Below are 72,089 nucleotides of genomic sequence, written 5' to 3'. Positions count from 1 at the left end.
AACTGCTTCATTGATATATTGCAAATAAAATTAATTAAGTAGTGCAAAAAGAAAACAAAATAGTGAGGTCATATTCATAGGTTGGTTCATTTTTGGCTCAGAAATTTGATGACAAATGGGAAGAAACTGTTCCTAAAATGATGAGTGTACGTGTTCATGTTCCTATACCCCATCTCTGATGGTAGCAATGAGAAAAGAGCATGTCTTGGGTACTGAAGGTTCTTATTGATGGATGCTGCTTTTTTGAGGCATCAACTTTTGAAGATAACCTCAATGCTGGGAAGCCCAGTGCCCATGATGGAGCTGGCTGAGATAGCAACCCTTTTCATCTTTATCATAATGGAAGAGGCTACCGAGAGTGCTTTCAGTTTAGGCAGGTATTGGTCAAAGAAGTTTGCATGTAGTTCCCTAAGAGTTATGGACCTACTTCACTTTTGTGCAAATATTGTACTGGAAATATTTTCTTTTTCTTTCGGTGGTGGTGGATCTTGTAAAATACAAAGTTTGTAAGGTCTTTTAGCATTGCTTCATTTATGTCCGGGATCTGTAATAAATTTCCCTCTTTCGTACACATTTTAAGAGAGATGCAGATGTGTGCACTTACTGTTGAAGTAATGTAACCTTCAGAAGTATAGGCTTAAACTGTAGACTGTTTATAACCTGACTCTATCAATCTTTAAGTGTTTCCCATTGACATCGATGAGTTCCTGACTTAGTCTACAAGCCTTGGCATTGAAGCAATTTGAAGCATATCAGTCAGATCTAAACTGCTGAAGTTTTGTTATTAACATAACACAAATGATAGAAATGTTTCAATTTTTATAGTACTTTTTGCCAAAAAGCATAAATGGATTGTATCATCCTGACAGAGTGACAGACACATAAAGCATTGTAGTGATTTGTACTGAATAAGTTGCAATCTCTTGTTTATCACTTTTCAGAAGAATATTATTTATTTTTCTTCAATGAATGCTTGTATTTACTAGAGTGAAGCAAAATCTATCTATAATCTGTCAATCTTATATAAGGTAGCTTTCAATGAAATGAAATAATAGAAGGCTAATCCATTCTATTGTTACTAATAATACTATTAAACTGATAATATATTAGAATATAATTATAATATATATAAATAATATTATTAAATACATTGTTATTTATAATAATAACTATTATTATAACATATAATGCACTAATAGTATAATATTATTATACTAATACTGGCAAACACAAAGAGAATATTCTCCTGACATGTGAAACACCCTGGTTTCCTTGGCTGCATAAGTTGAGGGAAGACACTCTCAAGTCCCGCTAAGCTCAGGAGATTGAGACGGTTCGTCCCACCCCAAACCCCGGTTTGCTTGGATGCTGTGTAATTTGTTGCCCTGCTATAAATTTGTGCCACAAAATAACAGACAGTACACTCCATACAATTAAGGGAATTATACTTATGAGTCTTAACTCTACTAAAGGGTTAGTAAAGAATAACAAAGAGAAAAGGTCCCATTCTAATTAAACAGTCAAATGTGCACAAGTTGGAGCTCACCTTGAACTTCTCTGTCACTTATGTGCTGGGCCCTCAATCAGCCTGAACGCCCACATCACTTTCTGAATGTTCCTCGCAATCCATCTCGAACAGACAGGTCTCCCACCGGATCATATGCTACGACCGTTTCTCCCCAGTGTATTCTCTCTTCACCTCCCAATGAACAAAAGCCCAAGACCAAACTTATTGTCCCTCACCAAGAAAATCTCCCGCTAATTGGATGGCACCCATTCCACATCATCCCTTATCTTCGGCAATAACCCAAACAGGCTGAAAGCAGAGCAGACTGCTCTTACAGACCATAAGATATAGGAGCAGAAGTAGGCCATTCAGCCCTCAAGTCTGCTCCGCCATTCAATCATGGGCTGATCCAATTCTTCCAATCAACCCCACTCCTCTGCTGTCACCCCATACCCTTAAATGCCCTTCAGCAATCTTCAGCAATAACCAAACAGGCTGAAAGTAGAACAGATTGCTCTTACAAAGCTGCTGAATGAAATACCTATAGCATAACAGTAAAAATGTGACCCAGGGCATTACACATACAGCCTCTCCGCTCCCCACACATGTAGGTTGTAAGCACAAATTGGTACCCAGCTAGCATTTACTTAATGCATTGTTGGAACAATAAAGGGTTTTATTTAACATCATTCAACAAAGGTTTCATTTTTTTACCTCAAAAGGTAGAGACTGTAGTTTGAGATTGTCTTTCAGACACATCTGCAAAATTTAATAAGAGCTTATCATTTCCATTGACAGGATCAATGGGAAAAAAATTGCTGTTGAATAAACAGGCCATTCAAAATAGAGTAAAATAAGTCTTTGGAGGACCTATGTTCTTCCATTTGAAAATAGACACTATTCAATGAATAAGTTGTATGTTTTACCTCATCAAAACAAAAGCTGTTTTTGATTTACTGCATCTTTATATGAATTATGACATTAGCTAGCGGAGACACAAGAGACTGCATCAAATGCGTAAAATGTGCTGCTAGGAGGAATTTGGAGGATCAAGCAAAATCTGTGAAGCAAAGAGATAGTCAGCAATTTGTGTTGAGACCCCATGTCAGGACTGAGTAGTAATGACTTCATTTTCTCAGCCAGCTGCTATCCGCCACAAAAGTTAATGGTTCAGTGTAGGTCCAGGTATGCAAATTTTCACACAGCAAACAATTCTTTGAGAACCTAAAGTCTTTGGTCATCTGGGAAAGAGCTGCTTACAGTTCTCCACATGCTTGAGACTTCCCAATGTCCACAATGTATTGATGACATTTGAGACTAACTTTTCTCCCAGAAGCACAACGGTGAATTAAGGGAGACTTTCATGAAATGTATCAGGATTCTAGGAATATCTAATAGAAGTGGTGAGGGTTCAATGACATTTATGAAATGTCACACAGTGGTGTTTAATTGCATTTGGAAGTTATAAATGAAAGGTGATCAATCTGCAATGGTAATTATATTTTCCCAATAAATGCAGATGAAATAATTTCAGGTTTTTACTTTTTTTCAGTTTTTGAACATCAATGTGCTAGGGAAATTCTAGGGAGTCTCTAGAGTAGGTTACATGGTCAGCACAACATTATGGGCTGAAGTGCCTGTAATCTGCTATAAATTTCTATATTCTATGTTCATGATATCTTGCTTTAGTGTTTACTATATTTTTATTTTCAAGCATTTTATTGGGACTAAATTGAGATTTGTTCATCAACAATTTGGTTGAGGGTATCAAGTTTCGTATTACTAAGTTTAGTGACGGTACAATACTGGGGTGTGGGAAAGAAAATATAAAGAGGCTTCCAGAGCATGTAATCAAGCTGAGTGAATGAGCGTCAACATGGCGAATGGACTCCAAAGTGAAGCACTGTGACATGTTCCACTTTGGTGAACAATAGATTTTAGTTCAAATTGTGACAGATCAGGAAATATTGATGTTGAAAGAGGCCTGGTATCCTTGCCAAAAGTCTTGCAAAGCATATTTGAAGGATCATTTGCAATTAACAAGGTATTTAAAAAAAATATTTCAAGAGAACTTGAGTATAGATGTCATGTTACAATCTCAGTGGATTGGACCAAGAGTAAGCTGTTCACTTTTAGTCTATTTATATAAAGAAGATATTACATAAAGCACGCAGACTCCAAACTGAACAGAACTAGATGGATTCCTGGGATGATCTGTGCCATATGGAGAAGAGATTGAATAGACTATCCTTGCGCTCTGTCAAGTTTAGAAGAATAAGAGTTAATAGTTCCTTATTACAACAATCTTGACTCGTAACTTTCAAATCTATCTCATTTTAATCTTGCACCTTATTGTTTTCCTGCACTACACTTTCTCTGCAGCTGTTGAGCTTTATTCTGCATTGTTATTGTTTTACCGTGTATTTCCTCAATACACTGTGTAATGAACTGTTCCATATGAATGGAATACAAACCAAGATTTTTGTTCTACATTGGTAAATGAGACAATAATAAACTATTTCCAATTCCAATTCCATCTCTTCAAATCTTACAAATTTCCTGCAGGGTGGATGCAGGGAAGATGATTCCCCACACTGAGGTAGCAGTCCTAGGATAATGTTAGAGAGGCAGGACTGACAAGAGGAAAATGCCTTCACTTACAGTGTGGTGAACATTTGAATTCTTTATCTCAGAGAACCATGGCACTTCAGGTATTGTAATCAATACAAAGTTAATAGACTTCCAGGTATCAAAGGAATCAGGGGCTTTGTGGATAGAGCAGAAAAAAAGTACTAAGATAGAAGATCAGTCATTCTCCTGACAAATGGAGAAGCAAGTTGCTATAGTTGCTCCTAATTCTTATGTTCATAGTTGTGGATGTTTCAGAACAAACGTGTACTTTGTGGTTATTAAATGGGCAAGTAGACATTGTGAGTTAAGGAAAGCTTTATTAATTCATCAAGGTTGCCGCCTTGAGGGATGTAGAGGGATGCAAACCCCAACCCAAATGAGAAAGCAGCATGCTAATATTTCTCCTGATTTTAGACTGGAAGAACGAAAATCCTTATTGTCTAATAAAGTGTAAGCGCTACAAAGAAAATGGAGTGTAGGCAAACAATAAAGTGCAAGATTATAACAAAATACTGAAAATTAGGAAGGCAAGAGTCCATCATAGACTACAAACGGTTCATTCAGGAGTCTGATAGCAGTGGGATTGAAGCTGTTCTTAAGCCTAGTACAATGTATTTTCAGACTTTTGTATCTTCTGCACAATGGGAGGGGGAGAGGAGAGAATGAACATGTTGGCTGGGATCTTTCATTATGCTGGCTGCTTTCCTATTGAGGCAGTGAGAAGTAGAAAACAGGAAAAGTTTTGTGAAGCCTTTTACTGATACTAGTACAGTACTATAGTCTCAAGATTCGGGGGAGTAGATTAAGGATGGAAATGAGGAGGAACTGCTTTTTCCAGAGAGTGGTGAATCTGTGGAATTCTCTGTCCAATGAAGCAGTGGAGGCTACCTAGTAAATATACTTAAGACAAGGTTGGATAGATTTTTGCATGATAGGGGAATTAAGGGTTATGGGGAAAAGGCAGGTAGATGGAGTGAGCCCATGGCTGGATCAGCCATGATCTTATTGAATGGCAGACAGACCAGATGGCCGACTCCTGCTCCCATTTCTTATGTTCCTATGTACAGGATCTATTACAAGCGATAGACAACGGAAAATTGGTTCAAATTGAGATACTGTATGTAAGGACCAAATAACATTGCGAAGTTCACTCTGCATTGATCACTAGGATAAAAAAAAGACCATACAACAATAAACATAGGAGTAGAATTAGGCCACTTGTTCGTCAAGTCTGCACCCCCATTCCATCAAGACTGAGGTATTATCCCTCTCAATCCATTCTCACTGTTACCTTCGACATCCTTACTAATTAAGAACATATCAACCTCCACTTCAAATATAACCAATCAGTTGGGCTCCGCAGCTGCCTGAGGCAATGAATTCCACAGATTCACAACACACTGTCTAAAGAAATTGCTCCTCATTTCTGTTCTGAAGGGATATCTTTCTACTCTGAGGCTCAACTATAGGAAAAATCTATCTTCCTGTCCACTCTTTCAAGACCTTTCAATATTTGAAAGATTTCAGTGAGATCCCCCTCATTCTTTTACACTCCAGTGATTTTAGGCCCTGAGCCAACATACAATCCTCATGTAGCTGTCTTTCCCAGGATTATTCTTGTGAACCTCCTCTAGACCCTCTTTAATGGTAGCACATCTTTTCTTAGATAAGTGCCCAAAAACTGCATACAATACACCAAGTACAATCTGACTAATGCCATATGAAGCCTCAGCATTATATCCTTGCTTTTATTTAGTGACAACAGCACTGAATAAGCCTTTCCAGTCCTTTGAGCCACACTTCTGCAGCAACCCTGCTGAACCCTCGCCTAATCATGGGACAATTTACAGGGACAAATTAACCTACACATTGAAATGTGGGAGGAAGTGGGAGCACCCGAAGGATAACTATGCTTTCCATGGGGAGGATGTACAGAGACTCCTTACAGAACGGTGCTGGAATTGAACTCTGAACTCGCAACTGCCCAGAGCTGTATTAGTGTTGCTCCAGCTTCTATGTTACTGTGGCACCCTTTCTATCGTGATCTAGTTGAAATGGATACTAACATTGTTTTTGCCTTTCTTTCCACAGACTCAACCTACAAGTTAATTTTTGGGAAACCTGCACAAGGACTCCCAAGTCCTTTTGCACCTCTGACTTCTGAATTTTCTTCCTTTTTAGAAAATATTTGATGCCTTTAATCCCTCTACCAAACTGCATGACCCTACACATCCCTACACAAGATTCCACCTGCCACTTCTTTGTTCATTTCCCTAAACTCCATTGATCCTTCTACAGACTCACACCATCCTCAGAACTACTTGCCCCCCACCTATCTTCACATTGTCTGCAAAATTAGCCACAGAACAATCAACTCCTTCATCCAAATCATTGACATACAATGTGAAATGAAGTGGTCCCAACACCAACCCCTGCAGAGCATCACTAATCAGCTGCAGGCAACCAGAATAGGACCCCTTTATTTCAACTCTTTGCCTCCTGCCACTCAGCCAATCTTCTATCCATGCTGGTACATTTCTCATAATACCATGGGCCCTAATTTGATTAAGTAGCCTCATGTATGGCACTTTGGCATAGACCTTCTGAAAGTCCAAGTAAATAACATCCACTGGCTATCCTGTTCTGTTAATTCCTCAAAGGATTCTAACAGCTTTGTTGGACAAGATCTCCCCTTAAGGATGCCACACGGATTTTGGCCTATATTATCACGTCCCTCCAGGTAATCCGAAACCTCACCCTACATAAAGGAATCCAACCACTGAAGTCGGGCTGAAACCAGAGAAAATCTGCAGATGTTGGAAAATTGTTCCAGGGAAGGTGGGATCTGTTCCGACGGGATGGTTTACACCTGAACTGGAGTGGTACTAACTTTCTTGCAGGAAAGTTTGCTAGTGCTTCTCGGGGGGGGGGGGGGGGGGTTTAGACTAAATTTGCAGAGGGCGGGGATCCAGAATGCGAGAGAGGATAGCGAGATGAAGAATAAAGGACAGGTGGGGACTACACGGTTCCGGAATATTATAAGTGTAGTAGAGAAAGGTGAGGTGGAACAAGGCAGACACATGTACAGAGGGATAGTCTGACGGGACATGGAGTTAAATGTGCAGAAAGAATAAGTAAATTTAGGAAGGACAACAAAATTCAAGGGGCATATAGCTCAATGGGAGTTTGGGGAGCTGGGTTAAGCACAATAGGCAGCGATTTAAACAGAGAGAGGAGAAATGGGCTAAAAATTGTATATCTGAATGCACGAAGTGTCAGAAATAGGGCGGATGAGCTTGAAGCTCAGGTACGAATGGGTTACTATGATGTTGTTAAGATAACAGAGACATGGCTGCAGGGAGATCAGACCTGGGAAATTAATGTACAAGGGTATACGTGCTATCGTAGGGACAGAAATGTGGGCAGAGGGGGTGGGGTGGCCCTGTTGGTGAGGAATGAGATTCAGTCCTTTGCAAAGGGGGACAAAGGATCAGGAGAAGTAGAGTCTGTGTGGATAGAACTGAGGAACAGTAAGGGCAAAAAGACCCTAATGGGTGTTGTCTACAGGCCACAAAACAGTAGCATGGATATTGGGTGCAAGTTGAATAGGGAGTTAACATTGGCATGTGGCAAAGGTAATGTCGCAGTAGTTATGGGGGATTTCAACATGCAGGTTAACTGGGAGAATCAGGTTGGTGCTGGACCCCAGGATAGGGAGTTTGTAGAGTGCCTACGGGATGCATTCTTGGAACAGCTTGTACGTGAGCCAACCAGGGACAAGGCTATTCTGGATTTAGTGTTGTGTAATGAACAGGATTTGATAAGCGATCTTGAAGTAAAGGAGCCATTAGGAGGTAGTGACCATAATATGATAAGTTTTTATCTGCAATTTGAGAAGGATAAGGGCAGCTCGGAGGTGTCAGTGTTGCAGTTGAACAAGGGAAACTATGGAGCCATGAGGGAGGAGCTTGCCAAAGTTAACTGGATGGATAGCCTAGCAGAAAAGACAGTGGAACAGCAAAGGCAGGTATTCTTGTGAATAATGCACAAGGTGCAAAATCAGTTCATTCCCCGGAGAAGGAAGGATTCAAAGGGGGGAAAGGGGCCACAGTGGTTGACAAAGGAAGTCAGAGATTGCATAGCATTAAAAAAAGGAAGTATAACAGAACTAAGGTGAATGGCAGGACAGATGATTGGGAAATTCTTAAGGAACCACAGAACTTAACTAAAAAGGCAATACGGGGAGAAAAAATGAGGTACGAGCGCAAGCTAGCCAGGAATATAAAGGAGGATAGCAAAAGCTTTTTTAGGTTTGTGAAGAGAAAGAAGATAGTGAAGAACAACGTTGGGCCCTTGAAGAATGAATTGGGTGAAATTGTTATGGGAAACAGAGAAATGGCAGAAGAATTTAATAAGTACTTTAGATCTGTCTTCACTAGGGAAGACGCAAGCAATCTCCCAGATGTATGGATGGGCCAAGGACATAGGGTAACAGAGGAAATGAAACAGATTGACATTAGGAAGGAAACGGTGATGAGTAGACTGATGGGACTGAAGGCTGACAAATCCCCAGGTCCAGATGGTCTGCATCCTAGGGTACTAAAGGAGGTGGCCCTGGACATTGCGGATGCATTGGTAATCATTTTCCAATGTTCCTTAGATTCAGGATCAGTTCCTGAGGATTGGAGAATGGCTAATGTTATCGCACTTTTTAAGAAAGGAGGGAGGGAGAAAACAGAGAACTATCATCCTGTCAGCCTAACATCAGTAGTGGGGAAGATGCTCGAGTCCATTATTAAAGATGAAATAGTGGCATATCTAGATAGCAGTGATAGGATTGGGCCGAGCCAGCATGGATTTACCAAGGGCAAATCATGCTTGACTAATCTATTGGAGTTTTTCGAGGATGTAACCAGGAAGTTAGACCAGGGAGATCCAGTGAATGTAGTGTACCTCGATTTTCAGAAGGCATTTGATAAGGTCCCACATAGGAGATTGGTGGGTAAAATCAGAGCTCATGGCATTGGGGGGAAGATATTGACATGGATAGAAAACTGGTTGGCAGATAGAAAGCAAAGGGTAACGGTGAATGGGTGTTTCTCAGAATGGCAGGTGGTGACTAGTGGGGTGCCATAGGGCTCCGTATTGGGACCACAGCTGTTTATGATTTACATCAATGATTTAGATGAAGGCATTGAGAATAACATCAGCAAGTTTGCCGATGATACTAAGCTGGGTGGCAGTGTGACATGTGATGAGGATGTTAGGAGAATTCAGAATGACTTGGATAGGCTGAGTGAGTGGGCAGATAATTGGCAGATGATGTTTAATGTGAATAAGTGTGAGGTTATCCACTTTGGGAGTAAGAACAGGAAGGCAGATTATTATCTGAATGGTGTAGAGTTAGGTAAGGGAGAAATACAAAGAGATCTAGGAGTCCTTGTTCATCAGTCACTGAAGGTGAATGAGCAAGTGCAGCAGGCAGTGAAGAAGGCTAATGGAATATTGGCCTTTATTACAAAGGAAATTGAGTACAAGAGCAAGAAAATGCTTTTTCATTTGTACAGGGCCCTGGTGAAACCACACCTGGAGTATTGTGTACAGTTTTAGTTTCCAGGGTTAAAGAAGGACATCCTGGCTGTAGAGGAAGTGCAGCATAGATTCACAAGGTTAATTCCTGGGATGTCCAGACTGTCTTACGCAGAGAGGTTAGAGAGACTGGGCTTGTACACATTGGAATTAAGGAGACTGAGAGGGGATCTGATTGCAACATATAAGTTTATTAAGGGATTGGACAAGATAGAGGCAGGAAATATGTTCCAGATGCTGGGAGAGTCCAGTACCAGAGGGCATGGTTTGAGAATAAGGGGTAGGTCATTTAGGACAGAGTTAAGGAAAAACTTCTTCTCCCAGAGAGTTGTGGGGGTTTGGAATGCACTGCATCGGAAGGCAGTGGAGGCCAATTCTCTGGATGCTTTCAGGAAGGAGCTAGATAGGTATCTTATGGATAGGGGAATCAAGGGATATGGGGACAAGGCAGGAACTGGGTATTGATAGTAAATGATCAGCCATGATCTCAGAATGGCGGTGCAGGCTCAAAGGGCTGAATGGTCTACTTCTGCACCTATTGTCTATTGTCTCTTTGTCTATTGTTATACTTAATGAACAGCATCCTGGCATTGGAGTTTGGATTGTATTGTATTGTCCTGGTCATTTGAGGCCGTGTGAAGAACCATTGAGATAGTGCCTGCCATAGACCTATTGCAGCGATAGGCAAATTGCAGTGGGTATTACTGAGGCAGGAGTTGATTCTGGCCATGACTAACCTTTTACAGCATTTCATCACTGTAGATGCTACTGGACAATGGTCATTAAGGCAGCTCACATTACTCTTCTTGGGCACTGGTATAATTGTTGCCCTTTTGATGCAGATGTGAGTGAGAGATTTAAAATCTCTTTGAATACACCCACTATTTGTTTGGCACAAGTTTTCCGAGCCTTACCAGTAGGGCCTACTGCCTTGAAAGGTTTCATGCTCCTGAAAGACAACCTGATGACTAGGACAGGGAATATAGTCACCTGGTGCAGCACAGATTCTCATAGTTGTAGTTACATCCGCCCTTTCAAAGTGATCTGACACGTCTGTATTGATGTTTAAAGTAGTCCCTCTCAATGAACCTCTTGAATTCAACTCTTGAATCTATCACAAACAAGAGAAAATCTGCAGATGCTGGAAATCCTGTTTCTTGGATCTATGCTTATTTCAAAGCCCTGATGCAGCTTGGAGCCCATGTTCCTGGTACAATGAATTTCTTTGCACCAGTTAGCAGGTTGTTGATGAGTATGTGCTAACTGATAGCTTTGTCAATGGAAACTTCCACCACTTCACTTTTGATTACTGGTCTATTTAGTTGGTAATTAGTTGGATCTGTCTTGCTTTTGGTGAAATAGACATTTTTACATATTGTTGGGTAGTCGTTTATGTAGTTACTATCGTGAAAGACTTTGGTTTGAGGTTCAGCACACTGTGGAGTGGAGTTGTTCAATACAACTGGGATGTTGTTTTCTTCCAAAGCTTTCCCTGAATCCACTGCTCTTAGGCATTCCTTTGTGTAAGTGAACTAAATAAAATTGCACAGTGACTGACTTCAGAGGAATCAGTGTTATCTTGAACAGGACTAGCATGTTGAAGCTAAGAGTTTTGAGAGTTTCAAGTTTGTAGGTGTGAACATCACCTATCCCTGTCCAAGCATGTTGGTGAAACAGCCAAGAAAACTCACTGGGAGGCTAAAGTAATTTAGTAAGTTCCTGTAGAACCTTATCAATTTTTATCAATACAGGATAGAAAACATTCTGTCTTGATACATAAAGCCTAGGTATGGCAACAGCTCTGTATATGACTGCAAGAAACTGCAGAAGGTTATGGACAGAGCTCAGCACTGGTGCCTGTAAGGAGTTTGTATGCGTTTTCAATGACTGCATGAGTGTACTCTGAGTGCTCCAATTTCCTCCCACAGTCCTAAAATGTACCAAGTTGGTAGGCGAATCGGTCATTGTAAATTGTCCTGTGATTACGCTGGGGTTAAACCTGGGGATTGTTGGCTGGCCCAGCTCACAAGGCTGAAAAGGAATATTCCACACTGTCTCTCAATAAATAAAATCACAGGAACCAGCTTCACTTCTATGGACTCTCTCTATCCTTCTCACTGCCTCAGTAAGTCAGCCAGCATAAGCAAAGACCCTATCCACCCCAGATATTCTCTCTTCTTCCTTCCCTCATCAGGCAGAAGGTACAAATTAAAGTTTAAGTTCAAGTTTAATTATCATTCAACCATACACAAATACCCATGAATAAGCCAAATGAACCAGCATTCCTCCAGAGTCAAGGTGTAAAACACAGTACCAAAAGTCATACGCAGCACAAGGCATATAGAGCACATATAAGATAGCAGTAATATATATATATATATATATATATATATATATATATATATTTGGATATATTATGTGTGTGTGTGTGTGTGTGTGTGTGTATGTGTATATATATATATCCAAAGTCCTTGAGTGACATGTCTTCTAAGTAGTTTGTACATCTGTATTAGTGGCAAGAAAAAATAGATCTCAGCAGTCCTCAGACAAATGTGTGCATGCACACATGCAATCCAGCTTGTCTTGCACTGAGCAAACAATGGGGAACAGCACTGATCGAGGGGCCAGCCCCCAAGCTATCATGGATGCAGCACCACACCATCCGCTCTCCTGGACTGCTGCAACAGGCAAGCCCATGGCATGAGGCCTAGTACTTGCTACATCTGAGGCCGCGCAAATTCCCCTTCCGTCGGTCTCACCAATAAACCAATGAATCCAACTTCCAGTCTTGTACGTTACCAATCTTCAACAGGATCTTGTGATCACAAAAGAAAATGTGCAAGGCAATCACTCACTTCTAGACTGCACCACACCTTCATGCACCGACTCCAAAGCCTTTCTGTAGCAGGCAGCAACACATTCTACACAATTCCAGCTTCTCTGCCAACGTGCAGCTCGCTGATGGTGTAGACCTGAAGTACTTGAAGTTCCTAGTGTCCAGCATTGTCCTGAAGTCATAGAACCGTAGAACGTTACAGCACAGAAACAGGCCTTTTGGCCCTTCTTGGCTGTGCCGAACCATTTTTCTGCCTAGTCCCACTGACCTGCACCTGGCCCATATCCCTTCTTACACCTCATCCATGTACCTGTCCAAGTTTTTCTTAAATATTAAAAGTGAGCCTGCATTTACAACTTCATCTGGCAGCTCATCTCCACACTCCCACCACTCTGTGTGAAGAAGCTCCCCACCCCATGTTCCCTTTAAACTTTTCCCCCTTCACACTTAACCCATGTCCTCTGGTTTTTTTCTCCCCTAGCCTCAGTGGAAAAAGCCTGTTTGCATTCACTCTATCTATACCCATCATAATTTTATATACCTCTATCAAATCTCCCCTCATTCTTCTACGCTCCTGGAAATAAATTTCTAACCTATTCAACCTTTCTCGGTAACTCAGTTTCTCAAGTCCTGGCAACATCCTTGTAAACCTTCTATACACTCTTTCAACCTTATTAATATCCTTCCTGTAATTCGGTGACCAAAACTGCACACAGTACTCCAAATTTGGCCTCACCAATGCCTTATGCAACCTCACCATAACATTCCAACTCTTATACTCAATACTTTGATTTATAAAGGCCAATGTACCAAAAGCTCTCGTTACTACCTTATCTACCCAAAGTCATAAAAGAAAGATGTTTAAAAAAGACAAAGACACCTTTGGTTGGCCCCAGAGAGCTACTGCATTCGAGCACATCGCCATCTTAACAGAAGACAAAAAAGCCTGAAAGCCTAAGGCGCAAGGACAGTTTCTGTCCCATTGTTATCAGACTCTTGAATGGGCCACCTAAATGATAAAATAGACTATTGACCTCACAATCTGCTTTGTAATGATTTTGCACTTTATCATTTACCTGAACTGAATCAGAATCAGGTTTAATATCAGTGGCATATATTGTGAAATTTGTTCTTTTGTAGCAGAAATACATTTGAATACATAACTTTAAAAAACTGAATTATAATAAGAAAGGTATATTTAAAATTAAATTGGACCATGAGACCATAAGATACTGAAACAGAATTAGGCCATTTTGCCAATTGAGTCTGTTCCACCATTTCATCATGGCTGATCTAATTTTCCTCTCAGCCTCAGTATCCTGCCTTCTTCCTGTACCCCTTCAAGCCTTGACCAATCAGGAATTAATCAACCCCTGCCTTAAATATACGTACAGACTTGGCCTTCATAGCTGCCTGTGGCAAACAATTCCACAGATTCACAACCCTCTGGCTAAAGAAATTCCTCCTAATCTCCATTCTAAAAGGATGCCCCTCTATTCTGAGGCTGTGACCTCTGGTCTTAGACTCTTCAACCATAGAAAACATCCTCTCCACATCCACTCCATCAAGGCCTTTCACCATTTGATAGGCTTCAATAAGGTCACCTCTCGTTATTCTGAATTCCAGCGAATACAAGCCCAGAGCCATCAAACGTTCTTTGTAAAAAAGCCATTCATTCCTGGAATAATTTTTGTTAACCTTCTTTGAACCCTCTCAGCACATCCTTTCTAAGATAAGGGGCCCAAACCTGCTCACAATACTTTAAGAAAGGACTCAGCAGTGCTTTATAAAGATTCAACATTACATCCTCGTTTTTATATTCCAACCCTCTCGAAATGAATGCTAACATTGCATTTGCCTTCCTCACCACAGACTCAACCTGGAAATTAACCTTTAAGAAATCCTGCACAAGGACTCCCAAGTCCCTTTGAGTCTCAATTTTTTTGTATTTTCTCTCCACTTAGAAAATAATCAACCCTTTTAATTCTTCTACCAAAGTGCGTGACCATACACTTCCCGACACTGTGTTCCATCTGCCACTTCTTTGCCCATTCTCCTAATTTGTGTAAGTCCTGTAGCCTCTCTCTTAGGTGACCTGATAGAGGTGTAGAAGATGATGAGAGGCATTGATCATATGGATAGTCAAAAGCTTTTTCCCAGGGCTGAAATGGTTGCCACATGAGGACACAGGTTTTAGGTGCTGGAGAGTAGGTACAGAGGAGATGCCTGGGGTAAGTTTTTTACTCAGAGAGTGGTGAGTACATGGAATGGGCTGCCAGCAATGGTGATGGAGGCAGATACGATAGGGTCTTTTAAGAGACTTTTAGATAGGTACATGGAGCTTAGAAAAATAGAGGGCTATGGATAAGCCTAGTAATTTCTAAGGTAGGGACATGTTTGACACAACTTTGTGGACTGAAGGGCCTGTATTGTGCTGTTTATTTTCTACGTTTCTATGTTTCTATCTGCAAACTTTGCAACAAAGCTATAAATTCCATTATCCAAATCATTGCCATATAACATAAAAAAGAATCGGTCCCAGCACGTATCTCTGTGGAACACCACTAGTCACTGTCAGCCAGCCAGAAAAGGCTCCCTTTATTCCCATTCTTTGTCTCCTGCCAATCAGCCACTTCCTTAGCTATGCTAGAATCTTTCCTATAGTACCATGGGCTTGTAGCTCGTTAAGCAAGCTCATGTATGGTACCTTGTCAAAGGTCTTCTGATTTTCTCTTGAAGGAGCCTTGCTGACTGCAGCCTATTTTATCATGTACCTCCAAGTAACCTGGAACCACATCCTTAATTATCAACTCCAACATCTTCCCATCCATTGAGATCAGACTAACTGGCCCTTCTTCTTTCTTTCAACCTTCTTGAAATATAGATGACAGTTGTAATTTTCCAGTCTTCAGGAACCATTCCAGAATCTAGTGATTCTTGAATGATCATTACTAATGCCTCCACAATCTCTTCAGCCACCTCTTCAAGAACTCTGGGGTGTACATCATAGGCTTTCCAAGAATTTTTTCCCTAGTTTTGGTGACTCAACACACTTGATGCCCCTGACACCTGGAATTTCCACCCTACTGCTAGTGTCTTCCACAGATGTAGAATACTTACTCAGTTTGTCCACTATTTCATTGTCCCCCATTGCTGCCTCTCCAGCATCATCTTCCAACGGTCCAATATCCTCTCTCGCCCCTCTTTTACACTTTATGTATCTGAAGAAATATTTGGTATCCTCTTTAATATTAAATAAGTAGTGCTCACAGAAACACACAAAGATTTAAAGATTTGTGAGGTAGTGTAGATAGGTTCATTGTCCATTCAAGACTCTGATGGTGGAGGGAAGAAGCTGTTCCTAATTTATTGAGTGTACACCTTCAGGCTCTTACACCTCCTCCTTGATGATAGTCAGGAAAAGAGGGCATGTCCTGGGTGAATTGCACTCTTTCGATAGCGTTTACTCATTACTTTGCATTGTTTTTGTTTCACCTCAATGCACTGTGTAATGAATGAATCTGTTTGAATGGTGTGCAAATCAGGATTTTCACTGTATCTTGGTGCATGTGACACTCACAAACAAATACCAATGCAGTATCAATGTCTCAGCCTTGACTCTAGCATTCAAGTGATAAGTCCTGTCATCACTGGTGCCAGTATATTTCAGGACCCTTCTCTTCCCATTAGCTGTTTAGTTGTCCATGGCCATTCAGTTGGAAGATGAGTGAGGACTCTGCATGCAGCTCCAAGGAGAATAATAAAATATTCCCGTTTAAGACAACTAAAGCCAAAATCAACAGACACCACCATGTGCAGTTCAGTAAGCAATGTTTTAAAACATTTTTAAAAATCTAGAGATATAGGCAGTTCCCAGATGGCAGTCTCAGGTTGCGAGTGCAGCTCCCTTTTGAAAAGAAATGGGAGTGTGGAAGCCAAGTCAGTTTGCAGGTATGATTGAAATGTTGAGGCTTCAGACCATCACTTCCAACTATCCTGCTGGCAACTGTACAGAATTGAACACCTCAGAGCAAGATTACTGTACCAGAGGGACATCGGGAGCTGCTGTGTACACGGCTCACACCAGCAATTTCGGATGCAGCACTGCAGCCCAATGGCTTTATCATTCTCCACAATAACAGGGCAGCTCCATTTTTTAAAGCTAGAGGAGGTGGAGTACGCTTTAACACGGACGTGGTGGTTTTGCCCCAGTCTGCTCACCCAACCTAGCGGTCAAGTGCTGTTCATGTTAACTGCCAAGGGAGTTTTCCACCATCATCCTGGTCAGCTTGAAGAAGTCTCTCAACATCTACCAGCAACATAGCAACTGTGGAACCAGAGGAGCCAACACACTTTACCACTGTTATACCACCAACAAGAACACTTACCGAGCCATTTCATGCCCACACTTTAGAAAGTCTAAGCACCTGGCTGTACTTCTAATCCCAGTGTCTCAGCAGAAAGTAAAGACTGCAGCACCAGTGGTAAGGACCAAAGAGGTATAGTCAAGGGAGACAGAGGAGACAGGACTACTCTGTGTCAGTAGAGTTAACAATATTCAGGAGCTTATGTTTGAATCTGAATGAATACAGCACAGCCGTCACTGACTTCATCAAGTCCTGTGTGGATCAGTGCGTGCCTTCAAGAACATACTGGTCATACCTAAACCAAAAGCCGTGGATGAGCCAAGAGATTCACAGTCTGCTGAGGGTCAGATCTGCGGCATTTAAGAACAATGATCCAGAACCATACAATAAGTCCAGATACAACCTATAGGAGGCTATTTCAAGGGGATAACAAATTCTGATTGAGGTTAGAGATGGAATTGGATACATGTCAGCTTTGACAGGCTTTGCAGGCTATTAGTTCCTACCAAGAAAATCCTAATATCATGAATCACTCTGATGCTTCACTCCCAGATGAGCTCAATATATTTTATACATACTTTGAAAGGGAGAATAAAACTACTCCCGTGAGAATCCTTGCAGCATCTGGTGACCCTGTTATTTCAGTCTCAGAGGCGGATGTCAGAACATCTTTCAAAACGCTGAACCTTCACAGGGTGATTTTGGACCTGGTAGGGCATTGAAAACCTGGTGAGAGTATTCAAAGACATCTTCAACCTCTTACTGCTGCAGTCAGTCAATCCCAACTGCTTCAAAAAGGTGACAGTTATACCAGGGCCCAAGAAGGGTACAATGAGCAGTCTCAATGACTATCACCCAGTTGCACTCACATCTACTGTGCTGTAGTGCTCTTAGAGTTTGGTCATGGCCAGGATTAACTCTTGCCAAAGCAATGATCTGCAATTTTCCTAACACCACAATAGGTCTATAGTGGACATAGTGTCACTGGCTCTCCATTTGGCCTTAGAAGACCTGGGCAAAACAATACCTACATCGGTTGCTGTTTATTAACTACATCTCAGTACTCAACATAATCATACCCTCAGTTTGAATCAACAAGCTCCAAAACTTCAACCTCTGTACCTTCCTCTTCCTCGCTTTATGTTTTTTTTTTGTTTTTTGCACCATTTTCTATAAACTCTAGAGATTGGTGTACATGAAAATCCCAGAAGATCAGCAGTTTCTGAGATACTCAAGCCATCTCATCTGGCACCAACAAGTCAAAGTCAGTCCACAGTTGAAGTCACTAAGATCACATTTAACAGGATTAATAACAGCTGCAGAAATTTGTAAACTCATCCGGTTCAACTATGGGCAATAGCCTCCACAGCACCAAGAATTTTTCTTCTTGTAATTTATAGTTTTTTTAAATTATTATGTATTGAATTGTACTGCTGTTGCAAAACAATAAATTTCACAGCATATTCCAGTGATATTAAACCTAATTCTGATTCTGATTCTGATAACTGGTAGTGCAAATATATTACAGAAGAAGAAGAGAACTTTTGAAGTGTTAATACTTGAAAAAAGTTGATTTTGCATTATCTTAATATGATCTAAATTGGCATTACCCGCATGACTCAGTGTTGATTGATGTGTGATTGTTTGGCATTTAATTCTGCCACCTTATATCTGCTGCCTTCGACATCTCCTAAATCCAATGACTCATGATCCCTGGGCAAGATTTAATGCCAGTATTTATATTTGACTGATGGTTGATGGACCACCTCTGACATTTTGGCTCTCCCTGGTGTATACTGTTCTTTTTATGAGTTTATTTGATAAATAGAAAACAATAGTAATTCATGACTGTGAGCGAGAGGTATGGCTCTACAGAAGGAAAAGCCTGGGTTGGATATGAAGTAATGTTCATTAGTGGACACCTGTACAATGTTTAGTGTTGGGAATGTTCTGCTTGAGAGGGCAGAGAACGGGAATCATGGTGATGGAAAAGTAGGGTGATGTGGACAGACATTCTTATTACCATTGGCCATAACTTTCCTGGTTTACTGAGGTCATAAGATAATTTCCTGCACTAGATTTGGGTTTGTTATTTGTCCCTTCTTTTATCTATCTGCATAACCTCTATCACTAACTCTTTAGATTTGTGGTGGGTTTCTTCTGCTCTCTGGGTCCTGAAAGGCCCACGACCAGAGGGATTTCTGAAGTGGGGTGCGGAATCTATTGCAATAGGTCTTTGTCTCTATAACACAACTCCAAATCACTTTGACGTGCTTGTTTGATGGCTTTATAGCATCAGCTGTAAGATTGGGTGTTCAATTCCCACTGCTGTCTGCAAGGAGTTTATTCCTTCTCTGTGATATTGCATTGATTCTCTCTGCATGCACTGATTTTGTCCCACCTTCCAAAAATGTACAGTTAGGGATAGTAAGTTGTGGGCATGCTATGTTGGTGTCAATGTGTAGTGACACCTATGGGACGCCCAGCACAATCCACGTTGATTTGATTTGATTCACCAATGCATTTCACTGTACGTTTCAATGTACATGTGACAAGTAAAGCTGATCTTTATAAGCTCTTTAACTTTATAAATGCAAACTTTATTAAATGGATCCAGGTGTGTTGCCAATACACTGGTGAATGTAAATTGTAAAGAAAACCCTGAAATACAATTCTGGTCAGGTAGCTAAAGTAAAAATTAAATAACAAATGTATTGCACTTCTCTGTCTCTTATATCCACTTGTATAAACTAATCCAGCTGAATAAAACTATGTTTTCTTCAACTTCAGAACACATTGTTGGAGTTCTTATTACTTTCTTTTCCATCTGACAGACCATATTTCAGATGTCAAAATTCAATATTTAATTGTTGCAGGCTGCTGAACAGGCATACTTTTTCACTATGCACAAGAAAAAAAAATGATGGTCTTATGACCATGCAAGAATGATTCATACTGGTGAACAAGCCAGCAGCATAATGTAACCACATTGCTTGTTTCTGTCCATCAAACAGCCCCACGGGAACTCACAGATTCCAACAAAGCAATTTTTCTGAAACTTTGAGGATTGTTCTCACTTTATGAGCTTCAACTGCTCTTAATAATCAGTTCACCAACACAATTTTCTAATCAGCATGAAATCCTGTGTAGGTTTATTTAAAACGGAAGATTTCTCTGGTACAATTATTAACAAGGATGTCAACATCTCCCTTTGATACAGGTTTGCAGATTGAACTTCTGAGATTATGAAGGCAATATGAAGACTCAGCATAGTGCTGTGGGTTGCAAGCATGCATGCAGCCAAAAGTGTGCTTTAAATTGCAATTTTGATAGATCAAAAAGGGTACACTTCAGAGAAGCTTTAACAAGGTGCCATTCTGAATTTCAAGTGACTCAGTTCAATTCTGCTGACAAAATTCCCCTAACCTATGTAAGGTAATAGGTTAAGTGGTTTGAGTGTGGCTGGCTTCAATTTGATATTACCACAAACATCTCAATTGTCATGGTAGCCTAGTGGTTATTGTAATGCTTTATAGCACCAGCAATCTGGGTTCAATTCCCACCACTGCCTGTAATGAGTTTGTATATTCTCCCTATATGGGCCATATGGGATTCCTCCGGGATCTCCCACATTCCAAACATCTATGGTTAGGTTTAGTAAATTATAGGCATCCTATGTTGGCGCCAGAAGCCTGGTGATACTTATGGGCTGCCAACAAACATCCCAAGACAGTGTTGCTTGTTGATGCAAATGATGCATTTCACTGTGTAGTTTGATGTTTTGGGTCCAAAAGTAAGTGTAGCAGTTAGCAAAATGCTATTATGGTGCCAGCCACTTGAATGTAGTTCCCAGCACTGCCTGTAAGGAATTTGTACATTCTCCCCGTGACCACATGTGATTCCTCTGTGTACTACACATTCCTCACTTATAAAGATGTACGGCAGTAGGTTAATTGGTCACATGTGTATAATTGGTCTGTGAGGGTTCATGGGCCAGAAGTGCCTGTACTGATTTAAACTCCAAGCTTAAAATCATAAAATCTAGAAGGTTGGAGCTTTGAAGGTACATTCAAATCTCATCCCTTAGCCCTGCTGATAAATTGTTCATGTACAGATCAGCAATTATTTATCTGCACGTGTTTCAGATAGTGTACAGTTGTATTTTTTTTCTTTCTTGTGCATTGATTTATATATTGGGGCAGCAGCTTTTGAGGCATGATTTTACTGCAGAGTTCTGTATTGTTAGAGGGCTACGGAGTGCAACTTGCAACCAATAAATCCTTTGGCGCTGCCTCCGTAATGATTGGATAATTTATAGATCAATGATCATTTAGATGCTCCTATCAATAGCCAAGAATCTATCTTAAATATCTGGGAGCTTTATAAGTACTGCCACTCTTCTCATTCCACATTCCTCTCCATAATGTATAATTACAAATTCTAAACAGATTTTTAGAAGGTAAAAATGCTTATATAGAATTCTTCAGATTAGATTCTGCACAATATAAATGTGGGATTATTAAAGTAGTTTCAGTGATTAGCATTCTGTGGTGTCACGTTGCCATGAGGTGTGAACACACTTGTACCTCACTTAATGCCACTTCAATTATTTACATTTGCAGACGGTGTTTATTTGACCTGCACATTATATTCAAATCCCTTAAACTTATGAATCAATGAAATGGCTGTTTTCTGATTCAAATAGAACATCTATTTTGTTACCATCTCCTATTACAAAAATACATAATAAAAGAATAAACCTCCTGGCCTTTCAAGACTCCCCTACAATTCAATATGATCATGGCTGACTTACCCCTGGTTTCAAATGCTCTTCTGTGCCAGATTCCCAATTTTAAACACTAATCTTCCTCCAATTTAAATGATTCTAATGTTCTAGCTTCCACAGCTCTCTATGTTAAACATTATCCTCAGGGAGATGAAATTTCCATATACGTTAGCATTTAAATAAGACCATAAGACATAGGAGCAGAATTAGGCCATTTGGTCATTGAGTTCTTTCCACCGTTCTATCATGGTTGATTTATTATCTCACTCAGCCCCATTCTCCTGCCTTCTCCCCACAACCGTTAACACCCTTACTAATCAGGAACATATCAACCACCACTTTAACTATACCCATTGACTTGGCTTCCACAACTGTCTATAACAGTGAATTCCACAGTTTCACTATCATGCCATACCATGCCTGCACCTTACTAACCTTAAGCTGTACATCTTTGGAATATGGGAGAAAACTGGGGCACCCTGAGTAAACCTCATATTCATAGAAAGGACATACGAACCCATTACAAGCAGCAGTGGGAATTGAACTCCCGATCATAGAACATGGAACATAGAAATCTACAGCACATTACAGGCCATTCGAATAACAATGTTGTGCCAACCATGTAATGTACTCTAGTAACTTCCTCAAATTACCCTGCCACATAGCCATCTATTTTTCTAAGCTCTATGTAGCAATCTAAGAGTCTCTTAAAAGACCCTATTATATCTGCCTCCACCACCATTACACGCACCCACCACTCTCAGTGTGAAAAACTTACCCCTGACATCCCCTTTGTACCTACTTCCAAGTACCTTAAAACTATGCTCCCTTATGTTAGCCATTCAGTCATGGGAAAAAGCCTCTGGCTATCCACACAATCAATGCCTCTCATCATCTTATACACCTCTATCAGGTCACCTCTCTTCCTCCATCACTCCAAGGAGAAAAGGCCAAGCTCACTCAACCTATTCTCATAAAGTATGCTCACCAATCCAGGTAACATCCCTGCTAAATCTCATCTGCACTCTCTCTGTAGTATCCCCATCCTTCCTGTGGTGAGGTGACCAGAACTGAACACAGTACTCCAGATGGGCTCTGACCAAGGTCTTATATAGCTGTAACATTACATCACATGATTGATGAAGGCTATCACATCATATGCCTTCTTAACAAAACTACCAAACTGTGCAGCCGCTTTGAATGCCCTATTGATCCCTCACATCCCTCACATCCTCACATCCTCCACACTGCCAAGAGTCTTGCCATTAATACTATTTTCTGTCTTCAAATTTGACCTGCCAAAATGAACCACTCCACACTTATCTGGGTTGAACTGCATCTGCCACTTCTCAGCCCAGTTCAACATCATGATTGCTCAGGTAAAGCATTATGGTAACCACCACACTATTCTGCTGATCTGTGTTGGCATATTTAGAAACAAAGGTTTATATTGCAACATTTTTGGTGGGTGATTGTGACCTGAATTTTACTAGTTTCTATAATAAAAAGAAGTCCCTGGCTTCATTGTTTGTTATGGCAATTGGTGGAGAACATGTGATTTTCCTGAATAATAGAACCTGTGGTAACAAAAGGTATCAGATTAAGGATGCAAGTTTCAATTCAGTTTGGAGTGAAAGATTACCTGAACAACAAGGTCATTCTTAACTGAACTTGGATGTAAATTTAACAGAGATTTTTATGATGATGGAATCACAAAAATGTAAATGTAATGATCAAATTATGAGTTTGTCTCTTGATGTTTCTTTGTCAAGGTTTCTGTGCTCCCTCCCCAGCCACTTACAAAAAAAGTCTTGTGAAGTGATAGCATTCTGTTTAAACCAGGTCAAATAAGCACCTGTCTATACCAAGGAACTAACTTCCAATACTTAACATGGAACATTACAGTTTAGAAAAATTGCTCTTTGGCCCACTGTATCTGTGTTGAAAATTATGCTGAATTAAACTAAACCTTCTCTTCCTGCGCATGATCCCTACAATCCCTGCATATGTATGTGTCTGCCTTAAAGCCTCTTAAACATAACTATTCATCCACCGATAGTTACTGGCATTCACCTGTTTTGTGTAAACAAGCTCTTTTAAAATGTCCTCTTCTCATCTTAAGTGCATATTTTCTTGTATTTGACGGTTATTCTCTGGAAAAAAAGATTCTAATTATATGCCCAATCTGTGCTTCTCATACTTCTAAAAACTTCTGTCAGGCCTCTGATGCTCCAAAACAAAAATCCATTTTTGCCCAATTTCTTCTTATAGCACATGCCATTTAATCCAGGCAAAATCCTGGTAAGATGCTTCTGTATCCTGTTAAAAGACTTCACTTCCTTTCTATAATGAGGTGCCATGAATTGAACACACTATTCAATTGCATTCTCACCAAAGATTTAAATAACTTCAACATGACTTTCTGACTCTTATACTCAATTACTCAATGTATGTGCCAATCACCTGCTCAATGTTCTGAACAATGAATATGCCAATCACCTTCTTTACCACCCTATCTACTTGCATGGCCTCTTTCTTGGTGCTTGCTCTAATTGCCATTTTTATCCATACATATATTTTAAAATAGACTCTGACAAAGAAAGTTGGTCAGGACAGCTGAAAAAATAACACCACTCCCTTGAGTAACCAGCAGTTTTTAATTCATTCTAATGTCTGATAGTGTGTATTTTGCATTAAGTTATTAAACTAATACCTTGCAGGTCAAGCAGCATCTGAAGAAAGAGAGAGATCATGATTAGAAAATCAGCTTTATTATTGTTGACCTGTTCTGAATTTTTTTTACAACAGCAGCAGTACACAGCAATACATAAAATATACCAGAAATTACAATAAGAAAAAAATATATATACATTCATCCAGTTTAAGTTAAATAAGTGATGCATAAAGAGAGCAACAATAGTGAGGTAGGGTTCAAGGGTTTATTGTCCATCAGGAATCTGGTGGCAGAGGGAAAAAAGCTGTTCCTGCAATTCTGAGTGTGTATCTTCATGCTCTTGTACCTTCTCCTTGATGGTAGCAATGAGAAAAGGGCATGTCTTGGGTGGTTAGGTTCTTTAATGATGGACACCACCAAAAAGCATTGCCTTTTGAAGATGTTCTCATTGGTGGAGAGCCTAGTGCCCATGATGGAGCTGGCTGAGTTTACAATCATTTTATTTGTGTGCAGTCCATACTAGACAGTAATGTGACCAGTTAGAATAATGTCCATGCAAAATCTGTAGAAACTTGCTAGTCTCAGGTGACATAACAAATCTCCTGAAATGATGTTGGACGCTCAACTCTGCCTCATTTTGACACATGAAGGTTCATAACTTTGTGGAGGCCAGCTCGTCAGGTGTATTTAATGCAGAGATTGATAGATTCTTGATTGGACATGGCATCAAAGGTTACGGGGAGAAGGCCGGGAACTGGTGTTGAGGAGGAGATGGGAAAAAAAGGATCAGCCATGATTGAATGGCAGACTCAATGGGCCAGATGGCTTATTGTCTTATAAGTGATAACATTAACTCTTTTTTTCTTCCCACAATACACAATCACCAGCATCCTCAGCATTTTGTTTTTTTTTAATTTCAGATACCCGATATCTGCAGTATTTTTTTGCATTAACTTCATTCTACAACATGATTTAAGACTCAGCCCTTCTGCCTTTGCATCTTTCTCCCTTCCTTCCTTCTATTTCTCTCTTCAGTCTCTACAGAGCCTGTTGTGTATTTCGAGGACTTTTCCACTTCATTTCACACGTGTTAATAATGATCATCAGAATATATTACGGCAAACATTAAAAATACCTTTCAGCTTAAGTAGGTCACATTGTTATTTAGGTTGTTCCTTCTGTTTTGATGTAGAAAATATGGATAATGTGCAGAAGGGATGACTAGAATTGCCACTGTTGTCAGTGATAGAAAACTAATAATGCATAAGTGATAAAGTCATAAGTGAGTTATTAATATCTTCCTCTTGAGTGGAATGAAATGGCTATTACATTAAACATGCAGCAGGACTGGACAAAGTGTTGGCAAAGCTAAAATAATACAAATTTATATTCTTCAGTTTAGCTTTGATTGCAATGTGTGTTGTACGCTTTATTTCCAACTCTGTTAGTGGTGCTGCGTCATGTCTTCCCCCGAGACACACTGAATTTTCAAATGATAAACTCCAAAGTAAGGAATAATATTCACAAATTTAAATTCAGTCTAAATTTAGCTGCTAATAATTCATTTATGGGTTTGAGATCTGGCACTGTTCTGCTGGTGAAAGAAAAACTGTTTCAATAAATGCTTTTCAACCCCTCGTCTTGAGTGTGTAACAATGTTCTGACTGTGAGAAATGCAAATTCATAAGAAGCAATTTAAAGGTACCAGCCAATCACACACACCTCCACTAATGATCTTTTCACGCTTCTGAAGCAGCTAATGAGCCACATGTCCCTCTATAAATTTTGAGTCCAGGAAGCTAGCTGCAGAATGGGAGGTAATGGCAGAACATAACTCAATGACAGTGCCACAAGCCAGTCACAGCAAAGGGCAAAGCAAGCATGGGTCACATGCATAAGGAGAGATGTGGGAATATTTGTAGCAGAGAAAGATACTTTACAAAGTACAAAGAAAGTTCCAAGCTAGGCAAACTCCTACTGATGTTAAAACAGAAAATGCCAGAAATGCCCAGCAGGTCAGGCAGCATCTGGAGGGGTATTTGAGAGGAAAGTAGGTTATGGTGAAAATCAGTGGGAGAATGAGTTTGCTCTGTGAGCTGGCAGATACTCAATACGTTGGTAGTTTCATTACATAAGTAATTCTGTAACCAGTGGTGAGCCAAAAGGATCTGTATTGCGCATTTATTACATTTATTATAGTAACAAGTGGCAGTGTGGTAAAAGTGAAGGGAATAAGTTACGTCTTTGTGCTTTGTCTATGACAGTTTGCAGCTGGAGACTGACAGATGTCCTTTTTGACCACTCATTTATGCTCAAGTACACTTAACTTACACTTGCATATGCTAAAGTTTCATCACTCCAAGGTTGCATATTTGCTAATTGCTAATGAGGGATGGAATACATATCTTTGACTTTTGTAACAATCATTATTGGTGCTGAGGATGAGTCATTCAAGTATAACAAATCCACGGGGGTCGCCAGCAGCGACAATTGGTTAGATTTGGTTGCTACACTCCTGAATATGGTGACTCAGCTGGATAGGTAGTTAATAAAATGTTTAGCTTTCTTCCTTTCATGGACAAGTATAGTGAGTTTATAAATTGTGGCATTGTGTTGTAGCTGTACAAGACACTGGTGAGGCACTGCTCAGAATACTGTGTGTATTTCAGATCACTACGCTGTAAGAAGGATCACAGTAGCAACAGAAGTAAGAGTACCACAGAGATGTTACCCGGAACGGAGGACTTCAGTTATAATGAAAAATTAGTGAGGCTGGAATTGTTCTAAATGGAGTGTTGGAAATGCAGGTGTGACTTTCCAGATGTTTGTAACATAGTGAGGAGGACAGATTGGGTAAAGAGTCACAGTTTTTATTTCCAGTGTCAGAGGAGTCTGAAATTAGAGGACACATGCTTAAGGTGAAAGAGCGAGTATTTAAAGGAGAACTGAGGGAATAGTTTTTCACACAGAGTGTAGTGGATTTATGGAACAAAGTGCCAGAGGTGTTGCTAGAAGTAGGTACAAACCTAATGGTTAAAATAAACCTGGGCATGAACATTGACAGGAAAGGAATCGCGAGGCAAGGGACAAATGCAGGAAAATTGAATTAGTAAAGACTGGCATCTTGGAAGAGTATGGCCAAGAGTCTTGCTTCTCTGCTGTATCACTCTGTGACTCTTAACTTACACCAATAGCTGAAATTTTATACTTCATTTCTAAGATATATGTACTTTGAACTGTGAAGATCAGCCATTCAATTTGTGAGACATTGCTGAAAAAGAATCACTGTGCACATGTTGTGAATTATCATCCCTAATTACTCCAAATGGAATGGTTTGCTGGGACATTTTCTGGGGCAATAAGAATCAATTGGTCTGATATAATGCAGATCAGATTAGATAAAGACAGGTTTTCTTCCCCCAAAAACAATTATGACCATTTGGTATTTCATGATCTCAATTGCTGAAACCAGCTTCCTAGATTTATTGAAATATTTATTTTTAAATTTTCACATTGTTGTGGTGTCTTCAACCCCATGTTCACAAATCACGTTCCCAAATTGAATGTCCACGCCTCCGGATTCCAGCTGGTGCCTTAACCAATGCACATGCTTTAATAAATTAAAATGAATGCAAAGCAGAAGGATGTTTGTGAACATGAGGCAATGTATCTGTAAAAATATATCTGCTAAAATACACTTTCCATAAACTGTACAGAAACTGGGAAGTTAACAGCTTGTACCAAGTAAGGTGTTGAAATGAAATTAGCAGGGTTATGCAAATCACATTTTTTATGCAATGAAGTAGAGGTAAGTGCCTTGTAAGTAGGAGTTTCTGGAAAACAAATCATTCTGTCTTAACTTGAGTGTTTATCATGTTTAAAATTTGTAACTAATAGGAATATGTACTGAAGGCACTTATGACATAATTGGAAAAAATGTCCATTAAAACACTTTGAATGGTTTTGAAATTGGTTTATTATTGTCACATGTACAAGATACAGTGAAAAGCTTTTCTTGCTTACTGCTCATACAAATCAAATCATTACACAGTGCATTGAGCTGGAATAAGGTAAAGCAATAACAATGCAAAACAAATTGTAAATGCAACTGAAAAAGAGCAGTGCAGGTATATGATAAAATGCAAGATCATAACGAGATAGATTATAAGGTCAAGAGTCCATGTTATTGTATAAGAGGGCCATTCAAGTGTGACAGTGTGACAGAAACTGTTCTTCAGCCTGGTGGTACTTATTCAGGGTAACCCAAATGGATACACCCACTGTGTTCCTGGATGTGGGTTTCCACCGTGTCCCCTGTCTGGCCAATATACGCTGCTCTGCAATCACAGAACCACTGTGCTGAAGGCGAAGGTCACACTCGAAGTAAGAACTGAAATTCAATTGTAAACAAGGTGGGACAGTGGAAACCTGACTGGATGAGGACTAACCAATCAGGAGGGACAGTCGCCGGGTGTATATACCACTGAACTAAACATGCCCAAGCAGCATCCCTGATGAAGATGGCAGAGTTTGTCATCAAAACATTGTTTAAAATTGGTACCTATACCTGGCTGGAAGCCCAAGAAGAATTTATTCGTCATATGTGTTGGGAAAGCACTAGATCCTTTTTCAACTGCTGGTTTATCTGCTCTCCTGCAATTTTCACAATTTTTAAAAAAATATATCCTTTTAAATCTGATTCCTGTTGAAAGTTATTGGCATCTCTATTTCTGACACATTTTAAGCAGTGTATTCCAGATGTAAACTTTTCATACAGTGAAAATCAAAACTCTTGACGTACGTGGATTATGGCCTTCAGACATGCGTGACAACAGTCATACAGACTTCTATTTAACAAAGAGTTAAAAACAGCTGTCAAATTCAACAGAAACAAAAATCTTTACTTAACTTACCAATTCAGCTTACATCAGTTGAAAATCAATAGTGTGCTTTCTAATTATAATCTTTCAGTGCTGAACAATCATCTTCCTAAATGCACTTTAGACAAGTGGCATGGCATTCACAACAAAGAAAGTCCCGGAATATATGCTTGTGGAAATTTGCAAAACAACACATTCAATTTTAACAAGGCTAATTTCTCCAGCTCCTTTGCCAGGTTCTGTCATCTTTTGATTGCGAACAATCACTAGTAGCACAACATCACTAATTTAAGTTTCTGCACTGCGTAAATATAGGGTGCTATGGTAGCGTAGCGTTTAGCATGACGCTATTACAACTCTGATCATTCCGGAGTACTAAGTTCAAATCCGACAGTATCAGTAAAGTCTGATTTATACCTGTGCGTCGCAACTACGCTGTAGGTACCGTGTACCCTACGCCATACCCTACGCCGTAGGGTGACGTGCACATCCCCAGAAAAGTTACTCATGCGTCGTTGTGACACAGACTGCAACAACTGTGATTTGTCCACTTGGTAGCATCTCATTTTTTCCTACGCATTTCTGGTTGCTTCTTCTCCGCCATGTCTGTAAGCTGTGCGTATATTGATACGAAATAGATGAACCAAATCATCAAATCTACCTGCTGACATGCAAAAATGTTTGAAATGCATTTCCTCGTCCATGTCTCAATCACGAAGAAACTCAACACAGTGGCATAGAAACTCCACCGCCAACTAGCGTTTTGGCGCACACCAACGCATCCTTGCTACAGCGTAGGGCGAAACAGAACTAAAAATCAGGACTACGGCATAGGCTGCAGTGTAGCCCATATGCACAAGTATAAATCAGCCTTAAGGAGACTGTACGTTCTCTTCGTGAGTGTGTGGGCTTCCTCTGGGTGCTCTGATTTCCACCCAGGGTCTGAAGATGTACCAGTTCCTTGCTTAATTGATCATTGTAAATCGTCCTGTGACTAGGCTAGCATTAAAAAGGTGGGTTGCTGGAAGGTGCAGCTCATTGGGCTGGGAGGGCCTGTTTCATGTTGTAAATCTAAATAAACAAATAAATAAATAAATGTCTTGGTTTTGAAAAATGAACAAACATTTTAACAAAAAGCAAGCATGCTCAAAATATTCAAACAATCAGACAATAACCATGATGAGAAATGGAATAACGAAGAACAATACTTGGGATAAAACACTTACGAGAAACAAAGTAGAAGGGGAGGAGAAAATAAAAATAACACATACACAAAATGATGGAGGAACTCAGCAAGGCAGTAATATCTATGGGGGGGGGCGCATGAGAGCTTTCATCAGGACTGGAAAGAAAGACAGCTGAAGCCAGAAGAAGAAGACCAGGGGAGGAGGAGGGGTACAAACTGGCAGGTAATAGATGAGATCAGGTGAGGGGGATCGTAGCTGGGCGAGTAAGGGAGGGAAGATCAAGTAAGCAGCTGTAAGGTGATTGGCAGATGAGGTAAAGTGCTGAACAAGTGGTAATCTAATAGATGAAGGAATAAAGAGAAGGAGGTAGCAAAGCAGAAAGAGGTGATGGACTGGTCATGAAGGATTAGAAAGCGAAGAGAAATTAAACTAGAATTGTGAAAAAAAAAGAGGAGAAGGGGAGGGGGAGGAAACAGAACGCAGTGGTTTCTAGACGACATCAACTATTTATTTCCCTCCAGAGATGCTTCCTGTCTTGTTGAGTTCGTCCAGCATTTTGTATGTGCTGCTCAATATTTCCAGCATCTGCAGAATCTTTTACATCAATAAAGGTGTAAAGTAGGTTAGATTAAATGACAAAATTACTGCAAGTGCAAAGTGAATGAAAGTGGTATTGGAAGAAAATAGATTTAAGTAAGCATCTGCTAGGTGAGGCGAGAAGGAGAAGCAACAGGGAAGCCCTAACTCATTGAGCAACTCTCTAGGAGATCCAGATCCTCTTATGGTTACAAGGATCCACAGAACATTTTGGATGGCTGCTATCTGTAAGTGGTTTGTACATTCTCTCTGTGACCACCTGGGTTTCCTCTGAGTGCTCCAGTTCCCTCCCATGTTTTAAAAATGTAAGGCTTAGTAACATAGCATAACTGAGCAGTGTGATCTTATTGGGCTGGAGGGGTTTGTTACTGTGCTGTATATCTAAAATAAATAAATAAAATATATATAATTAAATAAAATAAATAAAATAAAAATAATAATATATAAAATAAATAAAATAAAATATATAAATAAATTTAAAAAAGTCTTCATAACCTGAATGGAGGTTCTGTAAAATAACTCTTGGTAGAGTCTTGCAGCATCCTGTGAGGAGAGTTGAAAATCATATCAAGAAAGCCCTTCCTGAAGTTGAAACCCTGCTTTATTTTTCAGTCATTGGATCATTCCGAGTGGCAAAGACTTTCGCCAGATGATCCAACAGATTTGTTGGACGTCTGAGTGAGCAAATAATTCAGAATCAGAATTGAATTTATTATCACTGACATATGTCACAAAATTTATTGTTCTGTGGCAGCAGTACAGTGCAGACACAATTAATCACTTTAAGTTACTGTACTTGAAAATAAATAATCAGAGCAAAAGAGAAAGAGTGAGGTAGTGTTAATGGGTTTGTGGACCATTTAGATATCTGATGGCAGTGGAGAAGAAGCTGTTCCTTAAATGACTTTAGGCTTTTGTACCACCCCCCTATTGGTAGTAATGAGAAGAGGGAATATTCTGGATGATGAGGATTCTTCATGATGGATGCTGCCTTCTTGAGGCATTGCCATTTGAAGATGTTCTTGGTGGTAGGGGGGATTTTACCCACGATGGAGCTGGCTGAGTCTGCAGCCTTCTGGAGCCTCTTGAGGTCCTGTGCTTTTAAACTCAGACTGAGCTCTAGAAGCTGTGATTATTCTCTTTACATCAATTGGGGTTGTCTATTGTACCTGGTGCTCCTGATGTAGCCTTCTCTACAATGGAGTTACCCAACATAAATTGGGGAACTGCACTGTCAAGCAGCGGCCAGGTAGTTTAATTCCTATTCCCATTTACATTCCTACATGTTGGTCCTTGGTCACCTCTTCTACCACAATGTGGCTACCCTCAGGATATAGGTGCATCATTTCATATTCCATCTCAGTAGTCTCTAACCTGATGGCATAAGCATTGATTTCCCCTTTCAGTAATACATTTTTTTTTCTTTTTCCCTCCCCCTTTGCTCTTCTATTCCCCATTGTGGCTTCTTCAATTTTTACTTGGCCTGCCTACCACATTCCCCTGCGTCTCCTCCTCCTGCCCTTTTTCCCATGGTCCACTCTCCTCTCCTTTCAGATCCCTTTTCCAGCTCCTTACCTTTCCCACCCACCTGGCTTCACTTATCATCTTCTACTGTGTCCTCCTACCCCTCCTCCCAACCTTGTTATTCTGGCGTCACCCCACATCTTTCCAGCCCTGATGAGGGATCTTGACACAAAACATTAACTGTTTATTCATTTTCATAGATGCTGCCTGACCTGCTGATTTCTTTTCAAGTTGTTTATTGTCATTTAACTATATACTGTAGATGTATTCTGTCAAATGTTTCTCTGAACCAGAATGTAGAGCACAGTGGTACACAGAACACACAAAAACTTAGGAAAGTAAGAAAAAAAAAGTCTATGAGTGAATTATTCATAAATAAAACGCACAACTTAAATATTGTGGAGTACAGAATGAATTAGCTAGTGACACTTTGAATGCGATGTGACAGAGAGTTCAGAATCTGAATGACCTGGGGAGAATTTTGCTGCATGTCATTCTTCTTACAGCAGGATTATAATGGCAAGTTTAATGTCTCCATCCAAAACAATGCAGAAAATATTGACAGGTGATTTGGGTTTAAGATAACCGGCAAGAAGTAAGGGATGAAGATGAGTAAAGATTGCTTAATGGCAGGGTTCATGATCCCAAGAAGTTCTGCAGATGCTGGAATTCCAGAGAAAAGCACAAAAATTGCTTCAGGAGCTCAAGATGTCTGTCGGTATCTGTGGAAAGGAATAAGCCGTCAATGTTTCAGACTGTGACCCTTCATCAAGACTCTGTTGAATGGTAGGGTATTATTTCAATCTTGAATATATTACCTGGCAGATTCATTGCAAAAATCAAATGGAAAAGAAAATTCTCCTAAAGGGAAAAGTTGCTAAGGGATTTTGGAAATAAGCATGGGTAAAGGATGGGATGAATGGCCTCATTTTCTATCATTTCATAATTTCTTAAAGAACTCGTTCATGTAGTGGACAAAATATTTTAATCCATAGCATTGAATGAACCGGATAAGATTTCATTCCCTTGATGTCCTATTAAGAACAGGCACAGATGTCTGCATGTAAATGCCTCTTTACCTTTCCTACCCTCTCTGGCTTCAGCAATCACCTCCCAGCTACACTCCTTCCCCTTCCTTTTCAGTTTTGAAGAAGAGTCTCAGCCCAAACTGTCGACTGTTTACTCTTTTCCATAGAGGCTGCCTGACCAGCTGAGTTCCTCCAGCATTTTGTGTGTGTACCTTAGTAATATTAAGTTTTGTCTTCATACTTTTGTAGACTGGTCTCCGTGAACTCCAGCAAAATGAACAATAAAGTGTTGCCTGGTTTCTCGGTGCCAAGGACAGTCAGTGCTTCTGCAGCTACTGAATGTTGAGAAGTCACACTGACAAAGTGGAGGAGTGCTGCATGAAAGCTCACATCTGCACTTACAATTCAAGTCAAGTAGGCCATCGGTGTGTTGAAAGAAAAATTTACGTGTCCCTCTATTATATTCCCAGAACTCTGTCTTGAATTGTGATGATCTGCTCTGTGCTTCATCATTGCATTCAAAGGAACCCAAAGGAGCATAACGTACCTGCAGCTGAACTACTGAGACCAAGAAGTGTGGACAGGAAGGAGCTTTAGGGCCTTAAACAGCAGACAGGAGGGAGTAAAATGAAAGACGTATTCAGGACACAAATGGCACAGCGTAATCTAATTCTTCTTTCACCACTTCTGTAATAATCCGATTTTCCTCAGCAACTCTTCCAGAGACATTTTAAAAGAAGATCATGTCAACCCCAGCGACCATTTTATACTTTTCCAACATTTCTTTCAGGATAATTATAAAAGTGATCCTTATCTGTCAAACATCAAGGATTTCAAAAGATGTGCAAGTTTAAAAAAAGTGAAAAACATTTGAAATTACATTTCACTAGATTTTGTGGCTCCAAATTCTCCAAATAATGAACATTTTCAATGTAGTCTGTAGGTGTGGAATCTACCTTCTGTGTAACAGCTTATGATGACAAAACAGAAGAAAAATTAGCCTTTCAACTCTAATCATTTGTAGGTTATATAATGCTAGATGGTTATACATTTTTGATTGTTATACTTTCTGTGACATTAAAATCAATAGTGTAGAATGTCCAGAGGTGAGTATTATTGTGTCTATTTTGCACACATTTAATGGGACCCAGAGATAAATTTGTTCTACAAAAGGAGGAAGTTTGGCACTAACTGAAGTAGATCAGTCTAATCATTGTCTTCAAGTAAAACCATACTGGTTATGAACTGGAACAGGCCACTGCTGTGTGCAGTTTATTACTGTATGTTTAAGCCATTCCGAGCATTTGGAGCACACCTACGAACATCATTACTTACTTAACTGCCATTTCTGTCTTCACCATTATCAACAGAAGAACAAGGCTCAAAACTGTGTTCATAACAATAAGCTTTATTTCTCTAGTCCTGCCGAAGGGTTTCGAACCGGAACATCGGTTGTACTCTTTTCCTAGATGCTGCCTGGCCTGCTGAGTTCCTCCAGCATTTTTGTGAGTGTTGCTCAGATTTCCAGCATCTGCATAATTTCTCTTATTAATAAACTTTAATTGTCACATTTACATTGAAGCATGGAACCATACCACGAACTGTGTTGTTTGTGTCAAATCAAATCTGCAAGGGATGTGCTGGGGGCAGCCCGCAAGTGTCACCCCGCCACTGGCACTAACGTAGCCTGCGCACTACGTACGAAACCTAAGTATAGCCTCAACCTCATAAGAATTTATTTATTTATTTAGAAATTTAGTGTGGAGTAGGCCCATCTGGCCCTTTGAGTTGCCCCAGCAATCATTAGACTATTTATAATGACCAAGTAACCTACCAACTGGTATGTCTTTGGACTGGGGGAGAAGACTGGTGTAGCTGGGGTAAACTTGTGCATTCCGTGGGGAGAACATACAAACTCCTTACAGATGATGTCAGAAATGAACTAGGATTCCGAAGCCCAGAGCTGTAATGGCTTCGCCCTAACCACTACACCACCAAGGCGGCCCATGTTCATATAGGAAGAAACCAGAGAATCTGAGAAGAAACATATAAACTCCTTATAGGCAGTGGCAAGAGTTGAACATTCAGTGATCGCTGACACTAGAAAGCAATACTATAACCAGTACACTACTGTGCCTCCTCATTGTCACCTGGACTAATTTCACATTCAGCTGGTTTGCTGCTTTGTTCACTCGTGGAAGTAGCACAATGTTGACACATAAAGAGAAGACTGACCAGCTTTAGATATCAGCGTATACTGCTCAAATATCTGCCAGTGATCACAGGTCATGTTTAAAAGGTACAAGATCTCTGGTAGATGGAGCAAAGAAGCACCCTGGCACAATTTTCTGATCATTTGTGTGTTCTACAAAGCCTGGAGAAGACTAAACACTCCTCAGTGGGTAAATCATATGCTTGAATTTTGTCTGTTACCAAACCGTTGAGCACATGAAAGAACTATTTCAAAAATACCTCTAATCTTTAATTTACTTTATTTTTAAGCAACAATGATTGAATATTTCTCAGAAAGAATGACAAGATAATGGAAACCAATACCTTAGATATTGGATCAAAGAAATGTTCTTTATTATTTTGATTTTTCTCTTTCATCTAGCTTTGAAGCATTGAAATCTTGTGAAGGGCTGTATTTTTGTAATACTCATTGCCATTCAAGAGTATCTAGATAGAAAATTGCCAAGTGAATACTAGAGAAACAAATACCAAAACAGATTTCAAACAGCAGTTCTGAACTTAATTCTTCTGTGCTTTTAAATGTTATGTTTGCACCTGTAGCCTGTTATACACTGTGGTACCCAAATGACTGAGTTTTGATCCATCAAGGAACAGCACCTTCAAACAACAAAGGCAGAAGACTTTGAAGTGCTCCTTTCACTGCGCCTTTTATTAAGGGATAAGTAACCAAAGCATTTGGGATCAATGATACACAATGGTGCATAGCAGCTAAAATAAATACACTGTTCATCAATTTCTGACTTTTAAGCCCCATTCCCTGAGGCTTTGTGAGGTGATGAAAAGTCACATGATTTTGGACACTTCACATTTTAGTCAGCGAAGCTGGTTGACAACACCATAATGGGTTTCTGGGAAGGTAGGAATATGTCAAGCAGGGGAGGGTCTTCAACTTTTGCTCAGAGCAAGAGTCCATGCTGCTAAGTGTTACAGCTGTCAAGTAAGCATGAAGTACAATGATGGATCTAATAATACTCCAGCAAATGTCACGCTCTGTGGTACATCATTACCCATGCCTGCATCCATCAGTTCAACACAATGTTAATGCATTTTGCATTTCAATTATACACTATAGAGAGCAAACGAAGGAAGAATTTAATAAATATTTTGCACCTGGTTCTCGATATGGGTTTAAAATATATCATCGCACTTTAACACGTTTTTGTGTTGAGTAAAGAAATTCTTCATTTCTGTTTTGCACAGAGGCTGCAGAATTCTAAATCTTGTGATAATTTACTAACCTCATATTTTTTCAAAAAGTGATGAATATATATAAGAACAGATTTAAAACATAGCAAAATCACACTCTCTTATATGCCTTTCATACTTTTATGTTAGGGATGTGTGAGAAAATTAGAATTATCATTATTTATAACTTGAAGAAGTTAGTTGACATTATGGAGCCAAGCTTGATTGAAATATTAAAAAGAAAATTGCTCAAAATACATTGAAGCTTCAGTTTTTAAGAGATCAGTTGTGTCCAAATATCAAAGCTGATAGATATCAGAATCAGAATCAGGTTTATTATCACCAGCATGTGATGTGAAATTTGTTAACTTCGTAGCAGCAGTTTGATGCAATACATAATCTAGCGGAGAGAGAAAAAAAATAAAACATCATAATAATAAATAACAGAAAACACTGTATATTAAAAAAGTGAGGTAGTGTCCAAAGCTTCAATGTCCATTTAGGGATCAAATGGCAGAGGGGAAGAAGCTGTTCCTGAATCGTTGAGTGTGTGCCTTCAGGCTTCTGTAATTCCTATTTGATGGTAACTGTACCTCCTACCTGATAAAAACATTTTACCTTCAAGCCATCTTCTGACACACATTGTTTTTTTTTATTGGAAATTTCTTGCTAATTGTACTTCTCTTTAACAAGACAATGAATATTAGATCAATGATTTGTATGCAGAAGTGTGTCTACTACTTTTTAGATAAGTTGAAGCCATGAGCAAGTTCATGTGTTCCACTTTATAACTTGAGGTAAGCAGTAAATAAAAGGTGGAAGGTTTGAAACTCCATTCATCTCAATGCAAAGTGATATTTTGTTATTTTTTTCAGATGACATCTTTGGTAATACCAGCATTTATTTTTCATTTCTAATTGCCCTGAATAGGCGAGGTAGTTAAATGTCAAGAGTACTGGTACAGAGAAATATGCAGGCCAGACCAGGAAAATGGCATATAATTCATCATAAAATATGGAGTCATAGAGTTCTGCAGCACAGAACATGCATTTTGGCCCATCTTTTTGACTGTTGACTTGAATTGCATTTATTTCTATTAGGTCCATATCTATGTCTTGCTTATTCAAGTTCCTGTCTAATTGTTTTTTCAAATTGTCTCTGACTCTCTGGCCAACTGATTAGGTGGCCCTATTGCCTCCGGCACAACTTGACATCTGATCCCTGGACTCTCTGAGCTGGACAGCCTAACGACAACGGATGTCCTTCGAGATACATCCATGCCATTGGACATTGAAGGCCAAGTGCCGAGCGAAGGCTTAGACTCTGGCCTGACCTCTAAATCCTGGTAAAGGAAGCCATTGAAATTAAACTGGAGGAAAAGTATTTTAACAAAGGTTAAGGTCTCCTAAGTAAGAACTGGAATTGGATTGTAAACAAGGTGAGAGAGCAGAAACTTGATTAAATTAGGACTAATCAATCAGGAGAGAAGGAGTACGGGGTATAAATTCCACCGGACTAGCCATGCCCAGACATCATCCCGGAAGAATATGGCAGTAACAATACCTGGCCTGAAATCTGAGAAGAGTTTAGTCACCATACACACAGGGAAAGCACTAGATCCTTTGGCACCTTCCCTTAGGGTTCTTTTACCTTAAGCTCCCTAATCAATTCTGAGTCTCCTATGCTCCAGATCCTGCAATAGTTGATCTCCTAGTGGGCTTAAACACAAACTGCTTTAAAAAGTCAACTCGTAGGTATTTTAGAAATTCCTCCTCTTGGAATCCAGCACCAACCTGATTTTCCCAATCTACCTGCATATTGAAGTCCCACATGACGATTGTAACATTGCCTTTTTGGCATGCACTTTCTATCTCTCATTGTAATTTGTAGACCACATCCATACTAATTTTGGAGCCATGCATACAACTCTCATCAGGGTCTTTTTACCCTTGCAGTTTCTTAGCTCTATCCACTATGATTCAACTCTTTCTGACCCTACGTCACTTCTTTTGCTGCTCCCTCTGCCTTCCTGCTGGTCCTTTCAATACAATGTGTATCCTTGGATATTAAGCTCCCAGCTATACTCTCCTTTCAGCTATGACTCACTGATGCCTACAACATCATACATGCCGATCTGTAACTCCGCTGAAAGTTCATCTACCTTATTCCGTATACTGCACTTTTTCAGTCCTGTATGCACCCCTTTTGATTTTCTCTGCCTTGTACATTACAACTCATCCTGTTGACTGCAATTTTGTCCTATCAACAGCCTCTCTTCCCTACACGTTGCCTCTGTTTGTAAACTAGCTACCTCATCTTCAGCACCATCATCCGCCTTTCTTATGATACTTCTTCCGTTGAGATATATCCAGCTCAGGACATTAGTTGTACCATGCTCAACATTTTGATTCCTAACTTTGTTGAAGTATTACCAACATCTGCCTCCCAACCTCTCCATGAACTGTTCTGGCATTCTAGTTCCCATACCCCTACAACTCTAGTTTACACTCCACTGTGCAGCATTACCAAACTTCCCGCTAGCATATTAGTCCCCTTCCAGTTCAGGTGGGAACAGTCCTTTCTGTACAAGCCCCATCTTCCCTGGAAGAGAGCCCAATGATCCCTGGAAGACAGCCTGTCTCTCAACTTGTTGGAGCAATATTTAAATAGTGAACTTATCAACACAAGAGATAGGTATGTAATCATTCAGCCAAAGATTTTATCTTCAGATTCCTCAACAAAATAATCATTAGCAGCAGGATGCAAGCTATGGCTGACAAAGCCATTGTTCATCACGGGTCCTTACTTGACTATGAGAAAATGCAAGATGGTTAATCCTGGGTCATGTCAGTATAGATCAGTAAACTGGTAAATTGCTTTGCTATTGTCAAATGCACCATTTTAAAATACTAGTCTATGTCACATTCTATTCTCCCTCAAATAGAATATAAGATTCAACCACCTAATTAATTGTGCTAGTTAAGAATGTTTTCACAATGAGATACTGTATTGAAATTGGTTTATTATTGTCACATGTACTGAGATGCAGTGAAAAACCTTTTTTTTTAATGCTGTCTATTCTTGAGAAGCTGTCCATGAGGCGTTACAGTTGCTCTTCAGAGTGTGTTGCCAATGCCGCATCATCTGCAAACATGTCCCTGATGAGTACTTCACAAGCCTTGGTTTTCACCCTCAGCCAGGACAGACTGAACTGCCTCCCATCCGATCTGGTGTGGAGGTAGACACCATCAATTGACGTTCCAAAGGCGTGCTTCAGCATGACTGTGAAGAGGATGCTGAACAGGGTGGGGGCAAGCACACAGCCCTGCTTCACACCTCTGTGGATGTTGAAGGCCTCAGAGGAAGAGCCGTCAAACTGAACGACGACTTTCATGTCTGTGTGGAATGACTGAACTATCCTGAGGAGCACCGGCAACACATTCTGAAGATCAACTGCAACACCGCATGGACAGCTTCTCAAGAGCCTGCCAGGACTTCAACTTGACCATCAGCCTGAAGAAGACCAATGTGTTGGGCCAAGCGTTGAACACCCCCCTGATATTACCATCAACAACCTACAAGCTGTTGGCAGATCACGAGTTTACATACCTTGGCTCCACCATCATGGATAGTCTCTCCCTAGACCCCGAGATCAACAGACGGATCGGACGAGCAGCCTCAACATTCGCCAGGCTGACCAAGAGAGTCTGGGAGAGCAGAAAGCTGATGACGCACACCAAGGTTCCAGTCTACAGGGCCTGCGTCCTCAGCACACTACTTTACGGCAGCGAGACCTGGAGCCTCTACTCCAGACAAGAGCGGCGTCTCAACACCTTCCACCTTCGCAGCCTGAGACGCATTCTGAACATCAAATGGACTGACCGAGTCACCAACAATGAGGTCCTGGCCCACGTCCAGATACCCAGCCTCTTCACCTTGCTCCAACAACGCCATCTCCACTGGCTGGGCCACATACACTGCATGTCAGACAGGAGGATCCCGAAAGACCTGTTGTACGGGGAACCTGCCTCTGGCAAGAGAGCACAAGGGCAGCCCCATCTTCGTTTCAAAGATGTCTGCAAGGGAGACATGAAGTCACTGAAAATGAACGTCGAGAGGTGGGAGGACATTGCAAGCGATCACTCTCTCTGGAGGCTGGAAATATGCAGAGATCTAAAAAGAGGAGGAGAGAAGCTGAGGCTTGCTGCTGAAGTAAAGTGTGCTCGTCGAAAAAGCAGCAGCAAGACAACACTGGAGGACAGCGCCTTCAAGTGCAGTCACTGCAGCCGAGACTGTCACTCCCCTGTGGGCCTCTACAACCACCACAGACACTGCTCCACCAAAACAGGCTGAAGCAAGACTTCCCAGGTGCAGATCCACAGTCTCGCGAGACTGACGGATGCCACCATGACAACATTACTTTGAACTAGTACAAGAGAAGAGTAACAACAGGATGTTGAATATAGTGCTACACTTACGGAGAACTGCAGTGCAGGTGGACAATAAGGTGAAAGGTTATGATGAGGTAGAGTGTGAGGCTAGGAGTCCACAGGGTACAAGAAGTCAGTTCAATAGTCTTATAACAGTGGGATTGAAGCTGTCCTTGGGACTGGTGGCACATGATTACGGGTTTTCTTACCTCTGTCCAGTGGGTGGGGAGAGAAGAAGGAATGTCTCAAATGAGAAAGATTATATTTTACTGCTTTACCAAGGCAGTGAGAAGTGTAGGCAGAGGCTATAAGGGGGAAGCTGAGTAAGTGTCAACAAATCTCTGCAGTTTCTTGCAGTTCTTGGGCAGACAAACCAAGTTGACAAACTAAGCCATGTTCAAACTGCCCAATACAGAGACCAGAGACTTAATTGAATTCTTCACTAATTCTTCTGACAGCTTATTTATTGACTACAATCCTATCCAAAACATTATTTTATTAAATGATTACTAAACCATGGATTATTTAATATTGACAGAGAAATGTTTTAATGTGTAGACAAAAATTACTAAAACTTGGTTTCATATCTCTTCTCTAATCTGTATTTGATTAAAGAGAGTCACACAGTCGTAAATCACAAAAAAACGTGAAAACTATATAAACCATTTCTGTTACACTTTAAACATAGCAAAAGGAAAACACTGTATCACACACAAATTACTGGAGGAACTCAGCATGTCAGTGAGTATCAGAGGAAATAGCAGTCTGCCTGTCTGAGATGGCATTGCATTCGAATGCAGTGGCCAACCAAAGGTGTTTTTGTCTTTTTTAAATATATTTTTTATGATCACAAGACAATGTTGGATATTAAGGATTTCAAAAACTTCAGGTCTACACCATCAGCGAGCTACTCAATGGCGAAGGAGTGAGAGGAGCTGGAATTGGTGTGAACCAAGTTACAGCCCGCTACAGGAAGGTATCGGAGTCGGTGTGCGAAGGTGGTGTACAATCTAACAGCGAGTGATTGTTTTTGACAATCCTCCAGTGATCACAAGACCCTGATGGACCTTGGTAAGGTAAAATGCTGCAAGTCTGTTTCCCTTGTTTATTGGTGAGACAAACATGAAGAAAGATGTGAGGCCTCATTTGTAGTGAGGATTACACCTCAAGCCGTGGGCTTGCCTGTTGCAGCAGTACTGGATAGGAAATGCCAGAGGTAGTGTAGCGCAGCATCAAGACTGGAGTGGGTCTGGACCCTCCAATTGGTGCTGCCACACAGTGGTCAATCAGCTGAATTACAAACTAGATTGTCTTTTCCATTCTCCATTGTAGAGGCTGGGCCTGCTGAATATTTCCAGATTTTTAAACTTGTTTCAGATTTTCTGTATGTATGCTCATTTGCTTTTGAAGCTGTATTGATTCATGGGAAAGTTAACAGACAAAAATTGACAGAGACAAATAGGATATAGATTTTAAGGGAACCAAGAAACATGGGGTTAGTGCAGGTATAAGTCAGCCATGATCTGACTAAACCACAAAGGAACAAATGTCCTTCCTCTTTTTCTCCTTCTTATGGTGCCAAGCTATATAATGAAACATTAGAAGGCATGTCTCAACGAGTAATCAGAATGGGTTTTGAAAAGAATGGAAGATGAAAGAATGTTAGCAAAGCCATTTAGCAACAGAATTCCAGCTTAACAGCCTCAGCAACTAAGCTATGACAACCAGAGGTGGTGCCACCAGGGATGATGAAGAAGCCAGAGATGGAGAAAGATTCTGAGGATTACAAAGCTGACAAGTATTCAGAGATAAATGATGGAGGCAGACGAGGTCAGGCCTGAGGCACATTAGAAAGCAAGTGTGAGAACGATTGTGCTTTGAGAGTTTGGTGATGAGACATCAACTCCTCCCTGAGGAGAAATTGGATCCATTCCAATTTGCTTATAAATTGTATAGTGCAGAGTCTACTAACTTATTGCATCACAGCCTGGTCTGGTTACTCCGATGCTCTAAAAAGCCAATAAAAAGTAGTGGATAAGGCCCAATCCCTCATGGGTAAAGTTCTTGCCACCTACACAGAGCGCTGTCACAAGGAAGCATCATCCATCATCAAGACCTCCCACCATCCAGGCCTTGCTTTCTTCCTGCTGTTGCTATCAGGAAGGAAGGACACGAGCCTCAGGTCCTACACCACAAGGTTCAGGAACAGTTATTACTCCTCAATCATCAGGCTCCTGAACCAGTGTGGATAACTTCACTCACCCTGTTCCTGAAATGATCCCACAACCTATGGACTCTCAAGGACAGTATAACTCATGTTCTCAATATTTATACTTATTTACTTATTATTATTATTATTTGTTTTTTCTCTTTGTTTTTGAACAATGTGCTGTCTTTGTCTTTTTGTTCTGTTTTCACCGACTTTGTTGTCTTTTTTAGTATTTTCTGTGAATGCCCACAAGAAAATTAATCTCAGGATAGCATATTGTAACATATATGTATACTGACAATAAGATTACTTTGAACTTTCTACTGAATTGAAGCAATGCTTAACCAGAAAGTGTAGAGGTAAAGGGAAAATGGAACTGTGTGCAAGTTAGGACAGTCAGAGTGAGATAGAGTGAAGGAAACTATCCAAGACACATGGCCTCATCTAATGTCAAATGAGGCCACTCTCAGACTGGAGAAGCAACACCTTATATTCTGATTGGGCAGTATCTACCTGACGATATTAACATCAATTTCTCTAACTTCCAGTAATTTATCCACTGCCCCCCCTTCTATTTTTCAATTCCCCATTCTAGCGACTTTCTTTTCCCTTCTCATCTCCTCACCTACCTATCACTTCATTCTGGCATCCCTCTTCTTCCCCTTTTTTCCATGGTCTACTCTCATTTCCTATCAGATTCCTTTGTTTCCAATGGGTGGACAATCGCTAGGCTGTAGGACTGGACGGCATCCCAGGGCAGGTACTCAGGATACACAACTGGCAGTTGTGTTTGCAGACATTATTTGTCTGTCCCTCTCCCAGCGTAGAGTGCTCTTCTGCTTCAAATTATCCACCATTTCCCTGTACGAAAAAAAGACCAAGGCAACATGCCTGAATGACTGGCGTCCTGTAACACTCACCTCAATAATAAGCAAATGCTTTGAGAGACTGGTCAAGGACTAGATCTGCATCATGCTGCCATCCACACTGGACCCCCTACAATTTGCCTACAGACACAACTGATTGACAAATGATGCAATAGTCTTTACATACTGTCCTTACACACCTGGAGAAGGATGCTTATGTGAGAATGCTGTCCTTAGACTACAATTCAGCATTTAACGACATAGTTCCATCCAGGCTCGACAGGAAGCTCAGCGACCTTGGCCTTGACACTGCTTTGTACAGCTGGATCCTAGACTTCCTATCAGATCACCGGCAGGTGGTAAGAGTGGGCTCCCTCACCTCTGACTCACAATACAGGATCCCCTCAGGGCTGTGTACTAAGTCCCCTCCTTTACTCCCTGTATACCCATGACCATATCACCACCCACAGCTCTAATTTGCTAATTAAATTTGCCGATGACACTATATTGATTGGCCTACTCTCAAACAATAATGAGGTGGCCTACAGGGAAGAAGTCATCACCCTGACACAGTGGTGTCAAGAAAACAACCTCTTCCTCAATGTCGCAAAAACAAAGGAGCTGGTTGTGGATTACAGGAGGAATGGAGACGTGCTAATCCCTATTGACATCAATGGATGTAGGGTTGAGATGGTAAACAGCTTTAAGTTCCTCGACATCTACATCACCAAGGACCTCACGTGGTCTGTACACACCAGCTGTGTGGTGAAAAAGGCACTACAGCGCCTCTTTCACCTCAAACGGTTGAGGAAGTTTGGTACAGGCCCCCAAATCCTAAGAATTTTTTACAGGGGCACAATTGCGAGTATCCTGACTGGCTGCATCACTGCCTGGTATGGGAACTGTACCTCCCTTAATCACAGGTCTCTGCAGAGAGTAGTGCGGACAGCCCAGCGCATCTGTAGTTGTGAGCTTCACATGATTCAAGACACTTACATAGACAGTTGTGAGAAAAGGGCTCAAAGGTTCATTAGGGACCTGAGTCACCTCGACCACAATCTATTCCAGCTGCTACCATCTCGGAAACGGTACCACAGCATAAAAGCCAGGACCAAAAGGCTCTGGGACAGCTTCTTCCACCAGGCCATCAGACTGATTAATTCATACTGATTAGAATGTATTTCTATGTTACATTGACTGATCTATTTATTATAAATTACTATGACTGCACATTGCACATTCTGATGGAGACGTAATGTAAAGATTTTTATTCATGTATGTGAAGGATGTAAGAAACAAAGTCAATTCAATTTAATTCTTCAAACCTTTATCTTTTTCATCTATCCTCTGCCAGACTCTCACTTCATTCCTTTCCCTCATTCACCCCCTTCCCCCTCACTTGGCTTCACCAATCACCTGCCAGCTTGACCCCTCCCCTCTCCCTACCTTCTTAATTTGGCTTCTTTCCACTTCCTTACCAGTCCTCACGAATGGTCTCAGCCTGAATCATCAGCTAGTTATTCCCCTCCTTAGATGCTGCTGAACTTGTTGAGATCCCCTTGCAGTTTGGATTTGTTACCCAGGGCTATGCTAAAATCATTGTCCAATGGTAGCAAAGCTTAAGGTTTCAGCTGCTGAGGTTGACACAATTGGCAAACCACATTGAAGGGGGAAGGCAGTTCACTGATAATGGGGAAGGCACAGTAGTGTACTGGCTAGAATAAAACCATAAGATAGAGGAGCAGAAATAGGCCATTAGGCCCATCGAGCCTGCTCTGCCGTTTCATTATGGCTGATCAAATATTCCTCTCAGCCCTAATTCTTGCCTCTCCCTGTATTCATTCATGCCCTGACCAATCGTTAACCTTTGCCTTAAAAATACATAAAGACTTGGCCTCCACGGCTACCTATGGCAAAGAATTCCACTGTGCTGGTTCAGTCCAAAGTCTGTGGTCCGGACCGCAGACTCTGGACCCTGGGTTTTCCGGCGGTCCCTTGCTGCGGTTGGACTTAACTAGAAACACCTGAGGCTCATATTGAAACTGGGAATATAAGCGGCCTTAGTATTGAGTGTGGCTGGTTGGTTGGGGGGAGAGGAGAGGACGACGACTGATGGAAGAGTAGAATGGGCTTTTGCCACCCTTAGGGGCTGTGTTGGAGAACCATGGCTTCTGGGAGCCTTACTGGTGGTAGTTGGAGTGGTCATTGTGGTATGGATTCAGCTGTTTCCCGGGCCAGATGGGTGGCTGTCAGCCACTCTGAGCTAGGTAGGGATCTGGTTGCTCCTGTAGCCAGCCAAGGCTGCTGGCTGTAACGGCTACTTAGAGCTACCCTGATGCAGAGGTCGAACTGTCTGTTGTTCCTTGGTGTTTGTCTCTTCCTGTCCTTACCGTGCGGGGTAAGTCTGTCTGTTCTGTTGTTGCCCTGTGGTGGTTCTGTCTTGCCTTGTCCTTGCCTCTGTGAGGTAAATCAGGCTGTTCTGCTGTTGCCCTGTGGGGGGGGGGAGGGGGGGGAATCTGTCTTGTCTTTGCCTCTGTTGGATAGGTCAGGCTGTTCTGCTGTTACTTGATAGATGGTCCTGCCCCACCTTTGTGTGGAGTTATAGATGAGTCCTGGCTTGTTGGTGGATAAGTCCTGGCTCTGTCTGTGTATTGTCCTGTCTTATGTCAGTGCCTTGTTAAAGATGAGTCCTGGCTTGTTGGTGGCTAAGCCCTGGCTCTATGTTGATATACAGTTCCTAGTCTACCCCTAGCTCCAGCCTCTGAGTTCCCCTAGATCTAACCCGCAGCCTCCAGCCTCAAGCCTCGACCCAAGCCTGCAGCCTCCAGCCTCAAGCCTTGACCCTAGCCTCAAGACCCCAAGACCCTAACCAAGCCTTGTCACGTCCTTGCCTGGGTTTGGGGGTCTGAGCCTGAGGCAAGACCCAGGTTCTGGGTCCTTGTCCAGTCTTGGGCTTGGAGTCCACCCCAGGCTCCTTGTTCCCAGTCCTTTATCCTGTTCCTGCTTCCCCTGCCTAGATTGCATCCTGTCCCATCCTTGGGTTCTGTCTCATCCTGTTTCTGGGACTCCAGTGTCTGTGTCCTGCAGTTGGGTCCTGATTCAACACCTGACTTAAGACATCCACAGATTCACCACTCTCTGGCTAAAGTAATTCCTCCTCATCACTATTCTAAAGGGAGTCTGCTCCATTCTGAGGCTGTGTCTTCTGGACTTAAGACCTTCCCATCGGAGGAAACATTCCCTCCACATCTGCTCTATCAAGACCTTTCATCTTTCAATAGTTTTCAATGAGGTCACCACTGATACTTCTAAATTCTAGTGAATATTGGTCCAAAGCCAACACTTTTCATATGACAAGCCATCCAACCCTGGAATCATTTTTGTGAACATCCTTTGAAACTTCTCCATTTTCAGCACATCCTTTCTACGATAAGGGGCCCAAAACTTATCATGATACTCCAAGTGAGGCCTCATCAGTGCTTTATAATATCTCAAAATTACCTAGCTGCTTTTATATTTGAGTTCTCTTGAAATGAATGCTAATATTGCATTTTCCTTCCTCACCACAGATTCACTCTGCAAATTAACCTTTTAAAGAATCCTGTACAAGGACTCGTAAGTCCCTTTGTACCTCAGGTTTTTGTATTTTCTCTCCACTTAAAAAATAGTCAAAGCTTTTATTTCTTCACTCTAAGTGATGACCCAGATACTGTATTCCATCTGCCATATCTTTGCCTATTCTCTTAATCTGTCTAAGTCCTTCTGTAGCCTCTCTACTTGTTCAAAACCATCTGCCACTCCATCAATCTTTATATCCTCTTCAAATTTTGCAACAAAACCATCAATTCCATCATCTAAATCATTAACATATAATGTAAATGTATCGGTCCCAACACAGAACACTAATAGCCACCAGCAGCCAACCAGTAAAATATTCCACTTTTTGCTTACTGCATTACTCGAATCTTTCCTGCAATTCTATGGGCTTGTAACTTGTTAAGCAGCCTTGCATGTGGTACCTTGTCAGAAGCCTTCTGAAAATCCAAGTACACAACATCAATTGTCTATCCTGCTTGTTACTACTTCAAAGAATTCCAACAAATCTGTTGGGCAAGATTTTCCCTTGAGGAAACCATGCTGACTACTGTCTATTTTATCATGTTCTTCCAGGTATCCTGAGACCTCATCCTTAATAATCAACTCCAACATAACATCTTCCCAATCATTACAGTCAGTCTAACTGGCCTCTAGTTTCAGTTTTTCTACCTCTTTCCCCTTGAAGAGTGGAGAGACATTTTCAAATTTCCAGTCTTCCGCAGCCATTCCAGAATCTAGTGATTTTTGAAAGATCCTTTCTGATGCCTCCACAATCTCTTTACCCACCTCTTTCAGAACTTTTGGCGTACACCATCTGGTCCAGGTGTCTTGTCTACCTTCAGACCTTTTGGTTTCCCAAGAACCTTCTCTCCAGTAACAGTAACTTCATATCTGACACCTGGAATTTCCACCATGCTGCTAGCAAAATACTAAAGCAAAGTACTCATTCAATTTGTCCACCATTTCCTTGTACCCTATTACTACATTTACAGTGTTGTTTTCCAATGGTCTTCTATCCACTCTTGCCTCTCTTTTACACATTATGTATCTGAAGAAACTTTTTGTATCCTCTTTAATATTATTGGCTAGCTTACTCCTGTGCTCTGTCTTTACCTTAATGACCTTTTTAGTTGTCTTCAGATGGATTTTAAAAGCTTCCCAATCCCCTAAGCTCCCATTACATTTGGCTCTATCATATGTCCTCCCTTTGGCTTTTATGATGAGTTCGACTTCTCTTATCAGCCATGGTTGTGTCATCTTACCTTTAGAGTACTTGATCCTCTTTGAGAATATATATCATGTGCCTTCTGAATTGCTTCCAGAAATTCTGGTCATTGCTGTTCTGCTGTCTTCCCTGCCAATGTTCTTTTCTGATCAACTCTGGCCAACTCCTCTCTCATGCCTCTGTAATTCCCTTTACTCCACTGTAATACTGATACATCTGACTTTAGCTTCTCCTTCTCAAATTTCATTGTGAATTTGATCGCTTGCCTTTAAGGGTTATTTTACCTTAAGCTCTCTTATCAATTCCAGTTCATTGCACAACAACCAGTTCAGAATAACTGATTCCATAGTGAGCTCAACCATGAGCTGCTCTCAAAAGCCATCTCTTAGGAACACTAGAAATCCCCCCTCCTCAACACCAACCTGATTTTCCCAATCAATCTGCATATTGATATCCCACTTGGTTATTGTAAAATTGTCCTTTTGGCACGCATTTTCTACCTCCCATTGTAATTTGATGGCCACATCGTTACTAATGCTTGGGGGTCTGAATGCAACTCCCATCGGGGTCTTTTTTACCCTTGCAGTTGCTTAGCTCTATCCACAAAGATTCAACACCTTCCACCCCTATGTCACCTTTTTCCAATGATTTGATTTCATTTTTACCAACAGAGTAACACCACCTCCTGCCTGTCCTCTCATTACAATGTGTATCATTGGACATTAAGCTCCCAGCTATAATCTTCCTTCAGCCATGATTCATTGATGCTTACAACATCACACCTGCCAATTTACAACTGTACTGTGACTTCATCTACCTTATTCCATATACCGCACACATTCAAATATAACACCCTTAATCCTGTATTCATCCTTTTCCATTTTGTCCATCTTTTACATTACAACTCATCCTGCTTTCTGCAATTTTGCCCAATTTTGCCTCTCCTTACTGCACCTTGTATCTGTTTATAAACCAGTTACCTCATCATCTGCCTTTCCTCTGATTCTTCTTGTATTGAAATATATGCAGCTCAGGACACAAGTCACACCATACTCGCCCTTTTGAATCCTAACTTTGTCTGAGGTCTTACCAACATTTGCCTCCATAACCTCTCCATTTCCTGTTCTGGCACTCTGGTTCCCATTCCCCAGCAATTCTAGTTTAAACCCCACTGTGCTGCATTAACAAACTTTCCTGGTAGGATGTTAGTCCCCCTCCCTTTCAGGCACAAGCCATCCCTTCTGTACAGGTCCCAACTTCCCTAGAAAAGAGACCAATGATCCCAAAATCTTATGCCCTCCCTCCTACACCAACTCCTTAGCCATGTGTTAAGCTGTAATTTTCCTAGTTCTGGCCTCACTAGCGCATGGCATGAGTAACAATCCTGAGATCACAGCACTGGATGATACTGCCCTTTAACTTTGCACCTATCTTCCTGAACTCTCTTTGCAGAACTTTATCATTTGTCCTATCCATGTCATCGTAACCTATGTGCACTATCTCTTTAACCTCTTTCCACGTCATAACTGTCAACCAGTCTCCTGTGTCTTGCACCTTGGGTGTAACTTCCTCTCTCTATGTTCTATCTATCAGCCCTCAGCTTCCCAAATGATCCAGAGTTCATCCAGTTCCAACTCCATTTCCTTAGCATGGATTGTTAGAAGCTGCAGCTAGATGTACTTCTTGCAGTTGCAGTCATCAGGGACACTGGAGCGTTCCCTTTCTTCCCACATCCCACAAGAAGAGCATTCAACCATTGTGCCTGGCATCTCTACTATCATCCTAACTGAGCAGGTATAAAGAAGAGAATGAAAAAAAAAACTAAACCTTGAGATTTTCTTTACTTTCTCTGACTGAAGCCTCAAGATCACCACTTTGACTCTGTCCACTCAGATGCTGACCACCTGCACTTGCCCAGCCTTCCTTCAAATTGCTCTTGCTAATCAATCCACAACACCTGTTGGTCACCAGTCAAAGTTCCTTTTCACTAGTGTTCTGCTGCTGGCTCTTCCACTTAGGGAGTGGACCTGAGTGAAATCCCCTCTTTTCAAAACTTCCAGTTTAACCCTTTGCAGAGCCAGTGACCAGGGTTCAATTCCCTTTTGTGTCTATAAGGAGCTTATAAATTCTCTCTGCTGCTGAGTGGGTTCCATTGGGTACTCCAGTTTTCTCCCATGTTACAAAGATGTACAGTTTAGGATTAGTACATACTGGGCATGCTACATCGGCACCAAATGCATAGCAACACTCATGGGCTGCCCCAGTACATCCTTGGAATGAGTTAGTTATTAACACAAATGATGCATTTCACTCCTTGTTTCATTGTTTGATGTACATAAAACAAATAAACCTCATCTTTAATATCAATTTTTATCTTCAGCTGTGATATGGACATGTGGTCTAATGTCAAATAAATAACAAAGTTGTGATGATTCTTTTTCTAATTCAAGAAATTGCTAAGAAGACACGACATTTATTTTGGAAAATAGAATTTGCGAGGAAGAAAACAAATGTTTTGATTTAGTTTGAGGAAACCAGTTCTTTTAGAAAAAAAGGAAGATAGAGGTGAAGAAACAACTTCTTCCCATCTGCCATCGAATTTCTAGGAAGGATAGTGTGGAGGGTACAATGAGTTTGTAGAAGGACCAAGATAGATTAAGAGAAAGAAAAGAAGTGGTGGATGGAAGTGTTTGGTCATGAACTTTGGTAGAAGGAATAAAGGGATTGTGTATTTTTCTAACTAGAAAGAAATTTCAGAAATCAGAGGAGCAAAGGGACCTGGGAGTCCTCATTCAGGATTCCCAAAGGTTAACTTGCAGGTTGGGTCAGTGGTAAGAAATTCAAATGCAATATTGGCTTCCATTTCAAAAGGACTAGAATATAAAATCAAGGATGTAATGCTGCTCTTTTATATGGCATTGGCCAGATTGCTCTTGAAGTCTTGTGAGTATTGGGCCCCTTATCTAAGAAAAAATGCGTTAGCATTGGAGAGAGTCCAGATGAGGTTCACAAAAATGATTCCAAGAATGGAAGTATGAGGAGCATTTGATGGCTCTGGCCCCATACTCTCAGGTGTTCAGAAGACTGAAGGGTGATCTTGTTGAAACCTACTGAATACTGAAAGGCCTAGAGAGAGTGGATATGGAGAAGATGTTTCTTATAATGGGAAATCTAGGACTGGAGGGTGTTGCTTCAGAATAGATGGATGTCACTTTAGAACAGAGATGAGGGGCAGTTTCTTCAGCCAGAGTGCAAGAAATTGATGGGATTCATTTCCACAGAAAGCTGCAGAAACCAAGTCTTTGGGTATAATTGAATCGAACATTGATAAGTGCTTGATAAAAGTTCAAGTTCAAAGTAAGTTTATTATCAACGTATACATATCACCATATATTACTCTGATATTCATTTGGTTTTGTTTAAAAAGGAAGGAGAACGTGGTTGAGAGGGATAATAAATCATCCATGCTGAAATGCTGGGGCTGATACAATGGGGTAAATTGACTAATTCTGCTCCTACATCTTAAGGTCTTATATTTTTGAAGGGATTTATTATCGTTGTTTCATTAAATAGGATGTTGTATGTTGCTTTGGTAATAGCTACTTCTAGTGGTTGAAGCAGAAAACATATTAGACTGTATTAGAGAAAGATGTGCTGAATGCCTTGGAAGAGGAGAGGGTAGCAATGTGCAAGTACAGAGACAAGATGGTAGCAGTATAATTGCGAAAAGAAAAACACAATGTCTTAGATAAGAGAAGCATCAATAAAACCTGAGGAGGGAGAATCAAGAACAACAGCAATTGATGCATAAACTGAAAAGTGAACTTGTGTGATTACAGACACAATAACATGATTTGACTTGACTACTTTGGAGCTCATTTTTGATATGCACTCACTTTTAACATTAGTTTTGAAAGAATATGTTAATGCCACAGTGATGATGGATTTATTTATTCTTTTGAGATAGAAGTTCACCAGTTATATAGCAAAGAGAAATTGTCCTTAACAAACATAATATATTTAAATATAATGCTACAATGGTATAATTGACTTTGCCGTATTGGTGTCCCCAGTTAATTTTTTTCGTAACACGCAATGGTCTTGTTGTTTTAGAAGGAAGCCTAAAGAAGATTTGAACACTTAATGAAGGAAAAAAATCTTTTAACACAACATTGAACCTGTCTTTAAATGGAATTTAATTGGTGTGACAAATGCAAATATAAATTCCTTTGTGAAAGCAAAAAGAAGTTAAATTAAAAGATATGTCCTCAATTCTTTTTTTAAAAAAAAGTCTGTAATACGGTGATACCTTGAACATAGTTAGCAGGCAGTATAATGAGGAAACAGAGATACTTCATTATATTTTTTACTGTTGATGAGATCAGCTTCCATGGGAACACAGGATTTCTGTTCATTGATCATTGGCCATCAATGAATTCAGCAAACAATTCAAAGACTTTACTAGCAGACTTCCATCATATTTTCTGGTTTTGCAGCCATTTATTTTGAGAAATCGCTTCTGCGGAGTATCATAGAATTATTCCTGAAAGCTGCTGTAGCATTTTTTCCCCACTGAAACAGTAGTTGTATTTTTGTGATTAATGGCATTTCTGAACTCTAAGTTCTATACTTTTAACCAACAAATATCTATCAATCTCACCATTGAAAATGTCAATTGAACCAGCACCCAAAGTCTTTTAAAGGAGTAAATATCACCACTGCTTTCAACTTCTCACTACCCTTGTGGTCCCTGTTTTCTCCTTAGATTAGCTGATGTTTAGTTCAGGGCTGAAGATCTGGATATTCCAAAGGAAAAAAGTTTATTTTATAGAACTTTCCACCTAAGCCTTCACTAAAACAAGTCGGTGGGTGTATTTTAGTTTCAGACATTAATTGTTTCATCCCTCAGTCATATATGTACCATTGAAAGTCAGGCAGTATAATTCAGGTTCTTTTAACCTCCCTGCCTTTATTTCTCTAACCTTTATGTAATGCTGATGAATTTGCATGAGCCCACACTAAAGGCATCTTTCTTGATATATCTTGCCCAAAAATAATGATCACAGAAATCCGATTTAAGCTCTGTGCTAGTGAATCATTGCTTCGTTTTTACTTTGGAGATAAACACCTACAATCAGTTAATGAGTCACATTTGTGAACATCTAAATCCCTTTGCTCCTTTTCAACTCCTGCACTATCTATCCATTCAATGCTGATCAATTCAGGAATTTGAATATTCCTTCAGCAATATATCTAGTTAAAATCTGAGTCCATGTTATGTGTCTGTTATTTTAAAATGTCCTTTTTACCCAGACTCACTGGCCTGGAATTAGGAGAGTAGAGCTAATATCAGTCAACACATATAAGGCTTCTAGCATTATCAGAATCAGTTTTAATATCACTGGCATATACTGTGAAACTTGTAGTTTTGCAGCAGCAGTACAGTGAAATGCATAATAATAAATAAAAACATAAATTACAGTAAAAAATATGTGTGTGTATATATATCCACACTCACACACACACACACACATTAAATAAATAAGTGTTGGTGCGTGGCCAAGTGGTAAGGCATTGGTCTGGTGATCTGAAGGTCACTAGTTTGAGCCTCAGCTAAGGCAGTGTGTTGAGTCCTTGAGCAAGGCACTTAACCACACATTGCTCTGCGACGACACCGGTGCCAAGCTGTTTCGGCCCTTGTCCTTCCCTTAGACAACATTGGTGGCATGGAGAAGGGAGACTTGCAGCATGGACAACTGCCAGTCTTCCATAAAACCCTGCCCAGGCATGTGCCCTGGAAACTTTCCAAAGCTCAAATCCATGGTCTCTTGAGACTAATGGATGCCTATAAATTAAATAAGTAGTGCAAAAAAAGAGCAAAAAAAAAGAAAAATGTGAGGTAGTGTACATGGGTTCATTGTCCATTCAGAAAACTGATGGCTGAAGGAAAGTAGCCGTTTCTAAAATGCTGAGGACTTACATCAGGTTTGTCTTAAAACAGCATTGGTTTTAATAGATTACTTCTGGGTTCCATGTTGTTAAGGAAAATAAGCATGGTAATAGGATGCACAGAGAGTTTCCATTACTCAAAGACACATGCAAACATTGCATTACTGTTACCTAGTGTTGGCTGAAAGGTATACGCAAAGCAAGAATTGCCAGCTATTCCATGATGCAGTGGCCACTCGATAGATACCAAAAAGGGATACTGCACTTGCAACATGAAACTGAATGTTCTGACCAAAACTATTCCAGTTCTCACCTGTTGCCCCTTTACAACCCCTGATTCATAATGCAAAGTGAGTATTGTTTCCTCTTGTACCTGCAGAGGTACAGGTGCAGTAACACGTTACAGGTTAATGAGTTTCAAATTATAGAACACATTAATCATGAGCATCATAATGGTCTGAATAAGAAGTAAAGGAAGATAGAGAAGACAGAAGTGGACAAGTGACATCTGTTACGTACCCCGTAACTGGGTGTCTAACCAGCAGAGAAAGAAAAATCCGTTGGAGTCTGGTGGTACTATATTCAAAAGTGTTTATTAGTAAAATAAGCAAATCAATATCAATAGTGCAAATATATAGATAATACACATTAGCAATAATAAACCTAAAAGTGTGGGAATAATAATAAGCAATAATAAACAAGCTCTATCAATGTCTAGGGGATAATGAATTGTCATATAAAAGTATAAAGTTCAGTTCATACGTGCTGAGGTAGATATGGTTGTTGTGTTGTAATCGTTGGAGAGAGAGAGAGCGAGCGAGAAGTAACAGCTACAGTCAGGCAAACCTTCCTTTATGTTCTTGATCCGTCGTTTCATTGTGGCCATTCAGTTATGACCACTCTGTCCTTCAGTTAGACTGTTCTTCTGTGGTGGACTCGTCATTCTGGCATGAGTGGACACACACACAAGTCCCCACCGGCCCTGCTGTAACACTGTGAGTTTAACTGACTGATCTCTTTGTTCGGTCTTCAATGCCCCACACCTTCCCATGGGTTCCAACACTCAATCGGTGCTCAGTGGTGTGTCTCCTGGTGTGTCTAAAGGGTGTCTCTCCTGACCTGACTTTTATCCCTACTCACGGGGTCTCAGTTGCCAATCAATTTTGAATGGCTGTGTCCATCAAACCAGTCCACGCCGGCTGTCCACTGAGGAATGTTAATGAATAGAATGGTACAAGATAAATAACCCTCTCAGAAGTCATAATACGGTGAATCAGCAAGACTCTCTCCCCTCTCTTATCTGTAGCAGATGTTCTTGCATGTTTTCTTTTCCATCTCTCTCTCTCATGAGCAGCATAGCAACAGTAATGGTTTGTGATTCTCCCGGGGGGGGGGGGGGGGGCGGGTGGTGGAACATGGGCAACTCTGTACCCTTCTGCCCATCAGAGCTGTTCATCCTTCATAACACATCAAAATGAACAAATAAAACATCTCATTGCAGACATTGAAGAAGAAAGTGGTGGTGATATCAGTGAGATCATTTTTCGTATGTTTCAAACTGGGCAGGCAGGAATTGATTGTTCAAATGGCACAATGACACAGCTTGTAGAGCTGCTCCTCAGAGTCCCGTTGACCTGCATTTAATTGTGACTTCTGGTGTTACCTGTGGAGATTATACATTCCCCCTGCAATAGCTTGGGTTTCTCCAAGTCCTCCATTTTCCCCAAATTCCAAAGACGCACAGAATGATATGTCTAGTGGTCCCTGTGAAGTTTAAGTCTGTGGTAGAATCTGGAGGGGGATCTGGAGAAGAATGAAACAGTATTTGTATGGGATTAGTTTAAATGAGAGTTTGATTGCTGGAATGGACATTTCATCTGCTCAATGGCTCTGTGATGATAAGATTTTAATTAAGAAGCAAGTAGAACAACAGCAACAAAAACAACAGAACCGCTGCAGCAAAACTAAGTCACTTTCCTGCGCGAGCACACACACACACACACACACACACACACACACACACACACACACACACACACACACACACACACACACACACACACACTCACTCACACACACACACACACACTCACACACACACACACACACACACACACACACACACACCTTTCAACCCCAGGGCAGACCACCTCCAGGCCTCCAACCTCCAGTGAACTCACTGACTTTGAAACATCGGACCTTCGACTTCCACAGTGGACTTTCAGGTTGAGGAATTCAGCTACTAGCCCTCAACCTCCAGACTCATGATCTTGGGTCTTTGACCTTTGATCTTTGGCAGCAAGCATAGGACTCGCCAACAACAGAATTCAAACTCCAGGCCAGGAGGCTTCTTGAAAAATGTGCTACCACCCATTAGCTTGCTCCACAAGAAGGCTTGGCAGTAACTGAATTACCCACAAAGTTAAAGGAGGCAGGAGATTGTCCACAAACAGAAGGAGGAACTGATCAGTGACCCTGCTCACAAGACTGACCTTTTTAAGTTAATCATTGCGTTTCATAAAAATTTGCCAATTGTATCCTTAAGCAGTCTGAATGTCTTAGAGGTACAAAATGGCAACTTAAAAAAATTAAAAGACTGTTCACCAAAGTTACCAGTAAATAGTTCTGTGGAGCTTTTAGACCTCTTTTGTCTAAGTTTGGTTACAAGGAAGGGGAATTTGAAGTCATTAAATTCCCTGAGATTCTATTCAAAGTTCAAACTTCAATGTAAGTTTATTATCAATATACGTATATGTCACCATATACTACTTCAAGAGGTATTTTCTTGTTGACATTCAGAGAACAAAGAAATATAACAGAATCAATGAAAAACTACACACAAAGGCAGACAAACGACCGATGTGCAAATAAAAAAAAAAGCAAATTAATTAATTAATTATGAATCCTTGAAATTGAGTCTATAGGTTATTGAATCAGTGGTGGAGCTTCACAGCTGAATTTGCCTTCTGCTATTCCTATTTATTATATTTATGTTTCTTTGTAACTCACAGATGGTAGACTAGAGATTCTTATTAAAAATGCTTCTTATTTTTGATAAACAAATTTGCCAGTATAAATCAAACTGCATCACATTAGGGATCATAAATATCAAGGATGTTTTAACGCAAGTATTCATTTTTAAACTTATGTTCATTTATACATCTTAGCCATGGGTAATTTTATGGATGGTGAAATGTTCATGGATTTGTGTAGAAAATACAGCAAAAAATTAAATTTCAAACTCTGTCACAATTCCAAGTGTGTGTTGCACCTGGATTGACAGCCGCAGCTAAAGCTGTAAATATATCCCATTGTGTTTTCTTAGCACAACTATCAAACAATCAGAATATCAATTGATAAATATTTAATACTTTCATGTGATATTTTTCTATCTGCTGTTTTAATGCTGGCATTGATCTATTTAAAATAAACAGGTTTGCAATTCCCTTAGAACTGCAATCAGAAAGCTTTGGTGAGTATACATTATGCATTTGCCCCTCTTACGGCTAACAACGATTGCTGGCCTGCAGTTATTTCAAAGATTATGTTTTAAACATCAATACTTGATGACATGCTGGAAAAATGAATATGAATTTAAATGAGCAAACATCTGCAAAAGTAGTATTAACTCTAATGCATTAATGCGCAGCAAGTGTGCACAAAGGATACAATGAGAGGCATGTAAGAAAGAAATGATATAAATCAAGGAGATGGATTATTTTACTTCTACTTCAGCTGAGTTAAAAAGATTTAAGATTTGTTTTTGAAAGTCAATGAAACAAAATTGAGCTTTTTATCCATTTGAAAATAAATGAATATAATATTTGTCAATTAGGGTAATAAAATTAACAGCATGAAAACAAAACCATAATAGTCTAAGTACAAAATGCAGTCAGAGATGATATAAGAAGCCATCTGAAAACATCTATTACAGATAAATAATAAATCAACATTACTGAACCTTTTTCCTTATATAATGTTATACATAACCATTTACCATTCATATTGGAAAGTAGTCAGTGCTGTAGAAATTATACAAATAAAGATTTATTTTAAGTTAAATAATGTGGTGAATTGATTGGTCACCTACGCAGAGTGGAAAATTTTAATCTAAACTCATGAATGGATTAAAGGTTTCCTGACCACAGAGGTGAAGTTGAGTCATTGGATTAGCTCCATATCTTATGTTTTCTTGATTTTACCTTTCATCTGTTTGTTGAACCCTGAAATGCCTGCACTGTCTATTTTACACACTGCCCAATGCTGAATATCGCTCCCACAATTTTAGTTCTCATTCAAAGTTTGCAGACTTAATTATATTAGATTTCCTAATGATTGGGCATTTATGAAACTTGCCCCAAAATATTCAAATCAACAAGCATTACTGTATATTGATGGTTTGTTTTACCAAGATCTTCAACTAACCTGGAATGCTCAGTCAACACTGCTGATGTCTACTTTGCACAGCTGTAGATTAAATAGTCAATTTCCTTGTGTGATGAATCATAAACAAGAGAAAATCCATGGATGCTGGAAATCCAAGAAACACACACAAAATGCTGGAGGAACTCAGCAGGGCAGGGAGCATCTATGGAAAAGAGTAAATAGTTGGTGTTTCGGGCCAAGACCCTCCATCAGGACAAGTAAATATTTACTATTTACTCTTTTCCGTAGATGTTGCCTGCCCAGCTAAATTCCTCCCTCTCTACCAAGGAGGGGATACTTCCAGCTAATGAAGTATTTAAAACACAGTTTTTTTTTATTTGTAATGATGCAAGTGTAAATTTAGACAAATAATTCTTAACACATATTTAGCACTCCCAGAGGATTTCTGATTTATAAAAGATTTCCAAATTACAAAAGATTTGCAAATTACAAAGGACTTTCATACACAGGTGCAATTCTTATGACTGGAAGAACAAGCCAACAAGTTTCAAATGATCAAGTAGTCCTTCACAGAAACCAAAGCTTGAGGAATCATTTATAGTTTTTGTTCCTGTAACCCCATCTTTCTGTCATTCTCCTTGTCAAATTTCAAAGCACAAAGTAAATTTATTATGAAAGTATACATATGTCACAACGTACAACCCGAGATTCATTTTCTTCCAGGCATACTCATAAATCTATAAAATAATAACCATAACAGAATCAACGAGAGACCACCCAACTTCGGCATTCAACCAGGGTGCAGAAGGCAACAAACTGTGCAATTATAAATAGAAAGAAATAGTAATAATAAATAAATAAGCAATAAATATCAAGAATGTGAAATGAAGAGGCCTTGAAAATGAGTCCATTGGTAGTGGGAACATTTCAATGATGGTGCAAGTGAAGTTGAATGAAGTTATCTCCTTAGGTTCAAGAACCTGATGATTCAGAGGTAGTAACTGAACCGGGTGATGTGAGTCCTGAGGCTCCTGTACCTTCTTCCTGATGGCAGTAGTGAGAAGAGAGCATGTCTTGGATGGTGGGGGTCTTTGATAATGGATGCTGCTTTCATGTAGATGTGCTCAATAGTGGGGAGGGCTTTACCCGAGATGGACTGCCAATCCTCAGTGCTTCTGATATGTGTACTTTTTGCTACTGGATGACATCATCTGCATATGATGTTTTCCAGATAACTTTGCAGGGACAAAGTAATTCACACAAGTGGTCTTAAAAGCTTCTGGTGTAATCCAAAACATCCAAAATTAATGTTGTGAAGGCTGACAATCTGAGAACACAAACATTCCAACACATAACCTCATTTGATGTGCTAAGTGACACACAATCCCATTGTTTTGTGTTTGGCTAATGCATACAAGAAGCTTCCCAGTCACCTACACTTCGCAAAATGATTATTGCTAGCAATTTACATTAAGAACTGGGGACTGGTTCTTGTTTATAACAAAATAGCTGAGCAAAGAATACGTGTTAAAAGTTTAACTTCAAGACCAACAAATCTGACCTTTTGTCACTGTACTAGAAAACTGAGTTTAGCAAAAAGCCTCTGAGGTCTTCAAATGTCCATCACACTTAAAGAAGCATCTACATTTCAGATTTTAATATGCTTTATGGGTTCATCCAGCCAGCAACACTAAACATGTTATATAATGGTGCCATTGTTTTGTACTCCATCTTCAAAACTTAGTTCTAAAACAAAACTGAATCCCAGAGGCAAAGGGTTACATGGTGATGATATTCTCATGATTAGATGGACCTCTAGGCAATTACCTTTGTAAACTGAAAGGACCGAGTGATAATATACAGGATTGTCAGCATGAATCTCAATATAATTTCAATATCTTAGTAACTGGAGCAAACTTATTTGCAGTTTTAAAAATAATCATTGTACATGACACATAGTGTCTCATCCATTTCCTATCAACAAATTTAGTCAATGTGATTTTGCATCGAAGTGGGAAATATATTTTCATTAAATATATTTTAAGTGTAAATGAGATACTGCTCTGACAGGAAGGCTTTTATCAGTGGGGTTCCACAAAGCTCATCAGTATGAATGTTATCTTATATTAATTATGTATAACTGATTTTGAAATAGATGTAGGATTAATGATAATACGATTTAAAGCTGATACAAACATTCAATCTATGAAATCTAGGTTCAGCGAGAAAAAAGGATATTCAATATTGAGTGGTGTGGAGGGACTTAGAAACTTCAGGTATACATCCATAAATCCTGAAAGGAATCATGACAGGTCAATAAGAAAACATAACTACATAAAGGGAATTTATCTTTGTTAGCTGAAAAACACTATATAAGTGCAGGGAAATGATACTGGAACCATATACAACACATAATCAGGAATGTATAGTATTGTATATAGCATATAGTCACCAAAATAGACACCAGTTTTTGGGGGAATTCACAATTATATTGAAAAGAGTTCAAACTGGAATTACAAAAAGGCTACAAGAACTGGAAAATTGTAGCAATGGGAAAAGGCTAGAAAAACGACAGAAGAAGCTAAAGTGGTGGGGTGAGTGTGATATTTAATTAATATACATAAAATAATTAGAGGCTTAAACTGGGTAAATAAGGAAGTAAAAGAACTAGAAGTCATTGTTTTAAAGTGATTGATAGATTCAGAGGAGAGACAAGGAAATTTTTTTTTCATCCAGACAGTGGATCTGAAATACACTGCTTGAAAAGGTAGTTACAGCATCACATTTAACAAGTCCTTGGATGTATATTTGAAGAAGTTTGACCAGCAGAGTTACAGAGCTGGTGCTGGGAGGTTAGACGTAGGTTAGGTTGCTCATTTACAATTGGCACAGATACCTAGGGTGTTGAAAAACTTAATGCCTTAACATTAGTGGTCTCTTTATTAGGTATCTCCTGTATCTAATGAAGTGGTCAATGTGCATCTTTGTGGTTTTTTGATGCTGTAGGCAATCCACTTCAAGGTTAAATGTGTTGTGTTTTCAGAGATGCTCTTCTGCAACCATTGTTGCAATGCATAGTTATTTGAGTGACTGTTGCCTTCCTGTCAGCTTGAACCAATCGTCATTCTCTTTTGACCTCTCTCATTAGCAAGGCTTTTTCGCCCGTAGAACAACCGCTCATTGGATGTTCTTCTGTTTCTCGCACCATTCTCTGTAAACACTCGAGACTGTTGTGTGTGGAATTCCCAGAAGATCAGCAAATCAATGGGGTTTGATCAATGGGCTAATGGAGATACTCAAACCACCTCATCTGGCACCAGCAGTCAAAGTCAATTGAATCACATTTCTTCTATGTTCTGATATCTGGTCTAAACAACTGAACCTCTTGACCACCAATGCTTTTTATGCATTGTGTTGCTGACATATTAAATATTGATTAAATATTAAATATAAAATAATGAGCAGGTGTACAAGTGCACCTAATAAAGTGGCCACTAAGTGCATATATCCTTGAAAGCAGCTGTATGGAAGTCTGATAGCCAGTTATGCCATACTACTCCTTTAGCCTGCTGCCAAAATCATTATGTACTCTGAATACTTCTGACACTCAAAGACAGCTACAAGCTATTAAAACTATAAAAAAAACATAATTTATATATTTTGCCGCAAATACAAGGAGAGCTATTGTCTATTGTGGCTCTCAGGCAACTCCATTAATTCCTACTGCATGCCCATCAACACTTCCTATTCAACTCCTACCTAAAAACCCAGAGGGTGGTGTGAGTGTGGAGAATGTTGCCAGCGGAAATGGTGGCTGCAGGTTTAACTGTAATATGTAAGAGAAGTTTGATTAGGTACATGGATGGGAGAGGTTTGGAAGGATATGGAGGGTGTAGATACATGGATCTAGGCAGAAGGTAATGTTGCCATGGACTAGTTGAACTAGAGGGCTTGATTCTGCACTGTGACTTTACTCCAGAGCTGACTTCCAGTAGCCAAATAACTTTCCAACAAGAATGCCTTTAGGGTGCAGGAAGAAACCGGAGTAAAATGCAGATGACACAAAAGATTGGTGATGTTGTGGGTAACGTAGAAGGTTGTCATACGTTACAATGGGACATTGATCAGAATCAAAACTGAGATGAGAAGTGACAGATTGAGTTCAATCCGGTAAAGTGTGAAGTGATGCACTTTGAAAAGTCAAACTTCAAGATAGATTACTGAGTTAATGGCAGGGTCCTTGTGATGGCGTTGTGTTCCTTGTCTGCAAAGCTCTTAACTCAAAAGATCTTAAGCCATACCTGATATACTGTACATATCTACAGACACTCTCACTATAGGGAGGATATACTGTATCAACCAACTCTTCAAGGACTAGTTTACTTCCCTGTCTGGTCTCTGCAGCAAGCTCTACCTGACAACACCCACTGCATTTCTCCTACTCTGTGAAAGAATACCTACTGCCAGCGAACAAGGTAGATTAAACACAGTTTATTTTATTTTTAATGATACATGTTTAAATTTAGACAAATAGTTCTTAACACCAATTAACACTCACAAAGTATTTCCGATTTACAAAGATTTCTGAATTATAAAAGGTTTTCAAACTGCAAAGATTTCCATACACAGGTTAAGTTCTTACAAACCACACAAACATACCAATGAGTTGCAGACAAATGAGTCATCCATCACAGAATTCAAGAAGGAATAAATTCTAGTTCTTCTTTCTATCCTTTTCCTTGTCAATTCCAACAATCTACAATTCTTTCTAATATTTATACTGCTTTGCCACTAGTTGACGTTATTTTCATGTGATATCTTTGCTGTGAAAAGTAATTCACACAGACGGTTTTAAAGCTTTTAGGAACAGAGATCCCAAACACCCAAATTAATACTATGAGGGCTGACTTTCTTAGTACACAAATATCCCAATTGATGGATCAACTAACCCTGGGACCATGTTCCATGTGTTGAGTGCTATAACACCATTGTTTTACATTTAGCTAATGCAGACAAGAATTTTCATAGTCCCTTCAGATTCCAAACAACATCCCTTAGTAGCAAGATCTGCACCCCCCCCCCCACCCCACCCCTACTGTGGGTCAGCGGCATGTGTTTTAATTCTTACTGCTTGCAATTTTCATTATGAACTAAAGATTGGCTCTTGGTTACAAAAAGAAGCTGAGCCAAGATTACGTGTTAGAATTTTAATGTTGTAACAAACTACTCTGACCTTTTGAGAAGGTTATGCAGCTGTGCAAGAAAGCTGAGGTTAGCAATAAGCATCTGGAGCCCAGGGAACTAAATGTCCATCATGGTGTGCTGGAACAGAGGGATCTTGAGATCCACGTCAAAAGTTCTCTCAAAACTGCCCTGAAAGCTGATAGGATGTTTAAGAAAGCATATGGCATTTTTGCCTTCATTAGTCACAGGTTTGATTTCAAGAACTGTGAGGAAATTTTGCAGCTCTATAAAATTCTCATTAGAGCATACTGTGTTCTGTTCTGATCATCTCGTTATTGGAAGGATGTGGAGGCTTTAGATAGGGGTGCCTATGTTCTATGTTCACTCAGAAAGGCAAATAAACATGTTCCCCATAAACAGCACCAAAGGTCAGAAATGAACTTTGGTTGCTGGATTTTTTGAGGCAGCAGAAAACACACTTAAAAAAGCATCAGTGCAAGAACATTTGCAAGCTCATCGCAATTGCCATCAGTGTCTCTTAGCTGTTTTCCTTCAGTGAATTTAGAAGAGAAGTTTTCACTGCAGCTGAGCCAACTTGGCACAGGAAATTTGTGATGGGTCCCAATCGTAAGTGAAAGAAATTGTTGTTTTCACTACAATCCCATGAGGATGTCACAGCTAGTGGAAAAAAAATGTTGACAATAGAATTCAGGACTTATACATCTTCCTGGGAACCCTGAAATTACTTATGGTTATGATGGCATGTGCAATCTAACAGAATATAGTGTAGGACTTAGAATATGGAACCGTAGAATACTTAACAAATTATTGGGCCCACATTGTTGGCCTTACCTTGATGAAATTTATCCCAATAGATGGACAAATAAGATATTCCCACAAAATCTGTGGCAATCAGTTCTTAAAGTATCATTAGTGCTCCTCATCTTATTAGGGAGATTTTTTTTTTGTCTAAATTGGTTAATGTGGAAATACTTAGCCAATACTGACCCATTACATGATAAAGTTTCAAGATTAGCTTTGAGAGGAAGGAGGGTAGGTTCTTGATTAGCCAGGGCATTAAAGGGTATGAAGAGAAAGCAGGGGAGTTGACTGGAAGAATTGGATCATGACTGAATGGAGGAGCAGACTCAATGGGCCAAATGGCCTACTTCTGCTCCTATATGTTATGGCTTTCTGGTCTTATAAACCAAATGATTTACATTCAAGTAGAGTTGAGTTTGGAAGAAAATCACCACAACAGACAGGATGGTTCTAATAAACAATAAAAGTTTTATTGTGGGGACAGTGCCCAAAGATAACTTTGATGGACCCAAACACGGCCACTGTATTTGTGGGATTAACTAGCCACAGTCAACAAAGCAAAATAAGTTAGCAGAAAATATTTTTTTTCTCAGGAAATCAGGAATTGTGGTGACCAAGCACTGTGAAGATATTCAGGGAAAAGAGATAGAGATAGTAAGAGTCAAACTTTGAAAGTGGATCACAGAAATAATGCAGCTTATTTCAACAGGTTGAGCAGCATCCGTTGAAATGAGCAGTCAACGTTTCAGGCCGAGACCCTTCGTCAGGACTGAAGAAGGTGGGGGGAGGGTGGAAGGTGCCAGGTGAAAAACCAGAAGAAAGATCAAGGGGTGGTGGAGGGGAAGCAGGGAGGGGATAGACAGGAGAGGTGAAGAAGGAATGTAAGGGGAAAGCACTGTGGGTAGTAGAAGAAGACAGAATCATGAGAGAGGTGATAGGCAGCTGGAAGAGGAGGCAGAGTGAAAGAGGGATGGGGGAAGGAAGAGGAAGGGATTTACCAGAAGTTGGAGATTTTGATGTTCACACCAAGGGGCTGGAGACTACCCAGACAGTATATGAGATGTTGCTCTTCCAACTTGAGTTTGGCCACATCATGACAGTAGAGGAGGCCATGTATGGACATATCCAAATGGGAATGTGAAGCAGAGTTGAAGTGGGTGGTAACCGGGAGATCCTGTCTCGGCCCAAAACGTTGACTGCTCATTTCAACGGATGCTGCCCGACCTTCTGAGTTCATTCAGCTTGTTTGTACATGTTGATTTGACAACAGCATCTGCAGTGTAATTCATGTTTGGCAACTTATTTGCTTTGTGCATAGTCTATTCATAGTCTGGGATGAAGATAGCCAACCAGTGACAAAGAAAACTCAAAATGCTGAGATGGGATTAACTAAATTCAATATTAGTTAAAATGTGTTTATTGGAAAAGTGGTAGGAAATCCACAGAACCCAATCACTTGCACACAAAGTATCAAAAGAAATAGGTGTAGAAATTTTGGATGGTTAATCTTCCAAAAAAAACTTACATTTCAGGAGGTAACACAATGGTTTGATTATTTCACTTTTCAAGGAGAGTAAGACATGGTAACCAAGCACCTCAAAGGTCTCTCAGCACGATGAAGCTGTTGGAAAATTTCTAATGATTATAGTGAAGCTAATGCATTGGCAGTTCTAAAGCCAAAACAGGTTTTTACAGCTGAGAGAAAGAACAGTGATGATCAAACTGAAATTCATGTGGGTCTGAAAAGAAAAGTCTTATTTTCTCCACTGCTTTGTGGGAGAGGAAGATAAATTCTGTATGCAGATGGGTTTCAGACATTATCAGACGACACACCTGATGAATAAAATATCCACAAAAGTAACATCTTTACAACTAATTCATTGAGTTCACTCCATGCAAAAATAAACTATGTAAATTTCAAATCTGTGTGTTAACCAGTTAAGCAAATCTGTTGTCACACATACTGCATGAAAAATTTCATGTCTTAATCTTCTGCAAGATGTGAGAGACAAATAAATACAGATGTAATCTCATAACTATGGAGTGATATAGAAGTGTGGTTTCATTTATTTATACCATTAAAGTAGCCCAGATTTAAAAATAACAAAACAGAGTAAGCTTTCCCTTCAACACTTACACTTTTCATAAATATTACATACACAAGTATTTTAGACCATTTATATCCCCAATGAAATGTCAACTTCCCCAGTCTTCTAATGTATAGGCCCAATGATGATGGTCTTTTGCCTTGGGATTTTGCTCAGTTAAGGCTATGCTTTCAGAAATATAAAACCTCTTAGTTGTCTTTCACCAATCTGAAGATCATGTTTTATTTATGTAATGGTGGAGATGAGTGATGCTCAACTACTTTTGTTTACCGCTGAGGTTAATTGGTTGAAGATCAAAACAAGAAAACAAATATTTTTAAAAACCTGCAAATAGAACATATAACATAGAACATAGACATTTACAGCACATTACAGACCCTTCGGCCCACATGGTTGCGCCAACCATGTAACCTACTCTACAGACTACCTAGAATTTTCCAAGCGCTATTTAATGAGCCTACTACATGTGGTATAGTTTGTGTTCTTTGCACTTCCTGAATCTTTTCTCAGAGTTGAAGATGTATTCTTAGAAGATCAGAGGTTAATAGGGATGACAACAATGCGCTGGCCATTATGGTTTCTTCTTGGATTAAGGTGGTTAAAATTCCCACCTTAGTGAAAAAAGGTCAAAGTTCAAAGTAACCTTATGATCATAGTACATACGTTATATGTCACCATATACAAACCCAAGATTAATTTTCTTGCATGCATACACAGTAAATCCAAGAAGCACATTGAAAGTCTGCACTGGATAGGATGGATAAACAATCAATGTGCAAAACCCAACAAGTTGTGCAAATACAAAATGGATAAAGATAATAAATGAGCAGTAATTATCAAGAACATGAGATGAATAGTCCTTGAAAATTAGTCTATAGGTTCTGGAATAATTCAGCATTGAGGCGAGTGAAGTTGAGTTGACCCTCTGGTTCAAGAGCCTTATCATTGAGGAGTAATAACTATTCTTGAACCTGGTGATGTGGGTCGTGAAGTTCCTGTAACTTCTTCCTGATGGCAATAGTGAGAAGGGAGCATGACCTGAGTAGTGGGGACCCTTGGTGATGGATGTTGCTTTCCTGCACCAGTGCTCCATGTAGATGTGCTCAATGGTAGGGAAAACTTTATCCATGATGGACTGGACCGTATTCATTATTTTTTGTAGCATTTTCCTTTCAAGGGCATTGGAGCTGTGAACCATCTTGTCAATATACTCTCCAAACATCTATAGAAGTATGCCAAAGTTTTAGATCTCATGCTGAATTGTCGCAAACTTCAAAGGAAGTAGAGATGTTGCCATGCTTTCTTTGTAATTGTACACATGTTGGGCCCAGAACAGATCTTCTCAAATGATAACACCAAGGAATTTACAGTAATGTTGCTGATCCTCTCCACCACTGATTCCAAGATGAGGAATGGCTCATGGACTTCCACTTTCCTCTTCCTGAGGTCAATAATCAGTTTCTTGTTTTTGCTGATATTGAGTGAGAGGTTGTTGTTGTGGCACCACTCAGCCAGATTTTCAACCTCCTTCTTATGTGCTGATTTGTCACTACATTTCAACTCACCAACATCAGAGGTGTTGTCAAGGCATAGGAGCTGTGTTTTTGTAGACAGTTTTAATCCCAAACCTGAGAATAATGAAAAATTAATATCAGTTGACAATTGGCATCCATTCTTCATTAGGCTGATACTTATGAGATTATTTCCTATAATATTGGTCAAGAGGTTGATGGACTCATTTGTCTTAATTCACCATCAGAAGTGTTTCAATATCACTACAGCTAGATGTAATGAAAATATTGCTACTTGTATACATATACATACTTGTATACATATTCAGATCTGATAAAGTATATGCAATCGTATGACCAGTTGAGTATGCCCAGTATGCTTTTGCATATTTTTGGTAGTTGATGTGTCATTCTGAACTGGTACCATCTGAATCCAAAATAACTGAATATACTTTGTGTTGGATAATGAACACTTCAAATGTTTTTTGATAGTGAAATTCTAATTAATTTTAAGGTGAATATTTGCAATGTATTCATAAGTTACAAATGCATGGTGTGGTTTTTCTCAAGGATGTGTTCACATTCAGTAATAATAAATTGCATTGAACTCTAATAATAGGGCACATGGCAGGCTGTAGAGCTTACAGTGTTTAGCTTAAGGCTGCAGTCTATGACTACAGATGTTTTGTTCCTGGCAGTCAGTTCAAATAATACATCTCACAACGGCAGCCTGTTTGTGAGTAGTTTCATGAAATATAGTAACATATTTGATTCCAAGTCCTATGAGGTATTGGGTAAAGATGAACTGCAATAAAAGCATTTGACTTCCTTTCTCCACATAATAAAAGTCAAGTTTATTGTCACCTAACTATATACATGTATATAGCATACAGTATATAACTATATCATGTATATAGAAATGAGACAGCGTTTCTCTGAGCCAGGGTGCAAAGCATAGTAGTACACGTAACACACAGAACACATGATGACTTATGAAGGTAAGGATAAAATCTACAGATGAATCTTGCAGAAATAACAAACTAAAGTGCATAAATTAAATATTGCAAGGAATGGAGCAGGTTAACCTGTGACACTTCGAATGCAATGCAGCAGGGAATTCAGATGCCTTAATGGCCTGAGAGAAGACATTGTTTCCCATCTTGACTGTTCTTGTTTTTATGCGTCAGAGTCTCCTGTCTGATGGTAAAGAAAACAAAAAGCAGTTATTAGCAAAACAGGTACAATTAAAATGTTTATTTGTGTCAATGCAAATCCTTAAACTTGAAACTGATTAATACACAAATTAAGAGAACCTGAACATGGGAAAGATTAGTGTCAATAAAAATTATTTATGCTAGCTCCAGCCATCAAATTGTTGAGTAATAGTTAAGATTTCAAAGAAGAGATAAGCTTAAAATGGAACGCAGCTCAAAGATTACTGGGCTCTCTAGGGTTGAGTGAGTATTAAAAATATCTACCTAGAACAGAGCCCAGCAATTACAATAGATTTAGATTACTTCCTTGACAGCATGAAGGTGACTGAGGTTTCCTATCTCTAATCACTGATCTAGATGTAATTATCCAAAGGATATTTTTCATACTCTGTCTCTGGTACAGATTAAGTATGTCACACTACATTTCCTGCATGGTATTTCTCACTTCTCACAATGAAATTCTTCTTATTTTCACTTCACTAACTTAATTTCTTGGCAGTCCTTAACAAGGCGTTAGAATGGTTTATTGCAACTGCTCAATGTGTTGCAAATAAGATTACACACTGTATCTAAGACAATGTCAAAAGGTTCATATACCGGAGATGTGTTAAAGCGACAGTGTTAGTAGTTAGTTGTGAGAGCAGAAGTGATCTTTTGGCCTTTTTTCAAGCTACAGTTTTATGGATAGCTGTTGTGCTTGGCATCTCACCAATTAATCACCCTTATCAAGATGTCAATTTTGGGTCAACTGTGGAATTCTTATTTCTAATTCTGAATGTGTAGTTTCACCTAACCTCTGCATCACCTCAATGGATACTTCAGTGTAATAACCGTGGAGCATAAGATGTTTTGGGAAGGACCTGTGAGTTCTTGGCGAAGAATAGAACCTGAGAATATTTGCAAAAAGAGTGCTGCAAACTCCTGAAGTTCAGGTTCAGCTTCCGATTTCTGAGATATTCAGCTGAAAAGGTGGATGCTGGCTAAGCAACACAGAGGATCAGCGAATTATTCACCTGTGCCCAAGACAGATGGGAGGCATGCTCACAGAGTCCAGATCCACACTTAGAGCCAGGAATCTAAGGAAATGTAAGGTAGAATGAACAGTGGTATTAGAAGCGTGTTCATTTATTTACCCCAATGAACAGGCATTCAACATACGAGATTCCTGCTACTGGTGCACAATGGAATTCTTTGTTGCCATGGTAGCAAGTGCACAAATTAAATGGCTACAATAGCCAAGCGAATGGCTGTAATCGCCGAGAGGTTAAGACATTTGTCTTGAAGTCCAGTGGGGATTCCTTCATATAGGTTTGAACCCTACTTGCAGGTCTGGCCTTTATGGCAACACGTTGACCGTCAAGGACCGGGCATTTTTAGTTTTGGGTTGCCATGTTAGCATAGTGTTTAGTAGAATGCTATTATAATTTGGGGCGATGCAGTTCAGAGTTCTATTCTGGCATCCTCTGTAAGGACTTTCCACATTCTCCTCACGAATGCATGGGTTTCTCCCGGTGCTCTGGTTTCCTCCCATAGTCCAAAAACAT

The sequence above is a fragment of the Hypanus sabinus genome, chromosome 14 (assembly GCF_030144855.1).
Source record: "Hypanus sabinus isolate sHypSab1 chromosome 14, sHypSab1.hap1, whole genome shotgun sequence".
Taxonomy (NCBI): Eukaryota; Metazoa; Chordata; class Chondrichthyes; order Myliobatiformes; family Dasyatidae; genus Hypanus; species Hypanus sabinus.
The sequence above is the reverse complement of the archived record's forward strand: the minus strand, read 5'-3'. Positions refer to the sequence as shown.